Here is a 71,401-nt window from a genome sequence, read left to right on the forward strand (position 1 = left end):
TGCAGCAGAGGGACGGGCTGCAGCAGAGGGACGGACTGCAGCAGAGGGACGGGCTGCAGCAGAGGGACGGACTGCAGAGGGACGGGCTGCAGCAGAGGGACGGGCTGCAGCAGAGGGACTGGCTGCAGAGGGACGGGCTGCTGCAGAGGGACTGGCTGCAGCAGAGGGACGGGCTGCAGCAGAGGGACTGGCTGCAGCAGAGGGACGGACTGCAGCAGAGGGACGGGCTGCAGCAGAGGGACGGACTGCAGCAGAGGGACAGGCTGCGGCAGAGGGACGGACTGCAGCAGAGGGACTGGCTGCGGCAGAGGGACTGGCTGCGGCAGAGGGACGGACTGCAGAGGGACGGGCTGCAGCAGAGGGACTGGCTGCGGCAGAGGGACGGACTGCAGCAGAGGGACAGGCTGCGGCAGAGGGACGGGCTGCAGACGGACGGGCTGCAGCAGAGGGACTGGCTGCAGAGGGACGGGCTGCAGCAGAGGGACGGGCTGCAGAGGGACGGACTGCAGCAGAGGGACTGGCTGCGGCAGAGGGACGGACTGCAGCAGAGGGACAGGCTGCGGCAGAGGGACGGGCTGCAGACGGACGGACTGCAGAGGGACGGACTGCAGCAGAGGGACGGGCTGCAGAGGGACGGACTGCAGAGGGACGGACTGCAGCAGAGGGACAGGCTGCGGCAGAGGGACGGGCTGCAGAGGGACAGGCTGCAGCAGAGGGACTGGCTGCAGAGGGACGGGCTGCTGCAGAGGGACTGGCTGCAGAGGGACGGGCTGCTGCAGAGGGACTGGCTACAGCAGAGGGACGGGCTGCAGCAGAGGGACTGGCTGCAGCAGAGGGACGGACTGCAGCAGAGGGACGGGCTACAGCAGAGGGACGGGCTGCAGCAGAGGGACGGACTGCAGCAGAGGGACAGGCTGCGGCAGAGGGACGGACTGCAGCAGAGGGACTGGCTGCGGCAGAGGGACTGGCTGCGGCAGAGGGACGGACTGCAGAGGGACGGGCTGCAGCAGAGGGACTGGCTGCGGCAGAGGGACGGACTGCAGCAGAGGGACAGGCTGCGGCAGAGGGACGGGCTGCAGACGGACGGGCTGCAGCAGAGGGACTGGCTGCAGAGGGACGGGCTGCAGCAGAGGGACGGGCTGCAGCAGAGGGACGGGCTGCAGAGGGACGGACTGCAGCAGAGGGACTGGCTGCGGCAGAGGGACGGACTGCAGCAGAGGGACAGGCTGCGGCAGAGGGACGGGCTGCAGACGGACGGACTGCAGAGGGACGGACTGCAGCAGAGGGACGGGCTGCAGAGGGACGGACTGCAGCAGAGGGACTGGCTGCGGCAGAGGGACGGACTGCAGCAGAGGGACAGGCTGCGGCAGAGGGACGGGCTGCAGACGGACGGACTGCAGAGGGACGGACTGCAGCAGAGGGACGGGCTGCAGAGGGACGGACTGCAGAGGGACGGACTGCAGCAGAGGGACAGGCTGCGGCAGAGGGACGGGCTGCAGAGGGACAGGCTGCAGCAGAGGGACTGGCTGCAGAGGGACGGGCTGCAGCAGAGGGACGGGCTGCAGAGGGACGGGCTGCAGCAGAGGGACGGGCAGCAGAGGGACGGGCTGCGGCAGAGGGACGGGCTGCGGCAGAGGGACGGGCTGCAGCAGAGGGACGGGCTGCAGCAGAGGGACGGGCAGCAGAGGGACGGGCTGCAGCAGAGGGACGGGCTGCAGCAGAGGGACGGGCTGCAGCAGAGGGACGGACTGCAGCAGAGGGACGAGCTGCAGAGCGACGGGCTGCAGCAGAGTGACGGACTGCAGCAGAGGGACGGGCTGCAGCAGAGGGACGGACTGCAGCAGAGGGACGGGCTGCAGCAGAGGGACGGGCTGCAGAGGGACGGGCTGCAGCAGAGGGACGGACAGCAGAGGGACGGGCTGCAGCAGAGGGACTGGCTGCAGCAGTGGGACGGACTGCAGCAGAGGGATAGGCTGCAGAGGGACGGACTGCAGCAGAGGGACGGGCTGCAGAGGGACGGGCTGCAGCAGAGGGACGGGCTGCGGCAGAGGGACGGGCTGCAGCAGAGGGACTGGCTGCAGAGCGACGGGCTGCATCAGAGGGACGGGCTGTAGAGCGACGGGCTGCAGCAGAGGGACGGGCTGCGGCAGAGGGACGGGCTGCAGCAGAGGGACTGGCTGCAGAGCGACGGGCTGCATCAGAGGGACGGGCTGCAGCAGAGGGACGGGCTGCAGCAGAGGGACGGGCTGCAGCAGAGGGACGGGCTGCAGCAGAGGGACAGGCTGCAGAGGGACGGGCTGCAGCAGAGGGACGGGCTGCAGCAGAGGGACGGGCTGCAGCAGAGGGACGGGCTGCAGCAGAGGGACGGGCTGCAGCAGAGGGACGGGCTGCTGCAGAGGGACAGGCTGCAGAGGGACGGGCTGCAGAGGGACAGGCTGCAGAGGGACGGGCTGCTGCAGGGGGACTGGCTGCTGCAGACGGACGGGCTGCAGCAGAGGGACTGGCTGCAGAGGGACGGGCTGCAGCAGAGGGACTGGCTGCAGAGGGACGGGCTGCAGCAGAGGGACGGGCTGCAGCAGAGAGACGGGCTGCAGCAGAGGGACGGGCTGCAGCAGAGGGACTGGCTGCAGCAGAGGGACGGGCTGCTGCAGAGGGACTGGCTGCTGCAGAGGGACGGGCTGCAGCAGAGGGACTGGCTGCAGAGGGACGGGCTGCAGCAGAGGGACTGGCTGCAGAGGGACGGGCTGCAGCAGAGGGACTGGCTGCAGAGGGACGGGCTGCAGCAGAGGGACTGGCTGCAGAGGGACGGGCTGCGGCAGAGGGACGGGCTGCAGCAGAGGGACGGGCTGCAGCAGAGGGGCTGGCTGCAGCAGAGGGACTGGCTGCAGAGGGACGGGCTGCAGCAGAGGGACGGGCTGCTGCAGAGGGACGGGCTGCAGCAGAGGGACGGACTGCAGCAGAGGGACGGGCTGCAGAGGGACGGGCTGCAGCAGAGGGACTGGCTGCAGAGGGACGGGCTGCAGCAGAGGGACGGACTGCAGAGGGACGGGCTGCAGCAGAGGGACTGGCTGCAGCAGAGGGACGGGCTGCAGAGGGACAGGCTGCAGCAGAGGGACGGGCTGCGGCAGAGGGACGGGCTGCAGCAGAGGGACGGGCTGCAGCAGAGGGACGGGCTGCAGCAGAGGGACGGGCTGCAGCAGAGGGACGGGCTGCAGCAGAGGGACGGGCTGCAGCAGAGGGACGGGCTGCAGCAGAGGGACGGGCTGCAGCAGAGGGACTGGCTGCAGAGGGACGGGCTGCAGCAGAGGGACGGGCTGCGGCAGAGGGACGGGCTGCAGAGGGACGGGCTGCAGAGGGACGGGCTGCAGCAGAGGGACGAGCTGCAGAGGGACGGACTGCAGCAGAGGGACGGGCTGCAACAGAGGGACTGGCTGCAGAGGGACGAGCTGCAGCAGAGGGACGGGCTGCGGCAGAGGGACTGGCTGCAGCAGAGGGACGGGCTGCGGCAGAGGGACTGGCTGCAACAGAGGGACTGGCTGCAGAGGGACGGGCTGCAGCAGAGGGACGGGCTGCAGAGGGACGGGCTGCAACAGAGGGACTGGCTGCAGAGGGACGGGCTGCAGCAGAGGGACGGGCTGCAGAGGAACAGGCTGCGGCAGAGGGACGGGCTGCAGCAGAGGGACGGGCTGCGGCAGAGGGACTGGCTGCAGCAGAGGGACGGGCTGCGGCAGAGGGACTGGCTGCAGAGGGACGGGCTGCAGCAGAGGGACGGGCTGCAGCAGAGGGACGAGCTGCAGCAGAGGGACGGGCTGCAGCAGAGGGACGGGCTACAGCAGAGGGACGAGCTGCAGAGGGACGGACTGCAGCAGAGGGACTGGCTGCAGAGGGACGAGCTGCAGCAGAGGGACGGGCTGCAGCAGAGGGACGAGCTGCAGCAGAGGGACGGGCTGCAACAGAGGGACTGGCTGCAGAGGGACGGGCTGCAGCAGAGGGACGGGCTGCAGAGGAACAGGCTGCGGCAGAGGGACGGGCTGCAGCAGAGGGACGGGCTGCAGCAGAGGGACGGGCTGCGGCAGAGGGACTGGCTGCAGAGGGACGGGCTGCAGCAGAGGGACGGGCTACAGCAGAGGGACGAGCTGCAGAGGGACGGACTGCAGCAGAGGGACGGGCTGCAACAGAGGGACTGGCTGCAGAGGGACGAGCTGCAGCAGAGGGACGGGCTGCAGAGGAACAGGCTGCGGCAGAGGGACGGGCTGCAGCAGAGGGACGGGCTGCAGCAGAGGGACGAGCTGCAGCAGAGGGACGAGCTGCAGCAGAGGGACGGGCTGCAGAGGGACGGGCTGCAGAGGGACGGGCTGCAGAGGGACGGGCTGCAGCAGAGGGACGGGCTGCAGCAGAGGGACGGGCTGCGGCAGAGGGACTGGCTGCAGAGGGACGGGCTGCAGCAGAGGGACGGGCTACAGCAGAGGGACTGGCTGCAGAGGGACGAGCTGCAGCAGAGGGACGGGCTGCAGAGGAACAGGCTGCGGCAGAGGGACGGGCTGCAGCAGAGGGACGAGCTGCAGCAGAGGGACTGGCTGCAGAGGGACGGGCTGCAGCAGAGGGACGGGCTGCAGCAGAGGGACTGGCTGCAGAGGGACGGACTGCAGCAGAGGGACAGACTGCAGCAGATGGACGGGCTGCAGAGGGACGGACTGCAGCAGAGGGACGGGATGCAGCAGAGGGACGGGCTGCAGCAGAGGGACGGGCTGCAGCAGAGGGACTCGCTGCAGCAGAGGGACGGGCTACAGCAGAGGGACGAGCTGCAGAGGGACGAGCTGCAGAGGAACAGGCTGCGGCAGAGGGACGAGCTGCAGCAGAGGGACGAGCTGCAGCAGAGGGACGAGCTGCAGCAGAGGGACGGGCTGCAGAGGGACGGGCTGCAGAGGGACGGGCTGCAGCAGAGGGACGGGCTACAGCAGAGGGACGGGCTGCAGAGGGACGAGCTGCAGAGGGACGAGCTGCAACAGAGGGACGGGCTACAGCAGAGGGACGAGCTGCAGAGGGACGGGCTGCAGCAGAGGGACTGGCTGCAGCAGAGGGACTGGCTGCAGAGGGACGGGCTGCAGCAGAGGGACGAGCTGCAGCAGAGGGACGGGCTGCAGAGTGACGGGCTGCAGCAGAGGGACGGGCTGCAGCAGAGGGACTGGCTGCAGAGGGACGGACTGCAGCAGAGGGACAGACTGCAGCAGATGGACGGGCTGCAGAGGGACGGACTGCAGCAGAGGGACGGGATGCAGCAGAGGGACGGGCTGCAGCAGAGGGACGGGCTGCAGCAGAGGGACTCGCTGCAGCAGAGGGACGGGCTACAGCAGAGGGACGAGCTGCAGAGGGACGAGCTGCAACAGAGGGACGGGCTGCAGCAGAGGGACGGACTGCAGCAGAGGGACGGGCTGCAGCAGAGGGACTGGCTGCAGAGGGACGGGCTGCAGCAGAGGGACGAGCTGCAGCAGAGGGACGGGCTGCAGAGTGACGGGCTGCAGCAGAGGGACGGGCTGCAGCAGATGGACGGGCTGCAGAGGGACGGACTGCAGCAGAGGGACGGGATGCAGCAGAGGGACGGGCTGCAGCAGAGGGACGGGCTGCAGCAGAGGGACTCGCTGCAGAGGGACGGGCTGCAGAGGGACGGGCTGCAGCAGAGGGACGGGCTGCAGAGGGACGGGCTGCAGCAGAGGGACGGGCTGCAGAGGGACGGACTGCAGCAGAGGGACGGGCTGCAGCAGAGGGACGGGCTGCAGCAGAGGGACGGGCTGCAGCAGAGGGACTGGCTGCAAAGGGACGGGCTGCAGCAGAGGGACGGGATGCAGCAGAGGGACGGGCTGCAGCAGAGGGACTCGCTGCAGAGGGACGGGCTGCAGAGGGACGGGCTGCAGCAGAGGGACTGGCTGCAAAGGGACGGGCTGCAGCAGAGGGACGGGCTGCAGCAGAGGGACGGGCTGCAGCAGAGGGACGGGCTTCAGCAGAGGGACTGGCTGCAAAGGGACGGGCTGCAGCAGACGGACGGGCTGCAGCAGAGTGACGGGCTGCAGCAGAGGGACGGGATGCAGCAGAGGGACGGGCTGCAGCAGAGGGACGGGCTGCAGCAGAGGGACTGGCTGCAAAGGGACGGGCTGCAGCAGACGGACGGGCTGCAGCAGAGTGACGGGCTGCAGCAGAGGGACGGGATGCAGCAGAGGGACGAGCTGCAGCAGAGGGACTCGCTGCAGAGGGACGGGCTGCAGAGGGACGGGCTGCAGAGGGACGGGCTGCAGAGGGACGGGCTGCAGAGTGACGGGCTGCAGCAGAGTGACGGGCTGCAGCAGAGGGACGGGCTGCAGCAGAGGGACGGGCTGCAGCAGAGGGACTGGCTGCAGAGGGACGGACTGCAGCAGAGGGACTGGCTGCAGAGGGACGGGCTGCAGCAGAGGGACTGGCTGCAAAGGGACGGGCTGCAGCAGAGGGACGGACTGCAGCAGAGGGACGGGCTGCAGCAGAGGGACAGGCTGCGGCAGAGGGACTGGCTGCAGAGGGACGGACTGCAGCAGAGGGACTGGCTGCAGAGGGACGGGCTGCTGAGGGACGGGCTGCAGCAGAGGGACTGGCTGCAGAGGGACGGGCTGCTGAGGGACGGGCTGCAGCAGAGGGACGGGCTGCAGCAGAGGGACTCGCTGCAGAGGGACGGGCTGCAGAGGGACGGGCTGCAGAGGGACGGGCTGCAGCAGAGGGACGGGCTGCAGCAGAGGGACGGGCTGCAGCAGAGGGACTGGCTGCAAAGGGACGGGCTGCAGCAGAGGGACTGGCTGCAGAGGGACGGGCTGCAGCAGAGGGACTGGCTGCAAAGGGACGGGCTGCAGCAGAGGGACTGGCTGCAGAGGGACGGGCTGCAGCAGAGGGACTGGCTGCAAAGGGACGGGCTGCAGCAGAGGGACTGGCTGCAGAGGGACGGGCTGCAGCAGAGGGACGGGCTGCAGAGGGACGGGCTGCAGCAGAGGGACGGGCTGCAGCAGAGGGACTGGCTGCAAAGGGACGGGCTGCAGCAGAGGGACTGGCTGCAGAGGGACGGGCTGCAGCAGAGGGACTGGCTGCAGAGGGACGGACTGCAGCAGAGGGACTGGCTGCAGAGGGACGGGCTGCAGCAGAGGGACGGGCTGCAGCAGAGGGACGGGCTGCAGCAGAGGGACGGGCTGCAGCAGAGGGACTGGCTGCAGAGGGACGGGCTGCAGCAGAGGGACTGGCTGCAGAGGGACGGGCTGCAGCAGAGGGACTGGCTGCAAAGGGACGGGCTGCAGCAGAGGGACGGGCCGCAGCAGAGGGACGGGCTGCAGCAGAGGGACGGGCTGCAGCAGAGGGACTGGCTGCAGAGGGACGGGCTGCAGCAGAGGGACGGACTGCAGCAGAGGGACGAGCTGCAACAGAGGGACTGGCTGCAGAGGGACGAGCTGCAGCAGAGGGACGAGCCGCAGCAGAGGGACGGGCTGCAGCAGAGGGACGGGCTGCAGCAGAGGGACGGGCTGCAGCAGAGGGACGGGCTGCAGCAGAGGGACGGGCTGCAGGGGGACGGGCTGCAGCAGAGGGACGAGCCGCAGCAGAGGGACGGGCTGCAGCAGAGGGACTGGCTGCAGAGGGACGGGCTGCAGCAGAGGGACTGGCTGCAGAGGGACGGGCTGCAGCAGAGGGACGGGCTGCAGCAGAGGGACGAGCTGCAACAGAGGGACTGGCTGCAGAGGGACGGGCTGCAGCAGAGGGACGGGCTGCAGAGGGACGGGCTGCAGAGGGACGGGCTGCAGCAGAGGGACGGGCTGCAGCAGAGGGACGGGCTGCAGCAGAGGGACGGGCTGCAGAGGGACGGGCTGCAGAGGGACGGGCTGCAGCAGAGGGACGAGCCGCAGCAGAGGGACGGGCTGCAGCAGAGGGACGGGCTGCAGCAGAGGGACGGGCTGCAGCAGAGGGACGAGCTGCAACAGAGGGACTGGCTGCAGAGGGACGAGCTGCAACAGAGGGACTGGCTGCAGAGGGACGAGCTGCAGCAGAGGGACGGGCTGCAGCAGAGGGACGGGCTGCAGCAGAGGGACGGGCTGCAGCAGAGGGACGGGCTGCAGCAGAGGGACGGGCTGCAGCAGAGGGACGGGCTGCAGCAGAGGGACGAGCTGCAACAGAGGGACTGGCTGCAGAGGGACGAGCTGCAGCAGAGGGACGGGCTGCAGCAGAGGGACAGGCTGCGGCTGAGGGACTGGCTGCAGAGGGACGGGCTGCAGCAGAGGGACAGGCTGCGGCTGAGGGACTGGCTGCAGAGGGACGGGCTGCAGCAGAGGGACGAGCCGCAGCAGAGGGACGGGCTGCAGCAGTGGGACAGGCTGCAGCAGAGGGACGGGCTGCAGCAGAGGGACGGGCTACAGCAGTGGGACGGGCTGCAGCAGAGGGACGGGCTGCAGCAGACGGACGGGCAACAGCAGAGGGACGGGCTGCAGCAGAGGGACGAGCTGCAGAGGGACGAGCTGCAACAGAGGGACTGGCTGCAGAGGGACGAGCTGCAGCAGAGGGATGGACTGCAGCAGAGGGACGAGCTGCAGCAGAGGGACGAGCTGCAGCAGAGGGACGGGCTGCAGAGGGACGGGCTGCAGCAGAGGGACGGGCTGCAGCAGAGGGACTGGCTGCAGAGGGACGGGCTGCAGCAGAGGGACGGGCTGCAGCTGAGGGACGGGATGCAGCAGAGGGACGGTCTGCAGCAGAGGGACTGGCTGCAGAGGGACGGACTGCAGCAGAGGGACGGACTGCAGCAGAGGGACGGGCTGCAGCAGAGGGACGGGCTGCAGCAGAGGGACGGGCTGCAGCAGAGGGACGGGCTGCAGCAGAGGGACTGGCTGCAAAGGGACGGGCTGCAGCAGAGGGACTGGCTGCAGAGGGACGGGCTGCAGCAGAGGGACGGGCTGCAGAGGGACGGGCTGCAGCAGAGGGACGGGATGCAGCAGAGGGACGGGCTGCAGCAGAGGGACGAGCTGCAGAGGGACGGACTGCAGCAGAGGGACGGACTGCAGCAGAGGGACGGGCTGCAGCAGAGGGACTCGCTGCAGAGGGACGGGCTGCAGAGGGACGGGCTGCAGCAGAGGGACGGGCTGCAGCAGAGGGACTGGCTGCAAAGGGACGGGCTGCAGCAGAGGGACTGGCTGCAGAGGGACGGGCTGCAGCAGAGGGACTGGCTGCAGAGGGACGGGCTGCAGCAGAGGGACGGACTGCAGAGGGACGGGCTGCAGCAGAGGGACGGGCTGCAGAGGGACGGGCTGCAGCAGAGGGACGGGCTGCAGCAGAGGGACTGGCTGCAGAGGGACGGGATGCAGCAGAGGGACTGGCTGCAGAGGGACGGGCTGCAGCAGAGGGACGTGCTGCAGCAGAGGGACTGGCTGCAGAGGGACGGGCTGCAGCAGAGGGACGGGCTGCAGCAGAGGGACGGGCTGCAGCAGAGGGACGGACTGCAGCAGAGGGACGGACTGCAGCAGAGGGACTGGCTGCAGAGAGACGGGCTGCAGCAGAGGGACGGGCTGCAGAGGGACGGGCTGCAGCAGAGGGACTGGCTGCAGAGGGACAGGCTGCAGCAGAGGGACGGGCTGCAGCAGAGGGACTGGCTGCAAAGGGACGGGCTGCAGCAGAGGGACGGGCTGCAGCAGAGGGACTGGCTGCAGAGGGACGGGCTGCAGCAGAGGGACGGGCTGCAGCAGAGGGACTGGCTGCAAAGGGACGGGCTGCAGCAGAGGGACGGGCCGCAGCAGAGGGACTGGCTGCAGCAGAGGGACGGGCTGCAGCAGAGGGACGGACTGCAGCAGAGGGACGGACTGCAGCAGAGGGACTGGCTGCAGAGAGACGGGCTGCAGCAGAGGGACTGGCTGCAGAGGGACGGGCTGCAGCAGAGGGACGGGCTGCAGCAGAGGGACGGGCTGCAGAGGGACGGGCTGCAGCAGAGGGACGGGCTGCAGCAGAGGGACTGGCTGCAAAGGGACGGGCTGCAGCAGAGGGACGGGCTGCAGCAGAGGGACTGGCTGCAGAGGGACGGGCTGCAGCAGAGGGACGGGCTGCAGCAGAGGGACGGGCTGCAGCAGAGGGACGGGCTGCAGCAGAGGGACTGGCTGCAAAGGGACGGGCTGCAGCAGAGGGACGGGCTGCAGCAGAGGGACTGGCTGCAAAGGGACGGGCTGCAGCAGAGGGACGGGCCGCAGCAGAGGGACTGGCTGCAGCAGAGGGACGGGCTGCAGCAGAGGGACGGACTGCAGCAGAGGGACTGGCTGCAGAGAGACGGGCTGCAGCAGAGGGACGGGCTGCAGCAGAGGGACGGGCTGCAGCAGAGGGACTGGCTGCAGAGGGACGGGCTGCAGCAGAGGGACGGGCTGCAGCAGAGGGACGGGCTGCAGAGGGACAGGCTGCAGCAGAGGGACTGGCTCCAGCAGAGGGACGGGCTGCAGCAGAGGGACTGGCTGCAGAGGGACGGGCTGCAGCAGAGGGACTGGCTGCAGAGGGACGGGCTGCAGCAGAGGGACTGGCTGCAGCAGAGGGACGGGCTGCAGCAGAGGGACTGGCTGCAGAGGGACGGGCTGCAGCAGAGGGACTGGCTGCAGAGGGACGGGCTGCAGCAGAGGGACTGGCTGCAGAGGGACGGGCTGCAGCAGAGGGACTGGCTGCAGCAGAGGGACGGGCTGCAGCAGAGGGACTGGCTGCAGAGGGACGGGCTGCAGCAGAGGGACTGGCTGCAGAGGGACGGGCCGCAGCAGAGGGACTGGCTGCAGAGGGACGGGCTGCAGCAGAGGGACGGGCCGCAGCAGAGGGACTGGCTGCAGCAGAGGGACGGGCTGCAGCAGAGGGACTGGCTGCAGAGGGACGGGCTGCAGCAGAGGGACTGGCTGCAGAGGGACGGGCCGCAGCAGAGGGACTGGCTGCAGAGGGACGGGCTGCAGCAGAGGGACGGGCCGCAGCAGAGGGACTGGCTGCAGAGGGACGGGCTGCAGCAGAGGGACGGGCTGCAGCAGAGGGACGGGCCGCAGCAGAGGGACTGGCTGCAGCAGAGGGACGGGCTGCAGCAGAGGGACTGGCTGCAGAGGGACGGGCTGCAGCAGAGGGACGGGCTGCAGAGAGACGGGCTGCAGCAGAGGGACTGGCTGCAGAGGGACGGGCTGCAGCAGAGGGACGGGCTGCAGCAGAGGGACTGGCTGCAGAGAGACGGGCTGCAGCAGAGGGACTGGCTGCAGAGGGACGGGCTGCAGCAGAGGGACGGGCTGCAGCAGAGGGACTGGCTGCAGAGGGACGGGCTGCAGCAGAGGGACGGGCTGCAGCAGAGGGACTGGCTGCAAAGGGACGGGCTGCAGCAGAGGGACGGGCTGCAGCAGAGGGACTGGCTGCAGAGGGACGGGCTGCAGCAGAGGGACGGGCTGCAGCAGAGGGACGGGCTGCAGCAGAGGGACGGGCTGCAGCAGAGGGACTGGCTGCAAAGGGACGGGCTGCAGCAGAGGGACGGGCTGCAGCAGAGGGACTGGCTGCAAAGGGACGGGCTGCAGCAGAGGGACGGGCCGCAGCAGAGGGACTGGCTGCAGCAGAGGGACGGGCTGCAGCAGAGGGACGGACTGCAGCAGAGGGACTGGCTGCAGAGAGACGGGCTGCAGCAGAGGGACGGGCTGCAGCAGAGGGACGGGCTGCAGCAGAGGGACTGGCTGCAGAGGGACGGGCTGCAGCAGAGGGACGGGCTGCAGCAGAGGGACGGGCTGCAGAGGGACAGGCTGCAGCAGAGGGACTGGCTCCAGCAGAGGGACGGGCTGCAGCAGACGGACTGGCTGCAGAGGGACGGGCTGCAGCAGAGGGACTGGCTGCAGAGGGACGGGCTGCAGCAGAGGGACTGGCTGCAGCAGAGGGACGGGCTGCAGCAGAGGGACTGGCTGCAGAGGGACGGGCTGCAGCAGAGGGACTGGCTGCAGAGGGACGGGCTGCAGCAGAGGGACTGGCTGCAGAGGGACGGGCTGCAGCAGAGGGACTGGCTGCAGCAGAGGGACGGGCTGCAGCAGAGGGACTGGCTGCAGAGGGACGGGCTGCAGCAGAGGGACTGGCTGCAGAGGGACGGGCCGCAGCAGAGGGACTGGCTGCAGAGGGACGGGCTGCAGCAGAGGGACGGGCCGCAGCAGAGGGACTGGCTGCAGCAGAGGGACGGGCTGCAGCAGAGGGACTGGCTGCAGAGGGACGGGCTGCAGCAGAGGGACTGGCTGCAGAGGGACGGGCCGCAGCAGAGGGACTGGCTGCAGAGGGACGGGCTGCAGCAGAGGGACGGGCCGCAGCAGAGGGACTGGCTGCAGAGGGACGGGCTGCAGCAGAGGGACGGGCCGCAGCAGAGGGACGGGCTGCAGCAGAGGGACGGGCCGCAGCAGAGGGACTGGCTGCAGCAGAGGGACGGGCTGCAGCAGAGGGACTGGCTGCAGAGGGACGGGCTGCAGCAGAGGGACTGGCTGCAGCAGAGGGACGGACTGCAGCAGAGGGAATGGCTGCAGCAGAGGGACGGACTGCAGCAGAGGGACGGGCTGCAGCAGAGGGACGGACTGCAGCAGAGGGACGGGCTGTAGCAGAGGGACGGGCCGCAGCAGAGGGACGGGCTGCAGCAGAGGGACGGACTGCAGCAGAGGGACTGGCCGCAGCAGAGGGACGGGCTGCAGCAGAGGGACGGACTGCAGCAGAGGGACGGGCTGATGCAGAGGGACGGGCTGCAGAGGGACGGGCTGCAGCAGAGGGACGGACTGCAGCAGAGGGACGGGCTGCAGAGGGACGGGCTGCAGCAGAGGGACGGGCTGCAGCAGAGGGACGGGCTGCAGAGGGACGGGCTGCAGCAGAGGGACGGGCTGCAGCAGAGGGATGGGCTGCAGCAGAGGGACGGACTGCAGCAGAGGGACGGACTGCAGCAGAGGGACTGGCTGCAGAGGGACGGGCTGCAGCAGAGGGACGGGCTGCAGCAGAGGGACGGGCTGCAGCAGAGGGACGGGCTGCAGCAGAGGGACGGGCTGCAGCAGAGGGACGGGCTGCAGCAGAGGGACGGACTGCAGCAGAGGGACGGACTGCAGCAGAGGGACGGGCTGCAGCAGAGGGACGGGCTGCAGCAGAGGGACGGGCTGCAGAGGGACGGGCTGCAGCAGAGGGACGGGCTGCAGCAGAGGGACGGGCTGCAGCAGAGGGACGGGCTGCAGCAGAGGGACGGGCTGCAGCAGAGGGACGGGCCGCAGCAGAGGGACGGGCTGCAGCAGAGGGACGGGCTGCAGAGGGACGGGCCGCAGCAGAGGGACGGGCCGCAACAGGCCAGGTGGGACCCACTGAGGCTGCAGGGCCGCCTGCCCTACCTGCGCAGGTGGAGGCCGAGGCGGACATCGACCAGATCACCGAGGGGGATGCACAGGATGACGACACCGATGTGAATGAGGAGCAGGGTGAGCAGGTGGTGGTGGTGCCAAGGCGCCGGAGGCGCCCCATGAAGCCACGTGTCTACTGGTGCCGCATGTCCTTCGAGGACCTGCCGGACAGGGCATGCAGGAGGAGACTCAGGATGAGTCAGGAAACGGTCGCACATGTCTGTCACCTGACGGCACACCTGGCACCGCATGGCACTGGGGGAAGACTTGCCCACCCGGTGGCCGTCAATGTTAAGGTGGCCCTGAACGTCTCTGCGATGGGGTCGTTCCAGTCGCCAAGTGGGGACCTCTCCAGCATCTCCCAGCCATCGGTGCACCGGTGCATCCGTGCAGTGGCCGATACCCTGTACGACAGCGCGGACCGCTACATACAATTTCCAGTGGACCTCGCCCACCAGAATGCCTGGGCAGCGGGATTCGCTGCCATCACCAGGATACCCATGGTGCAGGGGGCGATCGATGGGGTGCATGTTGCCGTGCGGCCTGCAGCGGAGAACAGGGTCGTCTTCATGAACAGGAAGGGGTCCTACTCCATGAACATTCAGATGGTCTGTGACCACCGCATGAAGATCATGCACGGCTGCGTACAGTACCCGGGCAGTGTACATGTTGCCCCCGCCACGGCTGAGGGTCTGGCTGCTGGGTGACAAGGGTTACCCGTTGCGTTCATGGCTGATGACACCTATACGGAGGCCACAGACCAACGTGGAGACCCGCTACAATGAGGCCCATGCAGCAACCAGGGGTGTGGTCGAGAGGTGCTTCGGCCTGTTGAAGATGCGCTTCAGGTGCCTGGACCGCTCTGGGAGGGCCCTCCAGCACCATTCGGAGAGGGTCGGCTGCATCGGCGTTGTCTGCTGCGTCCTGCACAATATTGCCCAGCAGAGGGGCGATGTGGTGGAGGAGGAGGAGGAGGAAGAGGTGGGGGCAGAGGGGGAGCCCGCGGGAGGAGACACCTCTCCAGATGAGGAGGACGGGGACGAGGGGGGCACAGACACGACATGGGGGCTGGTTATGGATGGGAGGCTGCACGACCCCACCAGCTTGGCCAGGGAGCACGCGAGGCGTTAATAGCCGCACATTTTACCAACTAGGGGGGTAGGGGCTCTCTGAGCAGGGGCAGTGGCACCACCATACCGGCCCACCTCACCAGCCAGCACCCCCACCTCCCACACCACCCGACAACCTTACCTCCCACACCACCACATGCACAGCACCCTCCAACTGCGGCACGGCGGGCTGGGCTCACACGACTGCCTGTGGAAGTGGGTGTGTTCAATGCCATGCAGGATGATGACAACCCGCTCTGCGATGAGCTGTGAGCTCCAAATCGTGAGCCAATGTCTGACGCATGGCCATAGCTACACCCTCCACGTGTGTGGTCCCTGTACACGTAACGGACACTCCCATGGACATGTTGGGCAGCTGGCAGTGGGGTGCCGAGTACTGCGGGGGGGGGGGGGGAATCATTACACCCACCTGGGTTCACCGTTCCACTGACCTTCGACCAGAGTGCCACTCAGTCCCCTTCACGACCCTACGGCCACCGGACAGAGGACAGAGGCATCTTGCATTGGTGTAACAGTGAGTTTAATTGTAACGGTAACATACAAGTGCCCTAACCCCATATGACTATACTGTGCCCTGCACCCGTGACAACCGACTAGGTGTCAAACTTCTTGGCCTTACGGGCCCTACCACTACGTCTAGGTGTTTCCCCGGACGGTGCGAGTGGCGGTGGACTGCTGAGACTCCTGCCCTGCGACTTGGCTCCCCGGTGGCGTGTTTCCTGGGGCGGCCCAGCTTGGATGGGCCAGGCTGCTCCGCGGGCGTGCTGGATGGTTTGGTGCCACCCCGTTCTGCCGCTGCCCACAAGAGGCACCAAGGACAGAAGGGGGGAGTCCGAGGATCCGCGGTGTTCCGGGACCTCCCTTGCAGGAGTCAGCGGCACCTCCTCCCTCGGGGTGCTCGGTGGCCCCCGGGCCTCTCCATGGGACGGGAGTGCGAGCAGAGACAAGGCACCCCAGACACCTGGTGTTGCCAGTCCTGGAGGCCCGCTGTGGCATCGATCGGGGTCTGCATGTTAGCAGCGATGGAGCTCAGGGAATGGGTCTTCCCTGTCTGGGACTGCGACAACTCCCACTGGGCTTGTGCGACGCCACCCAGCAGCTGGGCCAAGCCGCTGATGCTCTCAGTGACGGTCTGCTGAGACTCGGTCAGACTGCGTAGGGTGGTTGAGATGTCCAGCTGGCTCTGGCACATGGTTGCCTGTGAGAGGGCAGCCCTGTCCTGGGCCGCAGATGACGCATGCACACGAAGCCCCCCACGCCTTGCATAACCTGACCCATGGCCGAAACCGTTGCACCCATTGCCTCCGCAGCGGACGCCACCCGTGCGGTGTCGGCCTGGGTGGCAGCCATGACCGGCACCACTCCCTGCTCCTGGACGCGGATGGACTCCTCCACCTGCATCTGCAGTTACTGCAGGCTGGCCGTCATCCCCTCGTCTAGTCCCTGGGTTTCTAACTGCATCGGGTCCATGGGTGGGACTGGAAAGTCCAGGAACCCGGGAACCGTCTGGGCGGCAGCTGTTTGCTGGGCCTGGCCTGCCCTCCGGCCGTCCGGCCCCTCGGCTGCTCCTACCTCCACCTGCTGGCTGTACCGGTACGGCTGTGTGGCGCGCATCAGTCTGTGTCCCAGAAGCCTCATCACTAAAATGCCCAACCGGGGTGCGAGTCTCTGCGATGGTGGCGGGTGTGGGTGAGTGCAGTGACGCCAGGTCTGGGTCGTCATCGGGCCCAGAGTCTGGTGGTTCCTGCGTTGAGCCCGAGGCCGGTGTTCTTTCTGTCACCCCCATCTGAGGGGCACTGTCCGGTCATCTGTGTGTCAGTGTCCTGGCTTGATGTCCTCTGTTCATCATTATCCTGACTGTCTTGCGCGTCAGTGTCCATCGTCTCCATCTCGGGGCTGTCGCTGTCCTGGGTGTCCGTCCAATGTTCATCACTGTCCTGGGTCTCAGTCCTCTGTGCGTCCGACTGCTGTGTCACAGTGATGGAGGAAGGCCTTCGTAGCCGTCTGCCCTCCCCTACGTGGCGTCCGTCCCTGGGGGCATCTGGACCTTACACTTGTGGGGTCCGAGCAGTGCCAGACGGTCCGGGACGATCGGTAGCGGATCCTGCAACACACAATGCAGCATGTATTGTTACACATGTGGACTGGGGTGAGGGGGTGTAGTGGGGGGGGGAGGGGGATTGGGCTGAGGGTTGTACTGGAGGGGGGGTGAGGGGGTGTGCTGGGGGGGGGGGGGGGGATGGGGTGAGGGTGTGTGCGGGGGGGGGGGGGGATGGGGTGAGGGTGTGTGCGGGGGGGGCGGGTAGCCATCCGGGGTGGCCACGTCCGGATTACAAAATGGACACTTTGCAAAGAATGCAGGGAAAATTGGACAATATCGAAAAAGCAAGCAGGTGCGAGGTCTGTCTGTTGATTAGAGCTGTAGCTCTCAGACAGGACCGCTACTGCAGAACCATCTACATACTAACGAGCCATCCCCGGGAACAAAAGGCAACATTTAGGTCAACAATGCTCAGACAGACACCCCAGCGCCAGGGGAGACTAAAACAAAGCAGACCAACGGCCACCTGGGACACGCCCAGCAACCAGGGAACCCACCCCTCTACTGGAGGAAAATCGATAAGAACAATTGGAAAACGGCCCAATTAATTGGGGCCAAGTTCAAGGCCCGCCCAAAAGCGCGCGAAGCCCTGTCGAGTATAAAAAGGACTCCCCAAGAGAGAATCGCTCTTTTGACTCTCAGCGAGGAGAGACCTGCCAAAGCTGCAGATAAACCTGGGAGATTTTGTTGCGTAAAACTGTCGGGAGTTTTGGAGGCCGGAAATTAGCATAAGCCGTACCCGTGTTTACATCAGCACTTTATCACCCCCTGTTCCGAATTCAGTAGAGAACCTAGATAGAGAAAATGGCAATGAAGGCAATGGAACGCTTTATGAACCCCCAGGAATTCGAGGTCGCAGCGACCAGTAGAGTAGGACGGTGTCCCGTTTGGGAAGATGAGATCAGGAAATATCTCAAAGGGTAAGGATGGCCCCTTTGGAGTGAATTTTGAGTGAATGACGAAACAGGTCCCGGGAGTATAGGACATACTTGGTGGGAGAGCCTGTCAGAGACCCACAAGAAGAGCTTAGGGAAAGCTCGCAAGCCGATGGCAATCGGGTGCTGTTTGGCACAATTGCGAGGCACAGAGGAGGTCGTTAGGATGCTCTGTAGAGAGATAGAGGAAAGAGACAGAAGTAGTGAGGTAGACGTGAGCGAAGTAGAGAAGGAGAATAGAGATTTGAGAGAGCAGTTACCAGCAAGGGACAGAGAGGTGGATGATGCCAAGCGGGCACACCAGTCTTGTCTCACGCATTTGAGTAGTTTCCAAACGCAATACGATAAGGCCTACCAGGATACGCAATGTCCAGTCTTGGTGAGACAAGTGACCGAGCAACAAGTTGAGAAATTGCAGAAACAATGCAATGATTGAAATGCAGCCCTACGAGCACTCCATACTTCCACAACGGAACAAAGGCAGAGCTCCGTAGACCACGCAAAGTGCCGGAAGCAAATTGCAGAATTGAAATCTCTGCTTTCCGTTCAAAATGGGCTTCGAATCACATTCAGACCCCAGTTAGATCAGGAAAACGGCCCCGATTGGCAGGAATTGCACGAGACTGCCCATAGATACGTACATGGGACATGTACGCAGGAAAAACCCCAGAAAAGGAAAGCGCCCCAACCCCCAATCGAACAGGCAGAACAAGCCCCTGAACCCTGTAACCACACACCGCAGGGCCGCAGCAGAAGGAGAAGCAGATTTCCTTTACACAACCCCGTAAACCGTGACCCAATTACGGGACGCGTGTGGAAAAATTACACCGTTCCTTCCCACTTCAGACCCCCACCAATTTTTCGCGAAAGTCAAACAGCAGGCGACCATGTACGGCCTGGACGAGAAGGAGGAAGTGAAGCTCACAGTTTTAAGCCTCGGCCCTTCAGTCGTAGCAGCCCTTCCCGACCCACAGAATGTAGGAGGAGGCACACTCCAAGAGATGCACACAGCGATCCTGGATGCGATCGGCTTTAACAGAGGAGACCCCGTAGATGGCCTAAATAAGTGTAGGCAAAAGAAAACAGAGCACCCCACAGCGTTTGCTGGACGTTTGTGGATACACTTCACAGCAGTTTTCGGAGAGTTAGCCCGCGTCCATTTGTCCCCAGATAATATGGCCAAATGGACTTGAATCCTAGTCTCTCACGCGGCAGACGCAGGACAGAAAGCTTGTGCAAATTATGACCCCTCAGACGAGGCCCACAATGAAAAATGGGTTTTGAAAAGGTTGTCCCGCACGTGGGAGCAATCAGTCCAAAGCAAGACCGCATTTATAAAAGCCGATGAAGAGCAGGCAGACATGAAACCAGTTAAAGCGCACCAGAACCCCGCATGGGTAAATGAGGGCAGGAACAGTGCACCCCAGCCCAAAGCTCAAGAATGTTACAATTGTGGACAGTTAAGACACTTTGCACGAGAGAGCAACGCGCCCCAGAAGCAGCAGAGAAACTAACAGACAGGCACCCTAAACAGGAATAGGGCAAAGTCGATCCATAGCGTTAGCGCCCGTTCAGAGAACGCAGACATGAACAGCACTGACTGACGGTGTTCGGGCTCCCCAGCTTGGGTCTGCGACACCCTTTGGGACAAGTCCGGTAGACCGGTAGTAGCAGGCAAAGTCCGGGGACACCCCATAGAATTTATTTGGGACACAGGAGGGTCCTGCACCACATTCAATTCCTCCACGATGTTTCAACGAGACACGTGGCCCACAACAGACACCATCAAACTTAGCGGCTTTACAGGTCATTTACAACAGGGACACATCACAGCTCCTGTAGCGATACAAATAGGGAACATTACAACTCAGCACCCCGTAGTTTTGGTTGATCTGCCCCAGACAGCAGAACATATCCTAGGGATCGATTTTATGAGCTCCCACAACCTTTTTTTTGATCCAGTTAACAAGTGTGTATGGAAAATGGCAAAGGCAGCACGAGCCCAGGCCACGCTCACAGTAGGAGAGTACGTAAACAGGATTAGGTCAGTAGGAGACTTCTGGTTCGACCCTCGAGCCATTAGTGCAGACAAACAGGTTAGGGCAGTCCTGCAGGAACATAAAGCAGTATTTGCACAGCACAAGCACGACTGTGGCAGTTTGGCTGGCTTTGTGAATGTTACAGGTCCCGACCCTAAACCCCAGAAGCAGTACGGATTTCCCCAGGAAGCAGAGGGAGAAATTTCGAAAGTAATAGAGAGTTTGTTGGATCAAGGCGTACTCAGATCAGTAGCCTCCACAAACAACGCACTGATTTGGCCCGTCAGGAAACCGGAGGGATCATGCCGACTGACCATTGATTACCGGGAACTGAACAAAGTAACCCCAGCAGCAGCCTCCACCGCAGCCACGAGTCCCGAGACCATGCTCAAACAGGAACTCCAGGCAAAACCAAATTCAGTTTTCGACATTAGCAACGGCTTTTGGTCCATTCCATTGGCTAAGGCGTGCCAATATAAATTCGCCTTCACATTCCAGGGACAACAATACACGTGGACGTGCCTTCCACAAGGCTTCCACAACTCCCCCTCCATTTTCCACCAACAGCTGGCAAATGGATTAGCAAAGTATTCCCGCCCCGATTGTCTGGTCCAGTTACAACAGACAGACACAAAGGGAGAGCACATTTCGCTTCTCGCCGAACTCCTAGGAGTCCTAAAAGAAACTGGTTGCAAAGTCAACCCCAAGAAGGCCCAGATTTTGAAAGAGAAAGTGATTTACTTGGGAACAGTGATCACTCATGGTAAACGCGAGATCGAGCAAAAGAGAATTGACTCGATCGTCAAATTGCCCCTTCCCCACAATGTCTCAGCCCTCCGCTCATTTTTAGAACTGGTTGGCTACTGCCGAAATCATATTGACGGTTTCGCCACTAAAGCAGTGTCCCTTTCCGAACTTCTCAAGAAGCAGGCATCTTGGGAATGGCTTCCAAAGAACAAAGAACAAAGAAATGTACAGCACAGGAACTGGCCCTTCGGCCCTCCAAGCCCGTGCCGACCATGCTGCCCAACTAAACTACAATCTTCTACACTTCCTGGGTCCATATCCTTCTATTCCCATCCTATTCATATATTTGTCAAGATGCCCCTTAAATGTCCCTATCGTCCCTGCTTCCACTACCTCCTCCGGTAGCGAGTTCCAGGCACCCACTACCCTCTGCGTAAAAAACATGCCTCGTACATCTACTCTAAACCTTGCCCCTCTCACCTTAAACCTATGCCCCCTAGTAATTGACCCCTCTACCCTGGGGAAAAGCCTCTGACTATCCACTCTGTCTATGCCCCTCATAATTTTGTAGACCTCTATCAGGTCTCCCCTCAACCTCCTTCGTTCCAGTGAGAACAAACCGAGTTTATTCAATCGCTCCTCATAGCTAATGCCCTCCATACCAGGCAACATTCTGGTAAATCTCTTCTGCACCCTCTCTAAAGCCTCCACATCCTTCTGGTAGTGTGGCGACCAGAATTGAACACTATACTCCAAGTGTGGCCTAACTAAGGTTCTATACAGCTGCAACATGACTTGCCAATTCTTATACTCAATGCCCCGGCCAATGAAGGCAAGCATGCCGTATGCCTTCTTGACTACCTTCTCCACCTGTGTTGCCCCTTTCAATGACCTGTGGACCTGTACACCTAGATCTCTTTGACTTTCAATACTCTTGAGGGTTCTACCAGTCACTGTATATTCCCTACCTGCATTAGACCTTCCAAAATGCATTACCTCACATTTGTACCTCACATACAGAAGCCGTGGATGCTTTAAAGAGAGCACTCAGCACAGCCCCCGCACTACAGGTCCCAGATCCACTTTCCCCGTACGCTATCGAAGTAGCAAACACCGTCTGAACCCTTTCGGCCGTGCTCCTCCAGGAACGCCACGACCAGTTACGCCCCGTAGCTTATGCCTCACGGGTGTTAGACCCGTGTGGCAAGGATTTTCTGCCTGTGAAAGGCACCTGCTCGCAGTTTTTTGGGCAGTACTACATTACAGGACTCAACCCCATCACCATCCTCACAGAACACACACCGACACAGCTATTATTAGACGGCCGACTTAAAGGTGGCACAGTCAGCCAAATCCGCGCAGCCCGTTGGACCCTTCTTTAACAGGGACGGGACATTACAGTCAAAATAACGAAGACCCACACCTTCCTTGCCGATAATTTGCAGTATACTGGCACCCCTCATGAGTGTGAGATCATCACCACTAAACACAACACAGGCCCATTTATTCCTAAAACACCTCCCAGGAAAGCAGGTATTACACCCCAGAGACCTCAGCCCACAGACACGTGCGCACCCCTGAAGATTTATGTGGATGGCTCCTCCACAGTGCTAAATGGAAAGAGAATTACCGGTTGCGGTATTTAGGCACCCTAGATGAGATTGCATTAAAGTTGCCAGGACACTTAGGCTCGCAGGCAGCAGAACTGGCAGCGATCGCTTACATTGTAGACCACCCCGACTCGTCCCTGACCCCAGTAGACATCTATTCGGACAGCTTGTATGTCTTCAATAGTTTGACGGAATTCCTACCCCAGTGGGAAACGAGAGGATTTGTTTCCGCGATCGGGAAACCCCTACCCTGAGCCCCATTACTCCGCCATATCTTAGAGACAGTGAAGGATAGAAAATATGGAATAATTAAGGTTCGCAGTTACCACCGTTCTTCCCCCCCTGGTAACGTTAAAGCAGACGCCCTAGCGAAGGCAGGCTCCAGGCATGGTTATTTTTGGAACCCCCCCTGAAAGCGGCCCAGTACACGCAGTTCAGGTCTCACAGACCAATATTCAGGATCTAGCGAAGGCACAGAAAGAGGACAAGAAACTCAGGGAAGTTTTAAAGGGGACCTTCCCAGCCCCACATGATAAATACAAGAATGCAATAACCACACACGACGGTGTGATTTTAAAGGATGGCATTTATGTAGTTCCCAGCCAGGACAGGAACCAGATCATTTGTCAGTTCCATGACAATCATGGACACCAAGGAATTGAACGCACCCTAGCCCACCTCAGACCGCTCTGCTGGTGGCCTGATTTAAAAGCCGATGTTACCCACCACATAGAGAATTGCTTGACCTGTGCCCAGAACAATCCGGACAGATATGCGAAAAAGGCTCAACTTAGTCATACCCGCCCCGTTAATGGACCCTGGACAAATCTCCAGATAGATTATATAGGACCCCTACCCCCTTGCAGAAATGGTTACAAGTATGTGTTGGTGGTCATAGACACCTTCACAAAATGGGTGGAAGCATTTCCATCGAGAACTAATACGGCCAAGACAACAGCTAAAATACTAACACAGCACATCTTTACAAGATGGGGACTCCCCCGCAGTATAGAATCCGATCAAGGCTCCCATTTCACAGGACGTGGAATGAAAAACGTCCTCACGATTTTCGGCATTCGACAAAAGTTTCACATAGCATACCACCCCCAGTCAAGTGGTATTGTAGAGAGGATGAACATGACATGAAAAGCCACCATCGGGAAAATGGTGCAGCAGAATAACAGCACCTGGGATTCAGTTCTCCCGTTTGCTTTAATGTTTCTAAGGAACACGGTATCCGCGTCCACAGGATACACCTCCCACACCTTCATGACTGGACGCCCCATGAAAGGGACAGAGTATTTATTAGGACTGGATTTGGCCAGCCCCGCAGTCACAGCCCTCATGCATGAAGATGCTGTACAGCAGCTTATTGAGAACATAAAGGCAGCCCAACTCGCAGCAGCTGTGAGACTTGGGACCAGGAAGAAACAGAGCAAGGCTTGAAGCGACAAAACAGTACACGCCAATGAGTTTGCAGTAGGGCAGCAAATGATGCTTTCCCTACACAACCCCAGTTCATTCCTTTCCCCTAAATTCTCCGGACCGTACTCCATTTCGGGCAAAGTCAGCTCCTCCATATACAAGATTTCATATCCCAATGGCAAGTCTGCATGGTTTCACATCAACCAGCTCAAGGCTAATGACTCACAGAATAACCACACACGCCACATCCTGCTCGCAGCAGCAGACGAGTACGCCCCGCCCACAGATGACGTTTCCCCCAACCAGTCCAACCCGCCCTCAGACACAATTTCAACTCCGACCCCAGAGGCACGACTCCGCGTCTCCCTTCCTTCAACCAGCAGCGACAGCAACAGTGATAGCGATCACGATGACGATAGCCACAGCACACCACGTTATGACTATACCCCTGCATCAGGCCCCACTCCCATCGAATCTAAGCATGATTCCACTGACCCCTTCGAGATTACATATATCAAAGCCCCTGACCCAGACCCACCGCCCGACGATTACGGATTGAAGCATAGTAGCTCCAACCTCGACACACGATTCTGGCACCGAAACAATTCGTTCCGGCTCATCCGGAATGATGAGATGGACCCCAATTCGCCCCAAGCAGCTTTAGCACGGTTACTACAGACAAGAGTTTGGGAGCCGGGAGAAGATGGTGACATAGAGTCTGACTCCCGCCAAACCAATCCCTTTGCGACCCTGTTCGCTATCGAGCAGTGAGGTGTCCAGATGCTGGAAAAAAGGAACCGATGGAGAGATACGGTGTCCTTTCGGATGGAACCTGCACCATGTTTGTTGTATGTTTGTTCGTCAGTGTTAAGTGTTGTTTGTAAACTTGAAACTTTTCACGGCCTCACATCACCACTCCTTTAACGCCCCCTGGCGGTTAATGGAACAAGTTTGTCCCCAAACAACAGTTCAGAGGAACTAGTTTGTCAACAGAAACCAGTTCAGAGGAACTAGTTTGACAACAGAAACCAGTTTAGAGGTACAAGTTTGTCAGCAGACAACAAGGCAACCCCTCACGACGACCACATTCTTATCCGTTCTTGCCGGTTGCTCAGGCAGTGGAGAAACGGCACTGGTCCCCGCCCTGCCTGAGGACCCCCCCTCTGGTCAGGTACGCTCGGGTAGAGCCCATGCGGCATTGATCACCATCCTACCCGGGGATCCCACCCATTTCTTACCCGCCGCGGCCCATACGCACCCCATTTTGGCTTTCAGTTTGAAATTCTTTTGTTTGGTTTTGGCAACCCTTGGGTTGCTTCCGTATGGTATTTACATCCTCAAACACTAGGATGGTAGATCGCACAGGCTGCGAGACGGCTCGCACTATGGCAGTATTTTTCTCGGATGTCTTGTCCCAAATATTTGGTTTTTAAAAAATGAGAGAGTCACAGATGGTGACCAATTATAAAGGGAAATTGGCAACAAAGGACAGACAGACAGGCACACGAGATCTTAAGCAAGATAATAACAGATATTATGCTTGTGTTCACAGAACTCCGGAACCCCAGACACCCCAGAGGAAGAAAAAGAAGAAGACAGAAAGACGGAAAGAGGAAGACAACCTTCATGTTTACCTGGATCTTAGCGGGATCCCTTCCGTTGCACGCGGACGCTACCCCCCTGACCCCTACCACACAGGCTGTGAATGATTCCCACCCCCGCAATACACAGAACCCCGAGATAGCTAGCCCCGCGACAGCCAACAATACCCCGACCTGGTGTGATACGTTTACCACCTGGTACTCACTATCGTATGTAGTAGAAGCCCTCTGAGTGCTGGTGATACTTTGCAGTGTCGTGCAGACACTTAGAGTCAGGAAATGGCGAAGGAGAGCCTACCGCTCTCGCACCCCGGTTACAGGTTTAGGTCCCCCATTTTCAGATACCACCAAACCCCCAAACCCCTTGACATGAATTAAAGTGCATCCGTTTCTCTTTATGTATTCTGTTAAATAAAGAAATGTGAACCTCTGTGCCTGACTGCCAGGCCAGAGAAATTTGTGTGCTGCTATTTTGTACAGTTTAAGATGTTACAGATTATTTTTGGGATTGTTTGAGTGAGGATAGTTTATTGAGGATAGTTAGAGGTTCCAGTTTTTTTATTTTTCTGTAATGCATGCAGTGATGTCATAGCACCCCGTAGAGTTTTATAATAATGTATGTATTTAAAATGATTTGGCTAAAATTGTGTTTCATAGGATAGGGCAGAGTAGAGCCTGATTATGGGTGCCCCGTTTGGTCAGAGGACGAAGACGACGCAGTAATGTGATCCTTCATGCTTCGTGTTGAGGATCACAAGGAGGGTGTGTAGCCATCAGTGATGGCCACGTCCTGATTACAAAATGGACGCTTTGCAAAGAATGCAGGGAAAATTGGACAATACTGAAAAAGCAAGCAGGTGCAAGGTCTGTCTGTTGATTAGAGCTGTAGCTCTCAGACAAGACCAATACTGCAGAACCATCTACATACAAAAGCGCCGTCCCTGGGGACAAAAAGGCAACATTTAGGTAAACAATGCTAAGACAGAAACCCCCGCTCCAGAGAAGACTAAAACAAAGCAAACCAACGGCTACCTAGGACATGCCCAGCAACCAGGGAACCCACCCCTCTATTGGAGGAAAATCGATAAGATGGATTGGGAAACGGCCCAATTAATTGGGGCCAAGTTCAAGGCCCGCCCAAAAGCGCGCGAAGCCCTTTCGAGTATAAAAAGGACTCCCCAAGAGAGAATCGCTCTCTTGGCCTTGGCTCTCAGCGAGGAGAGACCCGCCAAAGCTGCTCCAGACCAAGTAAGTTCCAAGTCAACGCACGCTACGAGGTTGACGCTCTTAGTTGCTATCCTGCAAACAGCTCAACCCAGCAGCCTCAGAACCGAGCAACGGCCATTGTTCCTCTGACTGAGTGGGCGCCCGAAGCTAAGTATAGGCTTTTAGTAGTAGCGATAGTTTAGGTTGTAGAGTTTATGCATGAGTAGATTTGACTGTGTGTAAATAAATGAGCATTGCTTTTGAACTTACTGACTGGTGTATCGAGTCTTTAATCAGTATTCGGTTCTGAACCTTGTGGTGGTGTCGAAAGATACCTGGCAACTCTTGAGCAAATGTAATTACGCAGAGCCAAATTAAGAGAGAACGCAAATAGCAACAGGGGTGAGGGTGTGTACTGGGGGGATGGGGCGAGGATGTGTACTGGGGGGGATGTGGCGAGGGTGTGTACTGGGGGGGATGGGGCGAGGGTGTGTGTTGGGGGGATGGGGTGAGGGTGTGTGTTGGGGGGGATGGGGTGAGGGTGTGTACTGGGGGGGGTGGGGTGAGGGTGTGTGTTGGGGGGATGGGGCGAGGGTGTGTACTGGGGGGGATGGGGCGAGGGTGTGTGTTGGGGGAATGGGGTGAGGGTGTGTACTGGGGGGGATGGGGTGAGGGTGTGTGTTGGGGGGGTGGGGTGAGGGTGTGTACTGGGGGGGATGGGGTGAGGGTGTGTGTTGGGGGAATGGGGTGAGGGTGTGTACTGGGGGGGATGGGGTGAGGGTGTGTGTTGGGGGGGTGGGGTGAGGGTGTGTACTGGGGGGGATGGGGTGAGGGTGTGTGTTGGGGGGAATGGGGCGAGGGTGTGTGTTGGGGGGATGGGGTGAGGGTGTGTGCTGGGGGAGGGGTGGGGTGAGGGTGTGTGTTGGGGGATGGGGTGAGGGTGTGTGCTGGGGGTGCGGTGGGGTGAGGGTGTGTGTTGGGGGAATGGGGTGAGGGTGTGTGTTGGGGGGATGGGGCGAGGGTGTGTGTTGGGGGGATGGGGTGAAGGTTTGTGCTGGGGGGGATGGGGTGAGGGTGTGTGTTGGGGGGATGGGGTGAGGGTGTGTGCTGGGGGGGGGGTGGGGTGAGGGTGTGTGTTGGGGGGATGGGGCGAGGGTGTGTGTTGGGGGGATGGGGCGAGGGTGTGTGTTGGGGGGATGGGGTGAAGGTTTGTGCTGGGGGGGGTGGGGTGAGGGTGTGTGTTGGGGGGAATGGGGTGAGGGTGTGTGTTGGGGGGAATGAGGTGAGGGTGTGTGCTGGGGGGATGGGGTGAGGGTGTGTGTTGGGGGGAATGGGGTGAGGGTGTGTGCTGGGGGGATGGGGTGAGGGTGTGTGTTGGGGGAATGGGGTGAGGGTGTGTGTTGGGGGGAATGGGGTGAGGGTGTGTGTTGGGGGGATGGGGTGAGGGTGTGTGTTGGGGGGAATGGGGCGAGGGTGTGTGCTGGGGGGAATGGGGCGAGGGTGTGTGTTGGGGGGAATGGGGTGAGGGTGTGTGTTGGGGGGATGGGGTGAGGGTGTGTGTTGGGGGGAATGGGGCGAGGGTGTGTGCTGGGTGGGACTGGGGTGAGGGTTTGTGCTGGGGGGGGATGGGGTGAGGGTGTGTGTTGGGGGAATGGGGTGAGGGTGTGTGCTGGGGGGGAATGGGGCGAGGGTGTGTGTTATGGGGCTGGGGAATGGGGCGAGGGTGTGTGCTATGGGGCTGGGGAATGGGGCGAGGGTGTGTGCTGGGGGGGAATGGGGAATGGGGTGAGGGTGTGTGCTAGGGGGGATGGGGTGAGGGTGTGTGTTGGGGGGAATGGGGTGAGGGTGTGTGTTGGGGGGAATGGGGAATGGGGTGAGGGTGTGTGCTAGGGGGGTTGGGGTGAGGGTGTGTGTTGGGGGGAATGGGGTGAGGGTGTGTGTTGGGGAGAATGGGGTGAGGGTGTGTGTTGGGGGGAATGGGGAATGGGGTGAGGGTGTGTGCTAGGGGGGATGGGGTGAGGGTGTGTGTTGGGGGGAATGGGGTGAGGGTGTGTGTTGGGGGGAATGGGGAATGGGGTGAGGGTGTGTGCTAGGGGGGATGGGGTGAGGGTGTGTGTTGGGGGAATGGGGTGAGGGTGTGTACTGGGGGGGATGGGGTGAGGGTGTGTGTTGGGGGGGTGGGGTGAGGGTGTGTACTGGGGGGGATGGGGTGAGGGTGTGTGTTGGGGGAATGGGGTGAGGGTGTGTACTGGGGGGGATGGGGTGAGGGTGTGTGTTGGGGGGGTGGGGTGAGGGTGTGTACTGGGGGGGATGGGGTGAGGGTGTGTGTTGGGGGGAATGGGGCGAGGGTGTGTGTTGGGGGGATGGGGTGAGGGTGTGTGCTGGGGGAGGGGTGGGGTGAGGGTGTGTGTTGGGGGATGGGGTGAGGGTGTGTGCTGGGGGTGCGGTGGGGTGAGGGTGTGTGTTGGGGGAATGGGGTGAGGGTGTGTGTTGGGGGGATGGGGCGAGGGTGTGTGTTGGGGGGATGGGGTGAAGGTTTGTGCTGGGGGGGATGGGGTGAGGGTGTGTGTTGGGGGGATGGGGTGAGGGTGTGTGCTGGGGGGGGGGTGGGGTGAGGGTGTGTGTTGGGGGGATGGGGCGAGGGTGTGTGTTGGGGGGATGGGGCGAGGGTGTGTGTTGGGGGGATGGGGTGAAGGTTTGTGCTGGGGGGGGGTGGGGTGAGGGTGTGTGTTGGGGGGAATGGGGTGAGGGTGTGTGTTGGGGGGAATGAGGTGAGGGTGTGTGCTGGGGGGATGGGGTGAGGGTGTGTGTTGGGGGGAATGGGGTGAGGGTGTGTGCTGGGGGGATGGGGTGAGGGTGTGTGTTGGGGGAATGGGGTGAGGGTGTGTGTTGGGGGGAATGGGGTGAGGGTGTGTGTTGGGGGGATGGGGTGAGGGTGTGTGTTGGGGGGAATGGGGCGAGGGTGTGTGCTGGGGGGAATGGGGCGAGGGTGTGTGTTGGGGGGAATGGGGTGAGGGTGTGTGTTGGGGGGATGGGGTGAGGGTGTGTGTTGGGGGGAATGGGGCGAGGGTGTGTGCTGGGTGGGACTGGGGTGAGGGTTTGTGCTGGGGGGGGGATGGGGTGAGGGTGTGTGTTGGGGGAATGGGGTGAGGGTGTGTGCTGGGGGGGAATGGGGCGAGGGTGTGTGTTATGGGGCTGGGGAATGGGGCGAGGGTGTGTGCTATGGGGCTGGGGAATGGGGCGAGGGTGTGTGCTGGGGGGGAATGGGGAATGGGGTGAGGGTGTGTGCTAGGGGGGATGGGGTGAGGGTGTGTGTTGGGGGGAATGGGGTGAGGGTGTGTGTTGGGGGGAATGGGGAATGGGGTGAGGGTGTGTGCTAGGGGGGATGGGGTGAGGGTGTGTGTTGGGGGGAATGGGGTGAGGGTGTGTGTTGGGGGGAATGGGGTGAGGGTGTGTGTTGGGGGGAATGGGGAATGGGGTGAGGGTGTGTGCTAGGGGGGATGGGGTGAGGGTGTGTGTTGGGGGGAATGGGGTGAGGGTGTGTGTTGGGGGGAATGGGGAATGGGGTGAGGGTGTGTGCTAGGGGGGATGGGGTGAGGGTGTGTGTTGGGGGGAATGGGGTGAGGGTTTGTGCTGGCTGGGATGGGGTGAGGGTGTGTACTGGGGGGGATGGGGCGAGGGTGTGTGTTGGGGGATGGGGTGAGGGTGTGTGCTGGGGGAATGGGGTGAGGGTTTGTGCTGGGTGGGATGGGGTGAGGGTGTGTGTTGGGGGGATGGGGTGAGGGTGTGTACTGGGGGGGATGGGGTGAGGGTGTGTGTTGGGGGGAATGGGGCGAGGGGGTGTGTGCTGGGGGAGGGGTGGGGTGAGGGTGTGTGTTGGGGGATGGGGTGAGGGTGTGTGCTGGGGGGATGGGGTGAAGGTTTGTGCTGGGGGGGATGGGGTGAGGGTGTGTGTTGGGGGGATGGGGTGAGGGTGTGTGCTGGGTGGGGAATGGGGCGAGGGTGTGTGTTGGGGGGATGGGGTGAGGGTGTGTGCTGGGGGAATGGGGTGAGGGTGTGTGCTGGGGGAATGGGGTGAGGGTGTGTGCTGGGGGGATGGGGTGAGGGTGTGTGCTGGGGGAATGGGGCGAGGGTGTGTGTTATGGGGCTGGGGAATGGGGCGAGGGTGTGTGCTGGGGGGAATGGGGTGAGGGTGTGTGTTGGGGGGAATGGGGAATGGGGTGAGGGTGTGTGTTGGGGGGAATGGGGAATGGGGCGAGGGTGTGTGCTAGGGGGGATGGGGTGAGGGTGTGTGTTGGGGGGAATGGGGTGAGGGTGTGTGTTGGGGGGAATGGGGTGAGGGTGTGTGTTATGGGGCTGGGGAATGGGGCGAGGGTGTGTGCTATGGGGCTGGGGAATGGGGCGAGGGTGTGTGCTGGGGGGGAATGGGGCGAGGGTGTGTGTTATGGGGCTGGGGAATGGGGCGAGGGTGTGTGCTATGGGGCTGGGGAATGGGGCGAGGGTGTGTGCTGGGGGGAATGGGGTGAGGGTGTGTGTTGGGGGGAATGGGGAATGGGGTGAGGGTGTGTGCTAGGGGGGATGGGGTGAGGGTGTGTGTTGGGGGGAATGGGGTGAGGGTGTGTGTTGGGGGGAATGGGGTGAGGGTGTGTGCTGGGGGCGTGGGGTGAGGGTGTGTGCTGGGGGGAATGGGGTGAGGGTGTGTGCTGGGGGGAATGGGGCGAGGGGGTGTGTGCTGGGGGGAATGGGGTGAGGGTGTGTGCTGGGGGGAATGGGGCGAGGGGGTGTGTGCTGGGGGGGTGGGGTGAGGGTGTGTGTTGGGGGTGATGGGGTGAGGGTGTGTGTTGGGGGGAATGGGGCAAGGGTGTGTGCTGGGGGGGTGGGGTGAGGGTGTGTGTTGGGGGGAATGGGGTGAGGGTGTGTGTTGGGGGGATGGGGTGAGGGTGTGTGTTGGGGGGAATGGGGTGAGGGTTTGTGCTGGGGGGGATGGGGTGAGGGTGTGTGTTGGGGGAATGTGGTGAGGGTGTGTGCTGGGTGGGGAATGGGGCGAGGGTGTGTGCTGGGGGGGAATGGGGCGAGGGTGTGTGTTATGGGGCTGGGGAATGGGGCGAGGGTGTGTGCCATGGGGCTGGGGAATGGGGCGAGGGTGTGTGCTGGGGGGGAATGGGGTGAGGGTGTGTGCTGGGGGGGTGGGGTGAGGGTGTGTGCTGGGGGGAATGGGGCGAGGGTGTGTGCTGGGGGGGATGGGGTGAGGGTGTGTGCTGGGGGGGATGGGGCAAGGGTGTGTGTTGGGGGGGATGGGGTGAGGGTGTGTGCTGGGGGGGTGGGGTGAGGGTGTGTGCTGGGGGAATGGGGTGAGGGTGTGTGTTGGGGGGGATGGGGTGAGGGTGTGTGCTGGGGGGAATGGGGCGAGGGTGAGTGTGCTGGGGGGGTGGGGTGAGGGTGTGTGCTGGGGGGAATGGGGCGAGGGTGTGTGTTGGGGGGGATGGGGTGAGGGTGTGTGCTGGGGGAATGGGGTGAGGGTGTCTGTTGGGGGGGATGGGGTGAGGGTGTGTGTTGGGGGGGGATGGGGCGAGGGTGTGTGTTGGGGGGGATGGGGTGAGGGTGTGTGCTGGGGGGGGGATGGGGTGAGGGTGTGTGCTGGGGGGATGGGGTGAGGGTGTGTGCTGGGGTGGGACTGGGGTGAGGGTTTGTGCTGGGGGGGGATGGGGTGAGGGTGTGTGCTGGGGGGGTGGGGTGAGGGTTTGTTCTGGGGGGGGTGGGGTGAGGGTGTGTGCTGGGGGGGATGGGGTGAGGGTTTGTTCTGGGGGGGTGGGGTGAGGGTGTGTGTTGGGGGGATGGGGTGAGGGTGTGTGTTGGGGGGATGGGGTGAGGGTGTGTGTTGGGGGGGAATGGGGTGAGGGTGTGTGCTGGGGGGGATGGGGTGAGGGTTTGTTCTGGGGGGGGTGGGGTGAGGGTGTGTGTTGGGGGGATGGGGTGAGGGTGTGTGTTGGGGGGGATGGGGCGAGGGTGTGTGCTGGGGGGGATGGGGTGAGGGTGTGTGCTGGGGGGGATGGGGTGAGGGTGTGTGTTGGGGGGAATGGGGTGAGGGTGTGTGTTGGGGGTGGGGTGGGGTGAGGGTGTGTGCTGGGGGGCATGGGGGAAGGGGGGTGTCGGCAGGCAGGGGAATCTCACTTGCTGGTGCACCACCGATCTGGCAAGAGGCAACCTCCCGGTCCCCACCTCCGCCAACGAGGTCCAGTGCCCTCTGCTCATGTACTGTGAGGGGGTGCAGTACAGGTGACCACCCTCCAATTCACGCATGCTCCCTGTGATTGTGGGCGGTCTTCTCCTGGGGGGGGGTGGCGGGGGGAAGGGGGGGGGGTGGCAGCAAAGCATCAGAGTTAGGCGGTACACAGCATCCCGCGAAGGGGCTGCCTATATGATGGCATGGGGGCACTGGGCACCCAGCCACGTTGCCTCTCATGGGTGTGTGCAGCCCATGAGGGTCAAGTGGAGGGTTTGGCAACCCTCCTGGGGGGGGGGGTTACTGTCACATGTGTGGATGGTAGGGGTTGGGTGGTGCCAGGTGTGCGTCTCGGTGTCCTCACCCTGTCTGCCCTCGTCAGGTTGTGCATCTTCTTGCGGCACTGCTCGGTCGTCGGTGGGGTGTGCCCCACCGCGCTTACCGCAAGGCCCGCCGCACGCCAATTCCTCCGGACTGTGCTGGCAGGGTGCCGGTGGCCACGTCTACAGCACAGGATTGCTCTCCTCTCCTCTACTGCGTCCAGCAGCGTCTTGAGGCCATGGTCACGGAACCTCGGGGCAGCACGGCGGGGGGCGGCCAACACACCGGTCTCGGGACGCTGCGGCGCTCGCGCACATTTTAAGCGATGCGTCGCGCCATCGGATGATGGTGGTATGGCTCCACGCCCCCCCACACTTCTCGCCACGCCCGTGCTGGCCCCTTTTGCGGGCCAGAATAGTCGTCGTGTCTGGCCGCTGACGCCGTCGTAAAACGCGATGGCGTTTACGACGGCGCGGGCACTTTGTTGCGGGATGAGAGAATCCCACCCCCCCCCCTTGTTTGAGGGGCTGGGCAAAGCTTGGAGAGAGAAATAAAGAATGCTGTTATGAACAGTTGCAGAAGAGAAGGCTTTGGAAATCGACCGAGAGAGGTCATGGGATTTGCTACCACGGGTTCAGAACGAATGTCCCTAACAGAAGAAAAAATGCTTCGTAAATGCAAGAATATCCTTTGTCTGCCTGTGTAAGTGGCTTGAGTTCTGTATGTTCTGTAAAGTGCCCTCACAAAACTGGCGACGAATGTTAAAGTGGCCTTTAACAGGGGCCTTCTTGGAGGTGAGTAGTGTATTTAAAAACCTTACCTTTACAGGAGCAGCCCTTTGGATTTCGGCGGCAGCGGTGCGCAGGGGCCTTCTTGGAGGTGAGTAGTGTATTTAAAAACCTTACCTTTACAGGAGCAGCCCTTTGGATTTCGGCGGCAGCGGTGCGCAGGGGCCTTCTTGGAGGTGAGTAGTGTATTTAAAAACCTTACCTTTACAGGAGCAGCCCTTTGGATTTCGGCGGCAGCGGTGCGCAGGGGCCTTCTTGGAGGTGAGTAGTGTATTTAAAAACCTTACCTTTACAGGAGCAGCCCTTTGGATTTCGGCGGCAGCGGTGCGCAGGGGCCTTCTGGGAGGTGAGTAGTTAGTTTAAAAAGCCTTGCCTGGTCCCGTGTCTGTTCTTCTTTTCTGTTTTATTTGTTTTTATATAAGGCGGGAACCGGAAGTTCGACCTCTGGCAAGTCCCCCCCCCCCCCCCCCAACCAATAAATTCTGGTGGAGAGGAAACCCGAGACACTACACGTGTAGTGTCTCCCACCCGCCCTCCTCCTCGAACCTAATAATAAGACCCATTGGTGTAAGATAAGTGCCATATTATATTATTATATTATTAGCATTGTGCAGGTCAAGGATCGGTGGTGGAGGAGCAGTCTCTGTCAGCGAGAGAACCTTAGAACATCTCAGACACTCAGAAGGTAAGTAAGTGATTTTTACTTTTATACCTTTTTTCAAATTGTGTGTGTCGGGGGGAAACTGAAGTGACATCACAGAAAAGCTGTGACCTGAGTGGCTGGTTGGGATTCTAACCTAAATTTTAAAAAAAAATTTGAGTATTTGGGAACTAATTAAACATAATAACTTAATTATAATTTAGAGGATATCTAAGCCAGAGATCGGAGAGTATTATAGTTAGCTATCGCATTTCTATTAGAAATCTAGTGCTAGGAAACAGATAGTTGACAGTAACTTTGCAATTTAAAAAAAAAAGTATTTAAAAAAAAAAAGACAAATTTTAATTTTAATTAATTGACGCAATGTCAGTTAGAGGGGTGCTGTGCTCTGACTGTGAGATGTGGCAGGTCCGGGAGGCTTCCAGCGTCCCGGATGGCTTCATCTGCAGAAAGTGCACCCAACTGCAGCTCCTCACAGACCGCATGGTTCGGTTGGAGCAGCAATTGGATGCACTTAGGAGCATGCAGGTGGCGGAAAGCGTCATAGATCGCAGTTATGTAAATGTGGTCACACCCAAGGTGCAGGCAGAGAAATGGGTGACCACCAGAAAGGGCAGGCAGTCAGTGCAGGAATCCCCTGTGGTTGTCCCCCTCTCGAACAGATATACCCCTTTGGATACTGTCGGGGGGGATAGCCTATCAGGGGAAAACAGCAGCAGCCAGAGCAGCGGCAACACGGCTGGCTCTGATGTTCAGAAGGGAGGGTCAAAGCGCAGAAGAGTAATAGTAATAGGGGACTCTATAGTCAGGGGCACAGATAGGCGCTTCTGTGGACGTGAAAGAGACTCCAGGATGGTATGTTGCCTCCCTGGTGCCAGGGTCCAGGATGTCTCCGAACGGGTAGAGGGAATCCTGAAGGGGGAGGGCAAACAGGCAGAGGTCGTTGTACATATTGGTACTAACGACATAGGCAGGAAGGGGCATGAGGTCCTGCAGCAGGAGTTCAGGGAGCTAGGCAGAAAGTTAAAAGACAGGACCTCGAGGGTTGTAATCTCGGGATTACTCCCTGTGCCACGTGCCAGTGAGGCTAGAAATAGGAAGATAGAGCAGACAAACACGTGGCTAAACAGCTGGTGTAGGAGGGAGGGTTTCCGTTTTCTGGACCACTGGGAGCTCTTCCGGGGCAGGTGTGACCTGTATAAGATGGACGGGTTGCATCTAAACCGGAGAGGCATAAATATCCTGGCCGCGAGGTTTGCTAGTGTCACACGGGAGGGTTTAAACTAGTATGGCAGGGGGGTGGGCACGGGAGCAATAGGTCAGGAGGTGAGAGCATTGAGGGAGAACTAGGGAATAGGGACAGTGTGGCTCTGAGGCAGAGCAGACGGGGAAAAGTTGCTGAACACAGCGGGTCTGGTGGCCTGAAGTGCATATGTTTTAATGCAAGGAGCATTACGGGTAAGGCAGATGAACTTAGAGCTTGGATTACTACTTGGAACTATGATGTTGTTGCCATTACAGAGACCTGGTTGAGGGAAGGGCAGGATTGGCAGCTAAACGTTCCAGGATTTAGATGTTTCAGGCGGGATAGAGGGGGATGTAAAAGGGGAGGCGGAGTTGCGCTACTTGTTCGGGAGAATATCACAGCTATACTGCGAGAGGACACCTCAGAGGGCAGTGATCCCTGAGATCAGGAATAAGAAGGGTGCAGTCACAATGTTGGGGGTATACTACAGGCCTCCCAACAGCCAGCGGGAGATAGAGGAGCAGATAGGTAGACAGATTTTGGAAAAGAGTAAAAACAACAGGGTTGTGGTGATGGGAGACTTCAACTTCCCCAATATTGATTGGGACTCACTTAGTGCCAGGGGCTGAGACGGGGCGGAGTTTGTAAGGAGCATTCAGGAGGGCTTCTTAAAACAATATGTAAACAGTCCAACTAGGGAAGGGGCAGTACTGGACCTGGTATTGGGGAATGAGCCCGGCCAGGTGGTAGATGTTTCAGTAGGGGAGCATTTCGGTAACAGTGACCACAATTCAGTAAGTTTTAAAGTACTGGTGGACAAGGATAAGAGTGGTCCGAGGATGAATGTGCTAAATTGGGGGAAGGCTAATTATAACAATATTAGGCGGGAACTGAAGAACATAGATTGGGGGCGGATGTTTGAGGGCAAATCAACATCTGACATGTGGGAGGCTTTCAAGTGTCAGTTGAAAGGAATACAGGACAGGCATGTTCCTGTGAGGAAGAAAGATAAATACGGCAATTTTCGGGAACCTTGGATGACGAGTGATATTGTAGGCCTCGTCAAAAAGAAAAAGGAGGCATTTGTCAGGGCTAAAAGGCTGGGAACAGACGAAGCCTGTGTGGCATATAAGGAAAGTAGGAAGGAACTTAAGCAAGGAGTCAGGAGGGCTAGAAGGGGTCATGAAAAGTCATTGGCAAATAGGGTTAAGGAAAATCCCAAGGCTTTTTACACGTACATAAAAAGCAAGAGGGTAGCCAGGGAAAGGGTTGGCCCACTGAAGGATAGGCAAGGGAATCTATGTGTGGAGCCAGAGGAAATGGGTGAGGTACTAAATGAATACTTTGCATCAGTATTCACCAAAGAGAAGGAATTGGTAGATGTTGAGTCTGGAGAAGGGGGTGTAGATAGCCTGGGTCACATTGTGATCCAAAAAGACGAGGTGTTGGGTGTCTTAAAAAATATTAAGGTAGATAAGTCCCCAGGGCCTGATGGGATCTACCCCAGAATACTGAAGGAGGCTGGAGAGGAAATTGCTGAGGCCTTGACAGAAATCTTTGGATCCTCGCTGTCTTCAGGGGATGTCCCGGAGGACTGGAGAATAGCCAATGTTGTTCCTCTGTTTAAGAAGGGTAGCAAGGATAATCCCGGGAACTACAGGCCGGTGAGCCTTACTTCAGTGGTAGGGAAATTACTGGAGAGAATTCTTCGAGACAGGATCTACTCCCATTTGGAAGCAAATGGACGTATTAGTGAGAGGCAGCACGGTTTTGTGAAGGGGAGGTCGTGTCTCACTAACTTGATAGAGTTTTTCGAGGAGGTCACTAAGATGATTGATGCAGGTAGGGCAGTAGATGTTGTCTATATGGACTTCAGTAAGGCCTTTGACAAGGTCCCTCATGGTAGACTAGTACAAAAGGTGAAGTCACACGGGATCAGGGGTGAACTGGCAAGGTGGATACAGAACTGGCTAGGCCATAGAAGGCAGATGGTAGCAATGGAGGGATGCTTTTCTCATTGGAGGGCTGTGACCAGTGGTGTTCCACAGGGATCAGTGCTGGGACCTTTGCTCTTTGTAGTATATATAAATGATTTGGAGGAAAATGTAACTGGTCTGATTAGTAAGTTTGCAGACGACACAAAGGTTGGTGGAATTGCGGATAGCGATGAGGACTGTCTGAGGATACAGCAGGATTTAGATTGTCTGGAGACTTGGGCGGAGAGATGGCAGATGGAGTTTAATCCGGACAAATGTGAGGTAATGCATTTTGGAAGGGCTAATGCAGGTGGGGAATATACAGTGAATGGTAGAACCCTCAAGAGTATTGAAAGTCAAAGAGATCTAGGAGTACAGGTCCACAGGTCATTGAAAGGGGCAACACAGGTGGAGAAGGTAGTCAAGAAGGCATACGGCATGCTTGCCTTCATTGGCCGGGGCATTGAGTATAAGAATTGGCAAGTCATGTTGCAGCTGTATAGAACCTTAGTTAGGCCACACTTGGAGTACAGTGTTCAATTCTGGTCGCCACACTACCAGAAGGATGTGGAGGCTTTAGAGAGGGTGCAGAAGAGATTTACCAGAATGTTGCCTGGTATGGAGGGCATAAGCTATGAGGAGCGATTGAATAAACTCGGTTTGTTCTCACTGGAACGAAGGAGGTTGAGGGGCGACCTGATAGAGGTCTACAAAATTATGAGGGGCATAGACAGAGTGGATAGTCAGAGGCTTTTCCCCAGGGTAGAGGGGTCAATTACTAGGGGGCATAGGTTTAAGGTGAGAGGGGCAAGGTTTAGAGTAGATGTACGAGGCAAGTTTTTTACGCAGAGGGTAGTGGGTGCCTGGAACTCACTACCGGAGGAGGTAGTGGAAGCAGGGACGATAGGGACATTTAAGGGGCATCTTGACAAATATATGAATAGGATGGGAATAGAAGGATACGGACCCAGGAAGTGTAGAAGATTGTAGTTTAGTCGGGCAGTATGGTCGGCACGGGCTTGGAGGGCCGAAGGGCCTGTTCCTGTGCTGTACATTTCTTTGTTCTTTGTTCTTTGTTGAATAGCTGTCTACACTGCTGAAGCCACCTCCCTGGATTTTTGTTGGATACAGGTTGGAAGTTGTTTTCTATTATACCATGCCTCTGTACGGACGTTTGGATGTTTTTGATGCTGCGCTGGAAAGCTGGAACCAGTACACACAACGGATGCGTTACTATTTCCGGGCAAACAATATCACCGAAAACGAGCGCCAGGTTGTCATATTGCTCACCGCCTGCGGCCCGCATACGTTTGGGGTGATTAGGAGCCTAACGTACCCAGCTGCGCCGGACACCAAAACGTTTGATGAACTTGTGAATGTAGTGGGGCAACATTTTAACCCAACCCCATCCACGATAGTCCAGCGTTACCGGTTTAATACCGCTGAGAGGACCCCTGGAGAATCCCTTGCCGATTTTCTATCCAGGCTACGCAGGATTGCGGAGTACTGTGACTATGGTGAGACCTTGTCAGAAATGTTACGCGACCGTTTGGTTTGCGGTATTAACAATGCGGCCACCCAGAGAAAGTTGTTAGCTGAGCCAACATTGACTTTTCAACAGGCCATTCAAATAGTATTGTCCCGAGAGAGCGCAGAACGAGGAGTGCAGGAGCTACAGGGAATGGAAGTGCATGCCTTGGGGCGCAACCCCTTCCGTCCAAAAACGTCCCACCACACTCCTGCGGTACCTTGGACGAGGCAATGTCCGGACCGACGCCAGTGGCCGTCGGACATTCCTCCCCGAAGGGAGTCTTCTCCAGAACCAATGGATGAGGAGCCATGTCCATGTCAAACTTGTAGGCGCCGACCCCGTCGTGGACGGCGGTCCTGGGGCGCCGTCATTCCGACCGAAACTGGGACCAGCCCAGGGGCCGTAACTGGGACCTTCCATGTGGATGAACCTGCGGCGACTACTCCTGAGGACGTGGAGACGGAGGACGACTGCAGTTGCATTGTGTGGCAGCTCCCCGTGTGGCCCCCATTAAGGTGACAGTACGGGTCAATGGCCACCCGCTTGAGATGGAGTTGGACACTGGCGCAGCGGTCTCTGTGATCGCCCAGAGGACATTCGACCGCATCAAGCAGGGTATACAGACCCTTACATTAACCGACTCATAGGCCAGGTTGGCCACCTACATGGGGGAACCACTGGACATTGCAGGAACTACAATGACCCCTGTTGTTTATGGACGCCAGGATGGGCGTTTCCCACTTATCGTGGTGCGCGGCCATGGGCCCAGCCTGTTGGGTCGGGACAGGTTGCGCCATTTGCGGTTGCAATGGCAGCACATCCTCCAAACAGTTTCTGAAGGGTTGACTGAGGTGCTAGGACGATACCCAGATGTATTCCAGCCTGATTTGGGGAAAATAAAAGGGGCCGTAGCCCGTATCCAAGTCGAACCAGGAGCCACGCCGCGCTATTTCCGGGCGCGCCCAGTGCCTTATGCCTTGCTCGAGAAGGTAGAAGGGGAGCTCACTCGTTTGGAGAGTTTGGGTATTATCAGGCCCGTCCGTTTTGCTCACTGGGCAGCACCAATTGTACCTGTAATGAAGCCAGATGTCACAGTTCGCTTGTGTGGCGACGATAAACTTACGGTGAATACGGCTTCCCGACTCGACCGATATCCAATGCCTCGCATAGAGGATCTCTACGCAAAGCTTGCAGGTGGACTCTCGTTCACAAAATTAGATATGAGTCACGCCTACCTGCAGTTGGAGCTGGACCCGGCCTCCCGGCCATATGTAACGATTAATACACACCGGGGCCTGTATGAATACACATGGTTGGCCTTTGGAGTATCCTCTGCCTGCGCAATTTTTCAACGTATTATGGAGGGCATTTTGAGAGGTTTACCACGTGTTGCTGTCTACTTGGATGACGTTTTGATTACAGGGACGTCGGAGCAGGAACATTTGGAAAATCTGGAGGCTGTCCTTAGACGCCTTTCGGAGGCTGGAGTCCGTTTACGTTGCACAAAGTGCGTATTTCAGGCAAAGGAAGTAGTCTACGTAGGTTATCGGGTGGTCCGCGAAGGTTTGCACCCCGTCGCAGAGAAGGTGCGTGCAATTCAACAGGCCCCCGCCCCGACTGACACTTCGCATCTTCGTTCTTTTCTCGGTCTCGTAAACTATTACGGGAAGTTCCTCCCCAATCTGGCAACTACTCTGGCCCCCTTACACCTGCTGCTAAAGAAAAATCACACCTGGGTTTGGGGTCAGCCGCAAGAAACCGCTTTCTGGCGGGTAAAGCAACAATTGTCGTCGTCTGGGTTACTAACCCACTATGATCCTGGAAAGCCTTTGCTCATCACATGTGATGCATCCCCGTATGGTATTGGGGCCGTCCTGTCCCACAAGATGGAGAACGGGGCCGAGTGACCGATAGCTTTCGCCTCCCGCGCATTGACTGCAGCGGAGAAAATGTACGCGCAGATCGAGAAGGAGGGCCTGGCAGTGGTTTTTGCGGTGAAACGCTTCCACCAGTACGTGTATGGCCGACATTTCACTATCGTGACTGATCATAAGCCTCTGCTGGGACTTTTCAGAGAGGATAAGCCAATACCGCCCATTGCTTCTGCACGGATCCAGTGCTGGGCTTTGTTGCTTGCTGCATACGAGTATTCTCTGGAGCACAAACCAGATACGCAGATCGCAAATGCCGACGCACTGAGCCGATTGCCTTTATCGACCGGCCCCATGTCGACCCCTACGACCGGTGAGGTGGTTGCAACCCTAAATTTTATGGACACCTTGCCTGTCACGGCATCACAGATCCGTGAGTGGACCCAGACGGAGCCAGTCCTGTCAAAGGTTCGGCACATAGTCCTGTATGGTGGGCAGCATAGACAGCTCCCAGGCGAGTTGCGGGCATTTTCCTCCAAGCTGTCAGAATTCAACGTGGAAGACGGCATCCTCTTGTGGGGGACGCGTGTGATTGTCCCGGAAAAAGGCCAGGAGCTGATACTAACAGACTTGCACAATGGGCATCCAGGTGTGACCAACATGAAAATATTGGCCCGGAGTTATGTCTGGTGGCCAGGCCTCGACACCGACATTGAGAAGGTGGCCCAAAACTGCTCCATTTGCCAGGAGCATCAGAAGCTTCCGCCGGCCACGCCCCTACATCACTGGGAATGGCCAGGGCGGCCTTGGGCACGCTTGCATGCGGATTTCGCCGGCCCTTTTCAAGGATCCATGTTCCTTCTACTAATTGACGCCCAGTCTAAATGGCTAGAGGTGCATAAGATGCAGGGGACAACGTCCTGCGCAACAATTGAAAAGATGCGTTTGTCCTTTAGTACGCATGGCCTCCCCGAGGTGCTGGTCACGGATAACGGCACTCCATTCATGTGTGAGGAGTTTGCGAGGGTCACGAAGATGAACGGCATACGCCATATCCGCACTGCCCCTTACCACCCGGCTTCAAATGGGTTGGCAGAGCGTGCAGTGCAGACATTCAAAAGAGGCCTAAAGAAGCAGTCTTCCGGATCGATGGACACGAGACTGGCTCGCTTTTTGTTTTCGTATAGAACCACCCCCCATGCGGTGACTGGGGTAGCTCCCGCAGAACTCCTAATGGGCCGGAGACTCCGCACCCGCCTTAGTATGGTTTTCCCGGACATTGGCGCCGAAGTACGCCGCACACAAGAACGGCAGGGACAGGGTTTTTCTCGGCATCGGCCGATTCAGCAGTTTCCGCCCGGTGTCCCAGTGTTCGTTCGGAATTTTGCTGGTTGGTGCCCAGTGGGTTCCTGGTGTAATCTTTCGCCAAACGGGCCCTATATCTTACCAAGTGCAAGCCCAGGGTCGTCTCCAGCGCAAACATGTAGACCACGTTCGGTCCAGAAGACTATCCTCTCAAAAGATTCCCCGTCCCCGGAGCTCATTTCTACAGCCGCAGAGACCAGAGACAAGGGAAGGTAGTCCTCACAGTCTTCCACTGGTGCCTCACTCAAAGCCTGCGCAGGTCGTTACAGAACCGAATGGAGATAGAGACGCTGACATGACGGAGGCAGCAGACTCTGACTCCGAGACGGAGACACAGGATGCATCATAGGGGGAATCCTCGGGTCCACGGGCCGTGGATGTACAACCGTTGCGACGTTCATCACGGAAGCGCCGGTCTCCGTCTCGTTACACGTCTGATCCAGCGCCGCGTGCAAATGGTGTCCGGCCTGCGGCAAAACGTGTCCGACGCCCTCCTTCGCCAGGGTCTTCGGTGGATTCCTTGGAATTTTGGGGGGGAGGGATGTTATAACCTGCCTACTTACCATTGGCTGGGGACTAATGACAATCCCACAATCCTGTGGGAGTATGAGCTTCCCCAATGAGGGGTGCGGAGAAACCATTAGTAAACTCCTAGTATAAATAAAGCTGGCCAGTTTAGGAACCAGCAGGAAGGAGTGTGCAGCAAGGGAAGTTGCTGCTGCTGTTATATATATATGTTATTGTAAATAAATGTTATTACTTTGTATCCTTAAAACTCGTGCTGGATTCTTCGTGGCCCTCACAAAAAACATAGTTTTCTTTCCTTTTGTTTTCATAAAGTTTGTTTTAAAAATAACCAAGCATTATTTCTTATATTGCCGCTTCTGGAACGAATCGATCTTGCTGCACTGTCTCAAAACTTTAAAAAGTTATGGCTCTGGTTCAGTCTCTCAGCCATTCTTGAGAGCTGACGAGGCGTCCGTAACAATTTGATAGCATTTTGATAATGACAAAGAGCTTCTCAACACTGGTCCAATAAAAGAAAAGCAATCGCAACAACTAATTACAATTTAAACTATATGTTCACCTCTCTGATTTATACTCTCCTGAAAGCACCTTGCAAACATAAATGATACATTTTACATCTCTGATTCTATAAACTGCTGATGAATGTATGCCAGTCCACTCCCCTAATGAATTAGCCTGGTTAAGTCAGTGAATAACTTCAACATCATGGATAAGATTCCTGTGCTGAGGTAACCTGAATGAAAAGGTGAGATTTTAATTTGGAAAATCTGGTTTGCTTGGGTGGGGTGCGGGTATTTAAGTCTGTTTGCTCAACCCAAACCCACCTCCAAGCTGCCCATTTCTGCCTTTGGCAGAGGCGGAAAGAGAATGGGTGACCAACCTGCTCCAAGGGTTAAGGAATCTCTATCCATAGACGCCCCACAGTGCAGAAGAAGGCCATTCAGCCCATCGAGTCTGCACTGACCCTCATAAGGCCTCCTCCCCCGCCCTATCCTTGTCACCCCCCACCTAACCCGCACACCTTTGGACCGTGGGAGGAAACCGGAGCACCCGGAGGAAACCCACGCAGACACGGGGAGAGCGTGCAGACTCCACACAGACGGTCACCCGAGGCCGGAATCCCTGGCATGGTGAGGTAGCAGTGCCAACCACTGTGCCACCGTGCCGCCCCTATTGTGCTTGTTTTGAACGTCAACATCTGTTAGTCGGGTCAACAATCCAATTGTAGAGTTCTGACGCGACAGCCTTCCGGTCTCAACATCAAATTCAACAACTTCAGATGATCAGGTCTACCCCACCTCGACCCATTTGTTTTCATCCCATTTCATTTTAACTGTCTTTCACCATTTCTTTATTTCTTGTCTTACTTAATATATATTAACCCCCCCCCCCATCTTATCCACCTTTCCTTATCCTTTCTCCTCTTTGCTTCCCCCTTCCCCTCCCCCACATCTACAGTTCACCCTCTGATGTTAGTTTCTCTGCTGTTTGGCCTCTCACACCGTTTGTCCTCTCTGGGGACTGCCATTAGCGCTCTTTCCCCATTGGTTTCTGTGGCCTTTAGCACCCGGTTTCCCTGGGTTTCTGTGGCTATGACTCATCTTTCATTCTCATTCCACAGTATAAATATTTCCCACTTTCGCTGTGTTCGCTTTGACAAAGAGTCATCGGACTCGAAACATTAGCTCCTGCAGATGCGGCCACACCTGCTGAGATTTTCCAGCATTTTCTCTTTCATTGTAGAGTTCTGACAATGTTTCTCGACCATTTGACTCCGTTACCGATGGAATTCAATGACATGCTACCTATTCCCTGTGTGTCACGTTAATCAAAACAGCAGCGGCGACAGCAATCCAGGGTCAACATGTAATTCCAGCCCACATTGTTGTTACATTTTGGGAATTCTTTGCTTTGGAAAAGTGGGGCAACTTCCCCACAAGACACTACTTGCAGAGGGCAGTAGAACTAAGGCCTGGATTTAACTCTCGGAGTGTACCCCAGGTCAGTGCAGCTGGAAACGGGTGTAATACGCGCTCCTGAATAAGATTGCATAGTTAATGCGATAGTACACTGGGTGACCAATTAAGGCTCGCCCAGCGTGAAACGGGACTGCTGGTTGGGTTTCCAGTCTGCGGGGGTGGGAATGTGTCGGATGCCGGGTCCAATAGAGACCCGGCCTGGACTCGGGGGGGGGTTGTTACAAAGAGGAGAGGCTGATCCGCGAAGGTTGACAGGAGATGCTGGGGAGGCTGAGGGAGCAGTCTGGAAGCATTCCAATAACTATCTCTGGTGTTGACTCGTGGCCTCAGCACCTGGAGGTCATGGATGGCGAGCAAGAGCAGGTTGGGTGGGCGTCCTGCCTCCCGTTTCTCCGGTAAGTGCCTGGGAGTTCCGGGAGAGGAGGTCAGTGCCAGGTGGCAAATGTCCGTGCCCAGTGTTATGGGCCAGGGTTTAGAGAACCCCAAAGTGTGTCATGGAGTTCACCTGACCCACAACTTGTAATAGATTGTGGTATGGGGAGCACACGGCCCACTCTACAGGTGTGGGACAGCAGAAATGGAAAAGTATTTTTTAAAGCAAAACAATGTTTATTCTATGAACTCAAGTGAACCTTTTTCAAACATACAGTGAACATCTTAGCAACCATCAATTCAAATACAAACCCCAAAGAATACAACACTAAGTAATGCTTATGCTATCCTTTCAACATCCAAAGACTTACAAAAAGCATAACCTTTAACAGAAGCACACAGGTTAAAGTCATTACTCAGAACATTTATAATTCTGAATCCACCAAATGATCAAGAGATAGTCTTTTCATGGCAGAGAGAACAGCAGTACAGCTGCTTTGTCTGGCTTCAGCTCCAACACTGAAAACGAATCCAAAAAGACACCGACACACCCAAGCTTTTCTCAAAGTGAAACTAAAAAGCAGAGCCAGAGCTCAGCTCCACCCACGCTCTGACATCACGGCAGTAACATGAGCAGCCAAACATTTCTTAAAGCGACATTCTCATGACGCCAGGGACGGTAAGAGACGGTCACCCTACCTGACCCAAAACGCCTGGGCAGAGGTCGGTGTCCAGGTCAGAGGACACAACGTGGTGCGTCACTCACGGCTTCAGTGTCATAAAGGGTTCAATAATCTGCTGTGGTCGGCAAAGTGCCGAGATGGCACTCTCCAGGAGAAAATTAACCTTCACTTAGAGAGGCAAGATTTGATCAGAAATAGTCAGCATGGCTTTGTCAGAGGGAGGTTATGCCTCACGAATCTGATTGAATTTTTCGAGGAGGCGATCGGGTGTGTAGATGAGGGTAGTGTAGTTGATGTAATTTATATGGATTTCAGCACAGCCTTTAACAAGGTTCCACATGGGAGACTGATAAAGAAAGTAAAAGCACATGGGACGCAGAGTAACTTGGCAAGTTGGATTGAAAACTGGCTTCGTGGTGGGAGACAGAGTGTGGTGGTAGAAGGCTGGGGTTTGTGTGTCTGTCCAGTGGCGTAGCACAGGAAAACTGTGCGCCAGCTTGGGAGCAGAATATCCCACCGGCGGAAACAGCAGATAAATCCCAACGTATCAGAGCAGGGTGATTATGTGGGAGCTGTACCAAACTTTGGTTAGGCCGCAGCTGTGCGCAGCTCTGGTCGCCTCACTATGGGAAGGAAGTGATTGCACTGGAGGGGGTGCAGAGGAGATTCACCAGGATGTTGCCCTGGGATGGAGCGTTTGAGCTCGGAAGAGAGGCTGGACAGGCTTGGGTTGGTTGCTTTAGAGCAGAGAAGGCTGAGAGAGTGAACCTGATTGTGAGGGCTTTGGACAGGGTGGATAGGGAGCAGCTGTTCCCCTTAGTTGAAGAGTCAATACCGAGAGGGGTGGGGGGGGGGGGGGGGAACCTTTTTTAGTCGAGGGACAACAGGTTTCGAGGGGATTTGAGAATTTTATTTTTCACCCAGGTGGTGGGAGTCTGGAATGTTCTGTCTGGGAGGAAAGCAGAGGCGGGAAACGTCACAACCTTTAAAAAGTACGTGGATGAGGACGTGAATTGTCACAACATCGAAGACTAAGGGCCAAGTGCAGGAAAGTGTAGATTTAGTGTAGTTTTGCCGGTGCAGACTCGATGGGCTGAAGGGCCTCTTCTGTACTGTGTGACTGTATGCTATGGACCTGGGCATTTGGCCGCCCGTTCCTCATGATGCTCAGGGGGTCTAAGAGTCTTTGCGGCGATTGGCACAGAGCCTGCCCTGCCAAGGCTGGGATGCCAGCACGATTGGCCTCAGTGTATTGGAGGGTGAGGTGAGCGATGGTGACTGGACCCACTAACTGGCTTGGGAAAGGTGGAACAGACCTTCGGGGAGACGGAGCACCGAGGAGGCTTTCTGTTGTTGCCTGTCAGGAGACGTCACGGTGCCGCAGAGCTGTTTGACAAATCCGTTCGTCCTCATGAATCACGAGAGTGATGCACTGGAGCTGGGGTACCCCCGGCCAGCTCGCCCCTCCCGTCACGGTGAGACAGGGGTCTGCAATGCGTGTGCCGTGGGTACGGGCAACATTACGGGCTCCTGTCATCAGTGAGGTGCCATAGCCAGAGTGCAGCTCGGCTGCAGATGGCGCCATGCAGCAGGTCAGTACTGTCTCTGTCCTCGCACAGCGATGAACTCACTGTGACGGGGAAAGCGCTGCTACTCCCGGGAGCCATTTATCCCGCCCTTGGTTGAGGAAAAGGCATAAATGTACAGCGCGACTCTCCGCCAGCGGGATCCTCCGCCCCGACGGCAGCGCCCCCCACGCAAGCGCGTTTCCCGACGGCGTGGGCTGGTCCACAAAGGGGAAATCCCATCGACCGGCTGTGGGGACGGAGAATCTCGCATCCGCCGGGGGCGCGCCGTGCCGGAAAACGGGGCTGGCGGGACGGAGAATCCCGCCCGTGATTTCCGCCCCAGCTGTTTTGCCGGTGCGATGAGCTGCAAACTGCGTGGGCAGCATAAAACCGATGCATATTGGTTTGTTCCTGGCCTTCATTGGGCCTTTAATTGTGGGTGGACGTGCACCTGATTCACGCACATGCCCGCCAACCTCGAAACTGCGTGCATGCGCGATGACGTCTGCAGGCACATCTGACAGCATGTGATGATATTTTACCTTTGTTTGGGTTGACTACACGTCCAAATTTAAAATACTGGCCTAAGGGAGTCACAATCCTGGAGCCACCTCTTTTTGAGGTGATCGAATTAAAGTTTTTATAACGCATTTGTGCTTATTAAAAAAAAATCTGGATGATTTGCTTTTTGCCCAGAACCTGCCTGATTTTCGTTCCATTGCTGTCAACAGATTTATGAGTTAGTGGAAGAGGAAATAGAATGATATAAAATGGCAGCATTCAAATACGTACATAAAAGAAAGCTTTACAGGGATGCGGAGAAAATGCGGGAGATACTTTGCCAAAGAACATATTTGATGGGCCGAATGGTCTCCTTTTTCTACATCGTTCTATGATTCAGTTCAAAGGCAGGTAGCTGGGATGATAAACTTAAAATGGGCTGTTAGGCTGTAACCTGTTGGTAAAGTTGGTTTGAAATTTTAGTGTGAGTTTCGCTCTTCCACCAACTTCCTCTTGTAACCAAGATTGATGCCATTTCTCCATCGAGAATCTCCCAATTGAGAATTCCCATCAGAATTCAAGGCAATCTACAAGATTCACTGCAGTAACTCACCAAGGCTCCTTAGGCAGCACCTTCCAAACCCACGACCTCCACCATCTAGAAGGACAAGAGCAGCAGATACCTGGGAACCCCACCACCTGGAGGTTCCCCTCCAAGTCACTCATCACCCCGACTGGGAAATATATCGGCCGTTCCTTCACTGTCGCTGGGACAAAATCCTGGAGCTCCCTCCCCAATAGCACTGTGGGGGTACGTACGCCACAGGGACTGCAGCGGTTCAAGAAGGCATCTCACCCACCACCTTCTCAAGGGCAAATAGGGATGGGCAACACCAGCTGCCTGTCCCATAACAATGATTGTTTTTTTTAAAAATTGATTTTAGTCCCTTTTGTCTTCTCTTTACCTCTCCCTGTTTTTGGTTCCTCGTGGCCAGCCATTCTCATATCATGCCACCTTGGGCAGATCATAAAAAACAGAGGCAGGGGTAGGCCATTCAGCCCATCGAACCTGATCCCTCCATTCAATAAGACGCTGGCTGATCTGATTGTGACCTTAACTGCACTTCCCTGCCTACCTCCAATAACGCTGGGCTCCCTCGTAGATCAGAAATCTGTCTAACTCCTCCTTGAATGTGTTCAATGACCCAGCTTCCAATGCCCTCTGTGGAAGGGAATTCGAAAAGCTAATGACCATCTAAGAGGGTGACCATCGTCATCTTAAACCCTTATTTTATAAACTCTGCCTGCTAGTTCTAAATTTCCCCTCAAGGGGAAACATCCTCCCATCATCGAACCCCTTACAACCTGCCATGTTTCAATAAGGTGGACAACCTCACATTCATACTCCAGCTTGCCAAAGTTTTGCCTCTTATTTAACCTAGTTCTCTCCCTTTGCGGACACTTTATATCCTCCGCACAACTTGCTTTACTATCTCTGTGTTGTGGCATGCCCTTTGAGGGGAATTCTCAAAGGGTCATGTGATCCGTTGGGCCAATTGGGCTGGAGAGTGAGAATCATGGGGCTGGGCGTGGATTTTCCAGTTCGTTCGGAGTTTGATGTAGTGGAGTACGGTCATCTCACTCTCTATATATAGTCACTGACCTTGATAAACCCGTTTATTCATTGTTCCACTTGGTAGTGGCCAGTCTTTCAAGAAACTAAACTGTCATAGTAGAGATGGAGAATTCCACAAATTAACGACCCTTTGAGTGAAGTAATTCCTCCTCATTTCTGTTTTAAATCTGTCCCCCCTTAGCTTAAAACCATGGCCTCTCATTCTGCAATGTCCGACAAGGGGAAACATCCTCTCGAAGTCTATCCTGTCAATCCCCATTAGCATTTTACACATCTCAATTAGATCTCCCTCATTCTTCTAAACTCCTGCGAGTATCGGCCCAAACTGTTCAATCCCTCTTCATGAGGCAAGTCCTTCATTGCTGGAATCAACTCAGATTTAATTTCGTCCTGGTTGTTGTGTTCAATTGTTCGGTGTTTGATTATGTGTGCCTGTTGACTGTTCTCTGTTTCGTTGGTCAAGCCTGTGGGCGTGGTTACAGAAAAGCTGAACCATAACAGTGCAGCTGGAGACATTTTCAAAGCATTGTCGTAATGAGCCTGTTCACCTGGCGAGAGTCATCTCTGCGCAGCTCAGACGCACAAAAACACAACACCCGTGAAAGTCTTTTTTTTAACCACTTTGTAGGATTTCACTCAACGGACGCGGTTTACCGGCTTCAACCCGCCTGATGCGGGACACGACGTGGCCACTTGCAAGACACGCGACACTCATTTCGCTTCGCGAGAGCTAACGGGATCTCGCGAGGCATTGCGATCTGGATTCCACCCATTGTCAAGTGAGTAGTTAGTCTCACACAAATATGTCTACGGCAAGGCCCGGGATCGAACCGCCTCGCCTCGGAGACACCGTTGTGGCGCTCTTTAGCACTGGTTTCCACAAACATGGACCAGGCGTAATGGCACTTGTGGGGGTCTCTCAGGCGATCTGGAGCCCCCGGGTTGTCAGACTCTGGGAAGGGTGGTAACCTAAAGCATTCCTGATGTCACCCGGGCAATGCCAGCCTGGCACCCTGGCAGTGCCACACAGAGACCCTGGCAGTGCCCTGGCAATACCAGGATGCCCAGGTGGCACTGCCAGGCTGACAGGGAACACTGCCAGGGTGCCAGGCTGGCAGTGCCACGGTGCCCAGGCGGCATTTTGCCACTGCTGGGGATCGGGCCCTGTGTGCCCGACCCTTATGAGGTGGACGGCAGGGGGCTCGAAGACTCCCTGATTAGCAAGGTGGGGCATTGGGCGTTCCAGAGACCACGGTGGGGGGTGGGGGTCGAGAGAACGGGGCCAGAAAGCAGCAGAGTCCCGTTTAACAGCGGGGTCATTCTCGGCGCCGCAAGCGCTGGGAAACACCCTGATTGATGCGTCCAAAACAGGACACTGTTTATTTACATAAATCGCGCCCGATGTCTCTCCATTTTCGATTCAAATCCAGATGGGTGATCAGTCCTGACATGGCTGAAGACTCTGGTGCAGGATCGGACCAAGGAGGTGCCCAGGACAAGCAGATTATATTGTCACTGTAGGCCATGCTAGAGGGAGGTTTTGCTCAGTTGGATAACTCCAAAACCAGGTACGGGATCGCAATGTGCGAATGCCTCGGACCCTTTGAAAATAATGCTGGCAGTGCACAAACTTTCTGCGGCCTACTAATGACAAGAAATGTGGTGTGGGGCCCAGCACTGAACCTACTGCGCTGTGCCTGCACATCTCAACGGGGGGGGGGAGGTGCAGGTTCGTGCAAGACTCGTGCTATTTAAAGATAAAAAACAAACAACAATACAAAACAGGAACAGGCCCTTCGGCCCTCCAAGCCTGCGCCGATCACGTGTTCTATCTAGACCAGCCGCCTGTATCCTTCTATACCCCGTCTGTTCATGTGCCTATCCAGGGAAGGCTTAAAGGTCGCTAACGTACCTGCCTCAACCACCTCACTTGGCCGTGCATTCCAGGCCACCACCACCCCGCACATCTCCACTGAACCTATCCCCCTCACCTTGAACTTGTGCCCCCTTTGTCATTGTCATTTCTGTCCTGGGAAAAAGCCCCCAACTGTTCACCCTTAGTGATGGAAAGGGATAGGTATATACCGCAGGGCAAGAGTTATATCTGGGGGAAAGGCAATTATGATGCGATGAGGCAAGACTTAGGATACATCGGATGGAGGGGAAAACTGCAGGGGATGGGCACAATGGAAATGTGGAGCTTGTTCAAGGAACAGCTACTGCCTGTCCTTGATAAGTATGTACCTGTCAGGCAGGGAGGAAGTGGTCGAGCGAGAGAACCGTGGTTTACTAAAGCAGTCGAAACGCTTGTCAAGAGGAAGAAGGAGGCTTATGTAAAGATGAGACATGAAGGTTCAGTTAGGGTGCTCGAGAGTTAAAAGTTAGCTAGAAAGGACCTAAAGAGAGAGCTAAGAAGAGCCAGGAGGGGACATGAGAAGTCTTTGGCAGGTAGGATAAGAATAACCCTAAAACTTTCTCTAGATATGTCAGGAATAAACAAATGACTAGTGTAAGAGTAGGGCCAGTCAAGGACAGCAATGGGAAGTTGTGCGTGGAGTCCGAGGAGATAGGAGAGGTGCTAAATTAATATTTTTCGTCAGTGTTCACACAGCAAAAAGACAATGTTGTCGAGGAGAATACTGAAATTCAGGCTACTAGACTGGAAGGGCTTGAGGTTCATAAGGAGGAGGTGTCAGCAATTCTGGAAAGTGTGAAAATAGATAAATCCCCTGGGCCGGATGGGATTTATCCTCGGATTCTCTGGGAAGCTAGGGAGGAGATTGCTGAGCCTTTGGCTTTGATCTTTAAGTCATCTTTGTCTAAAGGAATAGTGCCAGAAGACTGGGGGATAGCAAATGTTCCCTTGTTCAAGAAGGGGAGTAGAGACAACCCCGGTAACTATAGACGAGTGAGCCTTACTTCTATTGTGGGCAAAGTCTTGGAAAGGTTTATAAGAGATAGGGTGTATAATCATCTGGAAAGGAATAATTTGATTAGAGATAGTCAACACGGTTTTGTGAAGGGTAGGTCGTGCATCACAAACCTTATTGAGTTCTTTGAGAAGGTGACCAAACAGGTGGATGAGGGTAAAGCAGTTGATGTGGTGTATATGGATTGCAGTAAAGTGTTTGATAAGATTCCCCATGGTAGGCTATTGCAGAGAATACGGAGGCATGGAATTCAGGGTGATTTCGCAGTTTGGATCAGAAATTGGCTAGCTGGAAGAAGACAAAGGGTGGTGGTTGATGGGAAATGTTCAGACTGGAGTCCAGTTACTATTGGTGTACCACAAGGATTTGTTTTGGGGCCACTGCTGTTTGTCATTTTTATAAATGACCTGGAGGAGGGCGTAGAAGGATGGGTGAGTAAATTTTCAGATGACACTAAAGTCGGTGGAGTTGTGGACAGTGCGGAAGGATGTTACAAGTTACAGAGGGACATAGCTAAGCTGCAGCGCTGGGCAGAGAGGTGGCAAATGGAGTTTAATGCAGAAAAGTGTGAGGTGATTCATTTTGGAAGGAATAACAGGAAGACAGAGTACTGGGCTAATGGTAAGATTCTTGGTAGTGTGGATGAGCAGAGAGATCTCGGTGTCCATGTACATAGATCCCTGAAAGTTGCCACCAAGGTTGAGAGGGTTGTTAAGAAGGCGTACGGTGTGTTATCTTTTATTGGTAGAGGGATTGAGTTTCGGAGCCATGAGGTCATGTTGCAGCTGTACAAAACTCTGGTGCGGCCGCATTTGGAGTATTGCGTGCAATTCTGGTTGCCGCATTATAGGAAGGATGTGGAATCATTGGAAAGGGCGCAGAGGAGATTTACCAGAATGTTGCCTGGTATGGAGGGAAGATCTTATGAGGAAAGGCTGAGGGACTTGAGGCTGTTTTCGTTAGAGAGAAGAAGGTTGAGAGGTGACTTAATTGAGGCATAGAAGATGATCAGAGGATTGGATAGGGTGGACAGTGAGAGCCTTTTTCCTCGGATGGTGATGTCTAGCACGAGGGGACATAGCTTTAAATTGAGGGGAGATAGATATAGGACAGATGTCAAAGGTAGGTTCTTTACTCAGATAGTAGTCAGGGCGTGGAATGCCCTGCCTGCAACAGTAGTTGACTCGCCAACACTTAGGGCATTCAAATGGTCATTGGATAGACAAATGGACGATAAGGGAATAGTGTAGATGGGCTTTAGAATGGTTTCACAGGTCGGCGTAACATCGAGGGTCGAAGGGCCTGCACTGCGTTGTAATGTTCTATGTTCTATCTATACCCCTCATAATTTTATAAACTTCTATCAGGTCGCCCCTCAGCCTCCGTCTCTCTCGGGAGAATAATCCCAGTTTGTTCAATCTCTCTGCACAACTAACACCCTCCGTACCAGGCAACATCCTGCTGCACCTTTTCTGTACTCTCTCCAGAGCCTCCGTGTCCTTCTGACACTGCGGTGGCCAGAATTGGACACAGTGGGCGGGACTATCCGAACCCCACCGGGCTGGAGAATCGCCGGGGGGGGCGGCGTGAATCCCGCCCCGACGCCGGCTGCCGGATTCTCCGCGACGGTTTTTCGGCGGGGGCGGAAATCGCGCCGCGCCGGTCGGGGGCCGTTGGCAGCGCGGGGGGCCGATTCTCCGGCCCGCGATGGACCGAGCGGCCACCCGTTTTCGCCGTGTCCCGCTGGCGTAAAATACACTAGGTCCGTACCGGCGGGACCTGGCGCTGCAGGCGGCCTGCGGAGTCCCCGGGGGGGGGGGGTGCGGGGAGCTCTGGCCCCGGGGGGGCCTCCATGGTGGCCTGGCCCGCGATCGGGGCCCACCGATCCGCGGGCGGGCCTGTGCCGTGGGGGGCACACTTTCCCTCCGCGCCGGCCGGTGTAACGGTCCACCACGGCCGGCGCGGAGAAGAACCCCCCTGCACATGCGCTGGGATGACGCCAGCACACGCTGGCGCTCCCGCGCATGTGCCAACTCGTGCCAGCCGGCGGAGGCCCTTCCGTGCCGGCTGGCGCGGTGCCAACCCCGTCAACGCCGGCCTAGCCCCTGAAGGTGTGGTGGATTCCGCACCTTCCTGGCGGCCTGACGCCAGAGTGGTTCACGCCACTCCTCGGCGCCGGGACCGCCCGCCCCGCCGGGTAGGGGAGAATCCCACCCAGTATTCCCAATGTGGCCTCACCAATGTTTTATATCACTGTAACATAATTTGCAAACTTTTATACTCGATGCGCCGTCGATAAAGGCAAGCATGCTATATGCTGTCTTTGCCACCATTCTCACCCATGCTGCCACTTTTATGGGTCTGTTGACTTGCACGCCCAGATCTCTCCGTGTCTCTATGCTCCTGATGGTTCTGCCATTTAATTTATAACTCCCACCTGAACTGGATCTACCAAAATGCATCACCTCAAATAGTTCCGGGTTAAATTCCATCTGCCATTTCTCCGCCCACTTTTGCAGCCTATCTATATCCTGTTGTATTCGCTGACAATCTTCATCACTATCCGCAACTCCTGCTACGTTTTCTTCCAAGTCATTGCACGGTAGCATTGTGGATAGCACAATTGCTTCACAGCGCCAGGGTCCCAGGTTCGATTCCCGGCTTGGGTCACTGTCTGTGCGGAGTCTGCACATCCTCCCCGTGTGTGCGTGGGTTTCCTCCGGGTGCTCCGGTTTCCTCCCACAGTCCAAAGATGTGCGGGTTAGGTGGATTGGCCATGATAAATTGCCCTTAGAGTCCAAAATTGCCCTTAGTGTTGGGTGGGGTTACTGGGTTATGGGGATAGGGTGGAGGTGTTGACCTTGGGCAGGGTGCTCTTTCCAAGAGCCAGTGCAGTCTCGATGGGCCGAATGGCCTCCTTCTGCACTGTAAATTCTATGATAATCTATGATTTATATATATTATAAACAGCAGCGGTCCCAGTACTGATCCCTGTGGAACACCACCAGTTACAGATCTGGAAAAACACCCTTCCACTGCTACTCTCTGTCTTCTGTGGCCAAGCCCGTTCTGAATCCATCCAGATAGTTCACCCCGACCCCATGTGATCTAATCTTTTACACCAGCCTGCCATGAGGGACCTTGTCAAATGCTTTACTAAAGTCCACGTAGACAACATCCACGGCCCTTCCCTCGTCAATCATTACTGTCACCTCCTCAAAAAACTCAGTTAAATTAGTGAGACATGGGTGGGATTCTCTGATCCTGAGGCTGAGCGTTGACGCCGTCGTAAACGCCGTCGCGTTTTATGACGGCGTCAACAGGCCCCCAGGATCAGTGATCCTGCGCCCTACAGGGGGCCAGCACGGCACTGGAGTGACTCACGCAGCTCCAGCTGCCGATACCGGCGTCAAACGGGCGCCGCGGGTCTGTGCATGCGCGCTGCGGCCGGCGCGAACTCGCACACGCGTGCTAGTTTCCTTCTTTTACTCGCACCGGGCCCCTGTAGCTCTGGGCCGGCGTGGAGAAAAAGAGGCCGCACCAGGATAAGCCGGCCCGCCGATCGGTAGGCCCCGATCGTGGGCCATCCACGGTGGAGGCCCCCCTCCCCACCACCAGGCCCCCCCCCCCCCCCCCCCCCCCCCCCACCCTTGCTGGGTAAAACCACATGTGACGGCTCTGGCGGGCCTCGGCATATCGCGGCGGCCACTCGGCCCATCCTGCGCAGAGAATCACCGACCGGCGCCGCGGCGACTGAGCCGGCGCCAATGGCGACCGGAGAATCGGCGGACCAGCGTCGGGGCGGCGTCGCGTGAATCGCAACCCCCCCCACCCCCCCGGCGATTCTCTGAACCGGCCCGGGGTTAGAGAATCCCGCCCATGACCTCCCCCGAAAGAGTGTGGCAACTAGAGTGGTGAGGTCAAAAACAGGAGACATAGAAAATATCAACAGGATTAGACAAAGTCAACACGGATTTCTGAAAAGGAAATTATGTTTGACAAACCTACTGGTGTATTTTAAGGATGTATCTGACAGAATAGAACAAAGAACAGAGAAAAGTACAGCACAGGAACAGGCCCTTCAGCCCTCGAATACCGTACCGACCATGCTGCCCGTCTAAACTAAAATCTTCTACACTTTCTGGGTCCGTATCCCTCTATTCCCATCCTATTCATGTATTTGTCAAGATGCCCCTTAAACGTCACTATCGTCCCTTCTTCCACCACCTCCTCCGGTAGCGAGTTCCAGGCACCCACTACCCTCTGCGTAAAAAACTTGCCTCGTACATCTACTCTAAACCTTGCCCCTCTCACATTAAACCTATGACCCCTATGCCCCGGGGAAAAGCCTCTGACTATCCACTCTGTCTATGCCCCTCATAATTTTGTAGACCTCTATCAGGTCGCCCCTCAACCTCCTTCGTTCCAGTGAGAACAAACCGAGTTTATTCAACCGCTCCTCATAGCTAATGCCCTCCATACCAGGCAACGTCCTGGTAAATCTCCTCTGCACCCGCTCTAAAGCCTCCACATCCTTCTGGTAGTGTGGCGACCAGAATTGGACACTACAATAGATAAGGGATGTGTACGTTTGGGTTTTCAAAAAGCTTTTGGTTAAGACCACACAAGTGGTTCGTGTGCAAAATGAAAGCACAGGGGATTGGGGGTAATATATTAGCACGGATTGAGAATTGATTAGGAGACATTGGATATGATTTACTGACCGTGTCTCCTGGGATTCCCGGCGGTTGATACTACTCGTGAGATCTAATGAGATCTCGCAAGACATTGCGACATGGATACCATCCACAATGGGCGGGACCCGGGCCCGCATAACTAGAAGAGTTCACAAGCTCACTTATCTACACTGCCACTGGATTGAACGGCCACCCGGCATCTATTAGTCTTGGCGAGGAGGCCCCATCTGGGCGCTGTTTAGCACCAATGGGGACCAGGCGGAAAGGCACTTAGCGGGTCTCGCAGGGGATCGGAAGCCCCCGGGTGGTTAGCCTCTGGTCAGGTTGGCACCCTGGTACTGCTGGAGCCACTCGGGCACCTTGGCACTGCCAGCCTGGCACCCTCACAGTGCTACCCTGGCACCACCATGGCGCTGCCAGGGTGTCTAGGTGACACTGGCCGGCTGGAAGTGCCAAGCTGGCATTTTGCCCGTGCCAGGGATTGGGCCCGAGGGGTGCCTTGCTAGTATGTGATGGTGGATCTCAAGGAACCCCCAACAGGTGAGTTGGATCGTGAAGGGGTTCTGGGCGTCACCTCGGGGTGTCGAGAGACCGGACTGCCATTTTTAAATGGCACCCCAATCTCTTCCTGCACTGAGAAACTCTGCTTGCCGGAGCTCCTCAGTGCAGGAGAGGCTGCTATGTACGGCCTTGGAGGGCCTGAAAGAAAAGCTCCATAAACAACCCCTCAATTCCCTCCCAAAATGGACTCTGTTTTATTTTTACTGAAATCACGCCCAGACATGAGAAATAAATGGCTCTTTTACGGAGGGGCGGTGAGGTATCGCAGGGATCAGTGTTTGGGTCCTGGCTATTCACAATAGATATCAATGATTTGGATGAGGGAACAAAATGAAACGTTTTCAAGTTTGTTTGTGGCACAAAACTGGGTGAGAATGTGATTGATGAGGAGGGTGTTCAGAAGTTTCAAGGCAATTTTCACAAGTTAAATGTGTGGGTGAAGCCAGGGCAGAGGCAGCATAATGTGGATAAGTGTGAAATTATCCACTTTGATGAGAGAAGCAGAATGGCAGAGTATTATTATTATTTGAATGGTTGCTAGATTAGGAAACATTGATGTACGAAGAGACCTGGATGTCCTTCTACATCAGTCACTGAAACCAAGCACGCAGGCACAGCAAGCAGTTAGGAAGGGAAATGTTGGGCAGCACGGTGGCACAGTGGTTAGCACAGCTGCCTCGCGGCACCGAGGTCTCAGGTCCGATTCCGGGTCACTGTCCGTGTGGAGTTTGCACATTCTCCCCGTGTCTGCGTGGGTTTCGCCCCCACAACCAGCACACCTTTGGGTTGTGGGGGGTGAAACCCACGCAGACACGGGGAGAATGTGCAAACTCCACACGGACAGTGACCCAGGGCCGGGATTCGAACCCGGGTACTCAGCGCCGCAGTCCCAGTGCTAACTACTATGGACCTAGCCTGCACATGCCGCCCCCCCCCCCCCCCCCCAATAAGACAGCCTGGCTCTTGTACGCATGTCCTGTGCAGGCTAGATGGATTGGCCACGCTAAATTGCCCCTAAATTGGAAAAAATGAATTGGGTACTCTAAATTTTAAAAAAGAAACAGAACAGGAAGGCAAAAGTTACGTGGGCCTGCATTTCAACAGGACATGCGTACAAAAGCAAGGATGTCTTATTGGGGGGGGGGAGGCATGTGGCGCAGTGGTTAGCACTGGGACTGCTGCGCTGAGGACCCGGGTTCAAATCCCGGCCCTGGGTCACTGTCCGTGTGGAGTTTGCACATTCTCCCCGTGTCTGCGTGGGTTTCACCCCCACAACCCAAAGGTGTGCTGGTTAGGTGGATTGGCCACGCTAAATTGCCCCTTAATTGGAAGAGAAAAATAATTGACTACTCTAAATTTATTAAAGAATAGGATGTCTTACTGTCGCTGTACAAGGCCTTGGTGAGACCACACACCTGTGTGCAGCTTTTATCTCCTTTACCTAAGAAAGGATACACTTGCCAGAGAGGCCACAGAGTGAGGGTTCATCAGATAGATTCCTGGGATGGCAGGATTGTCCAGTGAAGAGAGTTAGGGTCGGTTAATCCTGTATTGACTGGAATTTAGAAGAATCAGAGGGTTGGACAGACTGGATGTAGGGAGGTTGTATCCTCCAGCTGAGGGGTCCTAGAACAAGGGGTCACGGTCTCAGGATAGGGGGTAGGCTCTTTAGGACTGAGGTGAGAAGAAACTTCTTCAGAGAACAAAGAACAAAGAAATGTACAGCACAGGAACAGGCCCTTCGGCCCTCCAAGCCTGTGCCGACCATGCTGCCCGTCTAACCCAAAACCTTCTACACTTCTGGGGTCCGTATCCCTCTATTCCCATCCTATTCATGTATTTGTCAAGATGCTGCTTAAATGTCACTATCGTCCCTGCTTCCACCACCTCCTCCGGCAGCGAGTTCCAGGCACCCACTACCCTCTGTGTAAAAAACTTGCCTCGTACATCTCCTCTACATTTTACCCCTTGCACCTTAACCTATGGCCCCCAGTAATTAACTCTTCCAACCTGGGAAAAAGCTTCTGACTACCCACTCTGTCTATGCCCCTCATAATTTTGTAGTCTTCTATCAGGCCGCCCTCAACCTCCGTCGTTCCAATGAGAACAAACCGAGTTTATTCAACCGCTCCTCATAGCTAATGCCCTCCATACCAGACAACATTCTGGTAAATCTCTTCTGCACCCTCTCCAAAGCCTCCACATCCATCTGGTAGTGTGGCGACCAGAACTGAACACTATACTCCAAGTGTGGCCTAACTAGGTTCTATACAGCTGCAACATGACTTGCCAATTCTTATACTCAATGCCCCGGCCAATGAAGGCAAGCATGCCGTATGCCTTCTTGACCACCTTCTCCACCTGTGTTGTCACTTTCAGTGACCTGTAGATCTGTACACCCAGATTCCTTTGCCTGTCAATACTACAAAGGTGTCTGCCATTTATGTATATTTCCCACCTGTATTAAACCTTCCAAGATGCATTACCTCACATTTGTCCGGATTAAACTCCATCTGCCATCTCTCCACCCAAGTCTCCAACGATCTAAATCCTGCTGTATCCTCTGACAGTCCTCATCGCTATCCGCAATTCCACCAACCTTTGTGTCGTCCACAAACCTACCAATCAGACCAGTTACATTTTCCTCCAAGTCATTTATATATACTACAAAGAGCAAAGGTCCCAGCACTGATCCCTGTGGAACACTCAGAGTGTGGTGAACATGTAGAATTCTCTACCGCAGAAGGCTGTGGAGGACAAGTCAATGAATATATTCAAGGAGGAAATAGGTAGATTTCTGGACTAAAGGTGTCAAGGGGTATGGGGAGAGAGAGCGGGGGTATGATGTTGAAATAGAGGAACAACCCATGATGACATTGAATTGCAGAGCAGGCCCAAGAGGCTGAATGACCATTTCCTGCCCCTGTTTCTATGTTAAAAATGGCCAAATCATTGTCAGAAAGACATCATGAACTGCTGGCACTGCATAGCTTTAGCACATACTCAGAATGCCCTCATCAAGCTGGCGGTGGGCATGGGCCACACTGGAATTGGACAAAGGCTGTGCAGGCACCATCTCCCCCCGACGGGCCGGAGAATCGCTGGGGAGCGGCATGAATCCCGCCCCACCGCCCCGCCGCCGCCTGCCGGATTCTCTGGCGCCAGTTTTTTGGCGGGGGCGGGAATCGCGCCACGCCGGTCGGGGGCCATTGTCAGCGGCCCCTCCCCACCCCCCCCCCCCCCACCCCGGCGATTCTCTGGCCCGCGATGGGCTGAGTGGCCGCCCGTTTTCCACGGGTCCCGCTGGCGTAAATTACACCAGGTCCGTACCGGCGCGACCTGGCTCTGCGGGCGTCCTGCGGAGTCCTCAGGGGGGGGGCGTGGTGGGACCTGGCCCCGGGGGGGTGCCCACCAATCCGCGGGCGGGCCTGTGCCATGGGGGGCACTCTTGCCCTCCGTGCCGGCCAGTGTAGCGGTCCGCCATGGCCGGGGCGGAGAAGAACCCCCCTGCGCATACGGTGGGATGATGCCAACACATGCTGGCGCTCCTGCTGTGCATGCGCCAACTCACGCCGGCCGGCAGAGGCCCTTCGGCACCGGCGCCGGCCTAGCCCCTGAAGGTGCGGATGATTCCGTACCTTCCGGGCGGCCCGACGCCAGAGGGGTTCGCGCGGAGAATCCCGGCCCATTTTACTTCACAAATGTCACCTGTAACGATCCAATCACCAGTGCTGCAGAGCTGAATTGTGAAAAGATTCTCATGTTATCTGAAGCTCTCAGTTATACTTCCAACAGTTTGGTTAACAATTTCTCTCCTTTGCCATTAATAAATCAATTACATTCTGCTTCTTGAGTAATCAGGGTCGGAGAATCGGCGGGTGTCGGCGTGAAATCCCCCCCCCCGCCGGCTGGCGAATTCTCCGGCGCCGGAGATTCGCGGGTGCAGGAATCGCGCCGCCCCCCCCCCCCCCGGCAATTCTCCGACCCGCGATGGGTCGTTCTATGCAGGTCCCGCCGACGTAAATTGAACTAGGTCCCTTACCGGCGGGACCTGGTGGTGTGGGCGGGCTCCGGGGTCCTGGGGGGTGTGCGGGCCGATCTGGCCCTGGGGGGGTGCCCCCACGGTGGCCTGGCCGGCGATCGGGGCCCACTGATCCGCGGGCGGGCCTGTGCCGTGGGGGGCACTCTATTCCTACGCGCCGGCCGTGTAAGCCTCCGCGATGGCCAATGCGTAGGCGAACCCCCCTGCGCATGCGCGGGAATGATGTCAGCAGCCGCTGACGCTCCCGCGCATGCGCGGACCCACGCCGGCCAGCAGAGTCCCTTCGGCCCCGGCTGGCGCGGCACCAAAGGCGCCAACCACTCCGGGGCGGGCCTAGCCCCCGAAGGGGCAGAGGATACCGCACCTTTGGGGCGGCCCGACGCCGGAGTGGTTCCCGCCACTCCCGCCCACGGGGACCCTCCGCCCTGTCGGGTACGGGAGAATCCCGCCCCAGGAATCAACCAAAGGAGAAAGTTAGATTTAGCTGAGAGGGGCGGGGGGAGAATAAGTAGCCGAGGGAGAATTAGCCGAGGGAGAATTAAGTGAGGGAGTGGGAGTCACAGGCCTGGATTCTCCGCTTAGCGAAATCGCGTTCGGGGAACGCCCAGAGAATCACATTTGCCGACCAAATCGGGGGCGGTGCTGCTTTCACCTGTAGCCACCTGAGTTGGCCACTTCCCGACTTAAAATGGAGAACTGCAAAGGCTGAAGGGAAATTCAGTCAACACAGGCAGAAACCAGCAGGTGCAAAGTTTACTGTGTATTAGACTCTGCAAAAGCCCAGACAGCATCGATACCAGCAACCATCGGCATAATAATGTAGCAGCCATCGACATAGTAATGAGCGATCCCCGGGAACAATCGAAACATTTTAAGGTAAACAAGGCCAAGCCAGACTCCTCGGCGCCAGCAGGAGCCAACACAAAAGAGGTTAACGGACACTTAAAGACCGCCCAATGATCAGGGAACAGCTCCAGTATTGGAGAAATCGAACCAAGCGATTGGAACGAAGTCCAATCACCTGGAACCAGGTACGGGGTCCGCCCCAAAAGGCGGGAAGCCCCTGGGGACTATAAAGTAAAGCTCCCAAGTTCAAATCGTCCTTCTTGACAGGGTCACTCAGCAACGCGAAGCAACCCCTGAGAGTGAACTGTCCAGCGGCCTCCAAGAAAGTAAGTCTCAAGTCAACGCTCGCTACGAGATAGGCGCTCCTAGCTACCAGTCCAAACCAGCTTTTGAATCCCGCAGACTCAGGACCTGAATGAAAGGCCATTTGTTCCCCTGACCTGGTGGGCCAGTCCGAAGCTAAGTATAGGCCTGTTAGTGATAGAAATAGCCTAGAAAGTAGAGTTTATGCATGAGTAGTGATTTACTGTGTATAATAAATGTGTTTTGATTTGAATCTTACTAATTGGTGTGTTGAGTTATTGGTCAGTACTTGAACTTGAACCTCGTGGCGGTATCATAAAGATACCTGGCGACTGGAGAGCAAAGGTTATAAAACAGAGCCAATTGAACCAACCAAAAGTTAGCAACACACGATACTCCACCCCCTTCAAAGCGGCGTACTCACACACCGCATTGCCTGAGGCCTGCCCTCGATGCTCCGCCCCCAACCGACCGAGTTCCCGACGGCGGGGGACACGCGTGGCCTCATCCGTCGGGAACTCAGCGTGGCCGCTGCGGACTCTGTGCAGTGCTGCCACAGTTGGAGGAGGGCTGACATTATTCGGGGGGACATTCGGTGGGGGGGGGGCATTATTCAGGGCTGGGGGCACTGTGGGGGGGGGGGGGGCGGGGGGCGGTCCGGGTCCGCGAGCGGCATCTGCCATGAAACACGATGCGGCCATGGACCAGGCAACTGTCCGGGGCGCATCGGCAGCTCGAGCCGGGTGCTCTACGATGCTGTCCTGTTAGCCCCCAGCAAAACGGGGAATCGGTGGCATGTTGCGCTAGTTTTCCTCCACCGTTCCCACGCCGACTTGGGGACATAGCCCCAGAATTGGAGAATCCAGCCCACAATCAACTGATGGAGAATTACAATTAAGTGAGGGAGGGAGAGTCAGAATTGACTGAATCATAATTAATTGAAGGACAGCATCAGAATTAACTGAGGAAAATATTCGGTATAAACCTGGGGAGTCAGGGTTAACTAATTAACTGGGTTGGGTTGGAGTGGGGCGGGGGGGAGGGAGGGCTGGTGCATTGTACGCTGAGAGCGCCAGAACGACCGGAAATGTGGAGCGCTCCGTGGGTACAATCAAGTTCCAAGATCCAGCACTGTAATAGAGAGGGAGGGAACGAGAGAGAAACTGGAATTGCAGACCGTCAGAAAACTAATGTGCCTGTCCTGCAGACAGGGGTGCGCGCTCAGACACGAATAACCATTTTGTGCCAAGATAGCCCCATTGCTCAGGCTAGCTCTTAATTTTATGCATTTGAAAGATGCATACTTAAGAAGGAGCAGCTGTGTCATTGAAAGGGAAGGAGATGATACTATTTATCATGGCTGTTCCTATCAGCCCAGCGTAAGTGACTGTGTCCCACTTGAGGACACTTTGATATTAATCTTAATGTGTCACTTTTATAGGGTGATTTCAGGAGGTGTATCAGGGCACAAATGTATTTTGTCCTCTCGGAATTCCTGTAATTATTGCATTTTGATCTTTTTAACTGCGTCTTATTACGGCAAGCTGACAGCAAGAGTGTGATCTCAGCCAGAAGCAGGAGAGAGCAGATGGTTCAAAAAGGGCACCAGCGCTCAAATTGATTTCTTGATATCAGTGCCTCTCATCTCTCTTGCCCTCCTGAACAACTCATCTAGAAATTCATTTCTTCTGAGCCTTGCGCTGATAAAAAAATCACTTTGGGGCCACTGTTTTAGAGTGCGATTCATCTAAAGCGATTCTGTTCCTGGTGTGTCTCTTTCAAAACTTCACAGGTCCTGAATGGATCTGTCGTTTATCATAACGCACACAGGTAGCGTGAGTCCAGGTTGGTTTAAAAAACAACGAAGGACATCTCCTTCCCGGTGATTCAACCAATGTTCCTTTTGTTATGGGCCAGGGTTTAGAGAACCCCAAAGTGTATCATGGAGTTCACCCGACCCACAACTTTTAATAGATTGTGGTATGGGGAGCACACGGCCCACTCTACCGGTGTGGTACAAACAGAACTTTACAGTACTTTTAAATTAAAACAATGTTCATTCAAGAACTCAAGTTAACCTTTTTAAAACATACAGTGAATCGCCGGGGCGGCCCCTGCCGACCAACGTGGCATGAATCCCGCCCCTGCCGGAAAAACGCACCAGAGAATACGGCAGCAGGCGCCAGGGCAGCGGAATTCGCACCCCCCCCCCCCCCCCCGGTGATTCTCCGACCCGCCGGGGGGGGTCGCTGAATCCCGTCCAAGGTCCTCTGAAGTGACTGTGTAGAGTCAGCTGGTTCAGTGCTGTAAGTTGCAGTTTAGGTGGAAAAAGCAAGGATATCAACCCCAACCACATCCAGTGTGGCTTGCAGCGATCGCCATGTTGACGAGGGCATAGAAGCAGGCATTACATGTGTTTCCCAGAAGTATCTAGACAAGGTAGATTGTGCTGTCATCCAGCATCGAGCATTGATTCGATACACAGGCTTCTATTTTCATCACTCTGCTGAATTTAACACTCTGTATTAATGTGTTCAGCTCCCCCATCTGTAAGGCTTGAAGAGATCCTAGCAGGCTCATAGCTTAACTATTTATCGGCAATTACCAATTTTCCCAGGGGTGGGGGTGGGGTTCAGAGAGTTTTGGACAGTCAGCTGGGAGTGGCTGTCACTGACAAAGGGCCCTGACTGAGTTCACCATCTGCTCCCGCTCAATGTGGGGTAGTGGATGGAAATTCGGCATCACTAAGTACGAAGGAAATTCGGCATGTCCACATTAACTCTTACCAACTTTTACAGATGCACCATAGAAACATCCTATCGGGCTGCATCACAGCCTGGTATGGCAACTGCTCGGCCCAGGACCGCAAGAAACTTCAGAGAGTCGTGAACACAGCCCAGTCCATCACACGAACCTGCCTCCCATCCATTGACTCCGTCTACATCTCCCGCTGCCTGGGGAAAGCGGGCAGCATAATCAAAGACCCCTCCCACCCGGCTTACTCACTCTTCCAACTTCTTCCATCGGGCAGGAGATACAAAAGTCTGAGAACACGCACGAACAGACTCAAAAACAGCTTCTTCCCCACTGTCACCAGACTCCTAAACGATCCTCTTATGGGCTGACCTGATTAACACTGTTGTGTGATTTCTCTTTACTATGTTCTTGACTCTGGCTCTGTCCCAATTAGGGCAATCAGTGGATTTGCCTTTCTTTCTATGTTGTCTATGTCCGAATGCTCAGAGTCGCCAGGTATTGAATGATACCACCACAAGTTTCAACCGGCTATCGATTGAAGAGCCAAACCCCAGTTAGTTAGTTCAAGGTCAAGGGTACTTTATTTACACACAATTAGTCATGCAACATAAACACTGCTAGTTAACTACACCTATCGACTAAGACAACCTGTACTTAACTTCTGGCACCCGGCTTAGGTCAGGGAACAGTGGCCGCTGTTCGGTTCTGGATCTTCTCGGGTTCGAAGGGGTAATTGCTGCTCAGCTAGGCTCATCCGTCTGGTAGTGAGCGTTGAACTCGAACTTGCTTCTCGTGTTGCTGCGATTGGCGATGGCCGTGACCGGGGTAGCAAGGCCAAAAGAGAGCTAGTATATGGCCAACTCTTCCTTTATACTCGGGGGCTTTCGCGCTCTTTTGGGCGGTCCTTCGATTTGGGCCTCACTAGTTGGGTGATCCCTGATCACTCAGTTCGATTCCTTAGCCAATAAGTGGGCGGGGATCTGGATGGCTGGGCGTGTCTCAAGCGGTCATTGACCCCGTTGTTTGTGTTTCCCTTGGACAGTGAGTGGCGCCGAAATGTCTGGGGCTGTCCCGGTTGCTGGAGTACCAGTCCTTTGTTTTGGGGGAGATGGACCATCACCTGCTAATCGGCCTGATTAACGTGCTAATGGGACGGAGTTTCGATGCCATCTGGACTTTGCTGACAAATATGCATTTCAGGCTCTGAACCTGCCTGACTCTTGGGTTGTCCATTTTACCCATCAGTCTTTGCAAGCTGCTCTGTGCTTAGTTGGAAGTGGCCATCCCAGATGGTTACAACACTACACCCCTGTATGCTTCACCCGATGCCAGTGCTTATGTAGTTACATTGTGTACCTTGGTTGTCCTATTATGTATTTTCCTTTCTTTTATATACTTAATGATCTGTTGAGCTGCTCGTAAAAACAAGAGAACCTATCCTCACGGGGTCTTCAGCAAGCTCTTATCCTTCCTGCGTCTAACCAGTGTGTGCAGTGGCAGCTCTTATTAATAGTAGATTCAGATCAGGGTGAGGATGGTGTCATAATATCCACTCATGTATATAATGAGATGCAGACAGGCAGGGATTGACACAGTGATGACCAGTAAGCATACAACACAGCACAGCCAATCACCAGACAGGACGCTACCACTATAAAGCCAGAGGGCACTAGGTTTCCCGCTCTCTCGGGACCCAGCCACTGAGACAGTCAGAGTCCACGAGCTAGCAAGCACAAACACCATGCGGTAGCTAGTAAGTCTGGTCAGGCTACTACAAGGTCACTAGTCAGATCAGTATAGTGTCGACCCACAGCTGAATATGTACAGCAGTTCATCTAGTTGAATAAAACAGTGTTTGATCTTCTCCTGTGTTAGACGTCTGTTTCTAACTTCCCTGCATCGAGTGCAGTCCACATCGAACCTACCTGCCTAACACATCATGGTACCGGAGTGATACTGATCTTGACGGACCTACCTCGAGTGAATCAGCATCGACCAGCAAGCAGCCATCCGGTGAAATGGAAAACATCCAGCCTCCTCCGCAGCTCCGCATCTCCGGCAACCTCGGCGCCAACTGGAAAATCTTCAAGCAAAAGTTCCTCTTGTACATCAGCTGGCACTGCCAGTGGTCAGCAAAGTGGCCACGTTCCAGAAATTGTTCACCAGTTTTCCAGCCATTGCTGTACCCCGGAAGTCACAGAGGCTACTTCCGCTGGGAGGGGGGATTTCATTGTAATCTCTCTAAAGTTGTGGCGGTGGGAATGTGGTCGCCCTGGGGTACAAGGTGCCACCAAACACACACGCGGCTTTGCAGCGGCTCAATGGTGAGATGCACTGGATCCGCAAAGGTTGACACCCACCGAATGGAATCTGACACGTCATGGCACTTGAACGTCCAATATCCTGGCAGTAATCATGACGCCTTCCAACTGCCACAGGGGAACATCCCTCCGCACCGTGCAAAATTGGCAATTATAAAAATTGGCAAGTCATGCTGCAACTGTATAGAACCTTAGTTAGGCCACACTTGGAATATATATCCGGGATTCTCCGACCCCCCCTGCCAAGTTGAGAATCCTCGGGGGGGGGGAGGCGCGAATCCCACCCCGCTGTCCCGACGCTGGCTGCCATATACTCCGGCACCGCTTTTTGGCCAGCGGTGGGATTCCCGTCACGCCGGTCGGGGGCCGTTGACAATGGCCCCCCCCCCCGGCGATTCACCGGGCCCCGATGGGCCGAGCGGCCGTCCATTTTAGGCCAGTCACCTCGCGCTCAGCGGGACCTGGCAGGTGAGTATGTGTGGGCGGTCCTCGGGGGGGGGGGGCAAGAGGGGATTCGACCCCAGGGGGGGCCGCACGGTGGCCTGGCCGGCGATCGGGGCCCACCGATCTGCGGGTGGGCTTGTTCCCTGGGGGCACTTCTTTATTCCGTGCCGGGCCCCTGTAGGGCTCCGCCATATTGCCCAGGGGCCGGCACGGAGAAGGGAACCCCCCGCGCATGCGCGAAAATATGCCGGCCGGTCTGCGCATGGGCGAACTCACGTCGGCCCTCCGCCGTCCACCTAGCCCCCGAAAATGCGGAGAATGCCGCACTTTCGGGGGCTGTTGATGCCGGAGTGGATGGCGCCTGTTTTCTCGCCGGCGTGGGGACTTAGTCCGCAGAAGGGAGAATCCCGACCATTGTGTTCAATTCTGATCGCCACACTACCGGAAGGATGTGGAGGCTTTAGAGAGGGTGCAGAAGAGATTTACCAGAATGTTGCCTGGTATGGAGGGCATTAGCTATGAGGAGCGGTTGAATAAACTCGGTTTGTTCTCACTGGAACGATGGAGGTTGAGGGGCGACCTGATAGAGGTCTACAAAATTATGAGGGGCATAGACAGAGTGGATAGTCAGAGGCTTTTCCCCAGGGTAGAGGGGTCAATTACTAGGGGGGCATAGGTTTAAGGTGCGAGGGGCAAAGTTTAGAGTAGATGTGCGAGGGAGGGTTTTTACACAGAGGGTAGTGGGTGCCTGGAACTCGCTGCCGGAGGAGGTGGTGGAAGCAGGGACGATAGTGACGTTTAAGGGGCATCTTGACAAATACATGAATAGGATGGGAATAGAGGGATACGGACCCAGGAAGTGTAGAAGGTTTTAGGTTAGACGGGCAGCATGGTCGGCACGGGCTTGGAGGGCCGAAGGGCCTGTTCCTGTGCTGTACTTTTCTTTTCTTTTTGTTTTTGGTGAGGGCCATCCACCAGTTGACCATCAGGATGATACCTTAGCACCTTGGGTTCAGCGAACAGCTCAGGAAGGGAGGACGCATCCATATTCTTAATGAGCCACCTTTGAGGATCTCATGAGTTGTTAGTTGGCATCCATAAAACCATGGACCCTTGGGGCTGGAGTCTCCATCGGCGGGGTCCTCTGCTTTGCCGGCAGCGCACTCACGCCCGCGGATTTCCCGACGGCGTGGGGGTGCCTACAATGGGAAACCCCATTGGTTAGCTGCCGGGATGGAGGATCCCACTGCGGGCGAGGGCACGCCACTCCATAGCATTATCTTGGTCACCCTTGTGCTTTCTCTTACGGTATGCCTTGCCTTTGCCTGTTCTAGTGCGACCCCAATGACTTAGGTGTGACTGTCAATGGACGAGACTGCAGGTAGCCTGAACGGAAGCCCTCGAGCAGCTCTGGTCATTGGGCGTCTGACTTTGGACTGTACCACCTTGGCATGGGTGGCAGCCATGTGGGCTGGCTGATAGACAACAGGGAAGGACACTGGCAGAGCGGCAGCTGTTTCTGGGTGTTTTTTTTTCTAAAGTGGCTGTTTCTTCACTTTTGTTTTCTGGGGCGGGATTCTCCGCAATCGGCGCGATGTCCGCCGACCGGCGCCAAAAACGGCGCGAATCAGACCGGCGTCGCACCGCCACAAAGGTGCGGAATCCTCCGCCCCTTGAGCGGCCGAGCTCTAACCTTGAGGGGCTAGGCCTGCGGCGGACTGATTTCCGGCCCGCCAGCTGGCGCAGAAATGACATCTCCGGGCGGCGCATGCGTGGGAGCGTTAGCGGCCGCTCACGGCATCCCCGCGCATGCGCAGTGGAGGGAGTCTCTTCCGCCTCCGCCATGGTGGAGACCGTGGCGGAGGCGGAAGGGAAAGAGTGCCCCCACGGCACAGGCCCGCCCGCGGATCGGTGGGCCCCGATCACGGGCCAGGCCACCGTGGGGGCCCCCCCGTGGCCAGATCGCCCCGCGCCCCCCCAGGACCCCGGAGCCCGCCCACGCCGCCTTGTCCCGTCGGTAAGAGAGGTGGTTTAATCCACGCCGGCTTGACAGGCATCCGAGCAGCGGGACTTCGGCCCATCCGGGCCAGAGAATCGCCGGGGGGCCCGCCAACCGGCGCGGCCCGATTCCCGCCCCCGCCGAATATCCGGTGCCGGAGAATTCGGCAACCGGCTGGGGCGGGATTCACGCCAGCCCCCGGCGATTCTCCGACCCGGCGGGGGATCGGAGAATCGCGCCCCTGATGTTTGTTTACTGTGGAATGTGATGCTTTTAATATGTTTGTCCAAGTGGGGGGAGAGGGGAGAGAACAATGGGGAGACAGGCTGCTTGGTGCCAGGGGCGGGATCTATCAGGTCAGCATGAATCAGCTGCCTCTCGGAAGCGCAGTGGAGGGTGAGCAGGTGTTAAGCTGGAGCTTGACTTGGGGGGTTGGGTTTCTCGTGTTGTTGCTAGGCACCATACAGGCGGAGTTTGGGCTGTTGACCACAGGGAAAGCGGTGGAACAGTTGAGGAAGGCAGGGGGGCAATTTATGAGTATGGGGAAAAGGCAAGCAGAATGCTGGTGCACCAGCTCAGGAAAAGGGAGGCGGCCAGGGAGATAGGTAAAGTGAAGAGTAAGGCGGGATACTGTCCTGGACCCTGCGGGGGTGAACGAGGTGTGCAACGACTTCTATAGTAAGTTACATGAGTCGGAAACCCGGCTGAGGTGGAGGGGATGAGGCAGTATTTGGATGAGTTGAGGTTTCTGAGGGTAGATGAGGATCTGGAGGAAGGGCTGGGAGCCCCAATTGAGATTGAGGAAATAATCAAGGGCCTGGAGGGCATGCAGCCGGGCAAGGCCCCGGGGCCTGACGGCTACCCGGTGGAATTCTATAAGAAGTTTTCAGAGATTTTAAGCCCACTGTTGGTGAGGACATTTAATGAAGCAAGAGAGAAGTGAGCCCTCCCCCCAACAATGTCGCAGGCCTCGATTTCACTGATCCTGAAACGGGAGAAGGATCTGGAGCAATCGGGTCATACAGGCCAATTTCTCGACTGAATGTGGACGCCAAATTGCTGCCAAAGATCCTGGCCAC

The sequence above is a fragment of the Scyliorhinus torazame genome, chromosome 28, assembly GCF_047496885.1.
Source record: "Scyliorhinus torazame isolate Kashiwa2021f chromosome 28, sScyTor2.1, whole genome shotgun sequence".
NCBI lineage: Eukaryota > Metazoa > Chordata > Chondrichthyes > Carcharhiniformes > Scyliorhinidae > Scyliorhinus > Scyliorhinus torazame.